The sequence below is a fragment of the Vigna unguiculata genome, chromosome 6 (genome assembly GCF_037176805.1).
Source record: "Vigna unguiculata cultivar grain cowpea cultivar isolate G323 ecotype 2 chromosome 6, ASM3717680v1, whole genome shotgun sequence".
NCBI lineage: Eukaryota > Viridiplantae > Streptophyta > Magnoliopsida > Fabales > Fabaceae > Vigna > Vigna unguiculata.
Genome location: NC_140797.1, coordinates 47,244,512 through 47,307,510, shown reverse-complemented (window position 1 = coordinate 47,307,510; position 62,999 = coordinate 47,244,512). Strand labels below are relative to the sequence as shown.

Here is a 62,999-nt window from a genome sequence, read left to right as displayed (position 1 = left end):
AATGCGAAAGAGGATAAAAAATATGTTTTCAATTATTGGGTCACGTGACAATGTACAATAGAAATGATATTGAGAGAATGAGTTATGGCTGGATATTGAAATGTAAAAGGTAAATAGAAAGGTTAAGATTTGATATTGACGCACTAAAAAAAATATATGCTCTAAGTCAACCTTAGAAATGGTCCAACAAGCAACCAATTTGTGATCAGTTCATAAATTTTGTAGGCCCTCAATCACTTCCTCTTCAACATTGTCATTCAATGATATTTAGATTAAATGGTTTCAAATTTACCACTTTATTATTCAACAAATTGCGATAGATCATGTTTAAGTAACACTTATAATCAGTTAGTGTCGTGCAGGGTTCAATTAGGTAACATACATATTTTATTTGAAGAGTTTTCTATGAATATTATATTTATTTTAGTTTGAGAATTCTTTAAAACGGTTAGGTTTCAGATTGAATTCCTTAAACCTTTTAAAATTGTTATAGATAGGTCTATACATATAATTTAAAAATCCCATAAGTTTTCATGACTCTATTTTCTTTAAAAGAATGTATAGTTTCCTATAAAAGGATGAATAACCGATAGGATTCAGGATTCCAAAGAAGTTGAATTTATTTAAAGATTCATATATGCTTTGCAAATTTTAGAAACATATATAAAATATTTCAATAATGAAAATCTGCATATATATTAAGTTAACCTGCGTTTTATTTTTGAATCCCCTTATCTTCTAAACACAAGGGACTTCGTTGTATAATGAATGGCGTGTAATCATTTCATTACTTTTTTTTTTCTTATGTAACCACCATTAGTAATATTATTTTCCGCTAGTAATATTATAATGAAAAATTATTCCACTTTTAAATCTATTTTGTTGCTGATCTTATATTATATGTTAAATGTACAATATTACCGTTTTATTCATGTGATATTTAAAATTGATGTTGTCTCCTAAGTCAAATGTATTCTAAATTTCACTAACCAAGAATGAATTGTACCTTTAGTATGAACTGCTAGTAAAAATATAGGCGTAATAAGTATCTATGTATCCATTTTGTTATGATAACAACAAATAATGAATATAATTAACTATTTTATATTAATAAAAAATAATTATCAAAACTTTTCATTATCAAAATAAAAATAATTTGTTTTCATTAATTATTACAATTATACACTGAAAATACTTTCAATTTTTGTATTATAATGACGCATTATGAATAGTTTATTAACTGTCGAAGCTAAAAAAATGGCTGAGGAATAGTTTATTAACTGTCGAAGCTAAAACATTGGCTGATGAAGTGCAAAGGGTAGAAGAGATAAAAATATGTGTAAACAAGAAAAGTTTGAAAATTAATGCAACGATTAATTGTTATAAATATTTCTTCTATCTCAAAATTAAAACCCACGCCTGTTAATTTATCTTACACATTCAATAAGTAAAATAAAAAACAATAATGCATACTCCCAACAATCAAATTCTTAACATTTTTTAATTACTTCACTTCGACAGTCTAATAACTTACCGAAATGAAAAAGCACATAAATAATATAGTGTTGCATCTAACATGTTTAATCTGTCACAAATTAATAAAACCATATATGGATCATTAGGTTAGTGGTATGTTAGTGATTAGTTTTGCTAGTGGGATGAATAGTCAAGTTAATCTTATATATTTAATTTAAATACTATTTTGGTCTCTGTTTTAATCTAGTTTGTTTAATTTGATCTTTTTTTACACGTTCAATTTGATTTTTGATTCGTTCGTATATTCATATGATGTGACACTTATAATTGATTGTGAACTGTGTCATATCATGTTAACAAACCATTGATTGTGAACTGTGTCATATCATGTGAACAAACCATTGATTGTGAACTGTTATATCATGTGAACAAACCATTGATTATGAACGTGTCATATCATGTGAACAAACCATTGATTATGAACTGTGTCATATCATGTGAACAAACCATTGATTATGAACTGTGTCATATCATGTGAACAAACCATCAGCCATTATCAATTTAAACAGAGACAACTAAAAAGATGAAATTGAACATAATTTAGCACATATTAAATTAAACACACACAAAAAGACATATCAAATTAAACACAAAAAGAAGAGACCAAATTGAAAAAATTTAACCAAAATAATATTTGAACCTATATATTTCAAATGGTTGTGGGAAGTTTAATTCATAATCTCTCTCCCTCCCTTTGTCAACCTTATAAGTCTTTAAGAAAAAAAAAATTCTTAAATAGTTCCATAGTTACCAATAAAACTCATTCCAGGGATGCGTCATGAAGGAAGAATATTTAATAACTGAAATTCATAAATATAATTAAGACAGCAACAAAAACTTGATAAGCACGATAAAAGACACAGTACGAAAATCTGAACTCAGGGTAAACCTCACACAAACAACGCAATTAAGGATTACGCATCGTTTTTATTAAAACTTTATAAATCCAGGTAACGTCAATCTAATAATAATAACTCTGAAACTCTATTTTGATCCCTTGAACGGTTATATGCCCCTTCCCCATCTTGGGCACCAAAGTCACCAACAGATACTCATCATCTTCCGCATCCAAATCCTCCAATAACTCACTTATTCCGAGCATGAGTTTCGTCTTCATCTTCTTGGGTTTGTGATGAGCCATTCTCAGAAAGCTTCCTGCAAACTCAACCTTAGTTGGCCCACCTGCCACATTATCTTTGTCGTTAATGTATACATCAAACTTCACAACCAATCCCCTCTCATACTCAATCCCTTCTATCACCAGCACCTCTTCCTCCTCTTCCTTTTCCCTCTTGTTCCTACTCTTTTTTGGTCTCTTCACCATGGTGCTCACACTTGAATCCAAAATCATGGGAAATCTTCTGTCAAACACGAAGGTCTCTTCTTTTTGGCTTTTTGGGTCACCATCGCCACCCTTTGTGGCTTTGCATGACATTCTTAGGTTTCCAACTTTTGGAACCTTCAAATTCTGATTTCTGAATAAGGTAACGGAAAATGAGTGGTTTGAAATGGAAAAGTGTGAAGAATATAGAGAAACCATGAATATAGGTAGATCAATTTTATTGTGTGCTTAGAGCTTGGGAAGTCCCTCTCATTTTATAACTAACTTATGAGAACTATTCTCTTCTCTCTCGTGATCAAAATAAGAGAAATTTAGGGAAGATTAACGTGGCGTCAGTTAGTAATCACGGAGAAATTAAAGGGTGCATTTATTTAGTTGCTTGTTTTTTTTTATTAAAATATTTTTTCTGTTACTTTTTCAAAAATAGTGTTATACGTGGATCCTCATGATCAATCTGAAGACACCCATCTTCCGTGAAATAGTATGCAAATATCGCAACTCCAGACCTTTTTTTTTTCTTTCCAGAACAAGATTGTTTTATATAATTGACGACAGTTGATAGGTTGAGTTGTCAAAAACAATGCATGCCATCTTCTTCTTTGAGATTTTTCTTTTGTTATTTCTGTATAGATCACAAAAGCTTTTTACCGTTATTATTAACAAATTATGTTCATTTTGAATTATTCTTACGAAATCAACTTATAAAATAATCAACTTATAAAATAAGTATTATTTCTATTAATGTATATTATAAATGAATTTAATTTTTGTTGATATAATATTTTTAAAATATCTTTTTCACATCCAAGTATAAATATATTGTGAATATCAACTAGACAATAAACTTAAACAAATCTCGTTTAAGTATATTCCGGTACATATTACGATTTTAGTTTATGCTTATTATCGTTACAAAATCAGTTTGTATAAGTATTCTCACTCATATTGGTATTATCTTTAATTAATGTGTAACGTGTGATTTCTGACTATTATTTTATTAAAAATCATTCAAATAGTATAACCAAAAAACAACATTAAAAATATTATATAAATATTATATGAGTAATATATGCCATAGTGAGAAAAACAAATTAATAGAAATAACAATGCTATGTTTACTATTGATTTAAGGGAATTTCTTACCACTCAGAACATTGGTTAAAAAAATATAGAAAAACAATTTTTGAAAATCATAAAACATGTTAAAAATGATAGGAAAACATATATTTTTTAAAAATGTACTGCAAAGATTTTTTTTCTGGAGACAAACATTTATAATATGTGGAACTAAATGTAAAAGATTTTTTTTTTTCATAAAAGCATGCATATATTAGGGACGTTGATTCTTGTTGAATATTTAAGATATTTAATTTCTAAGATCTTATAGTGTATGCTCTTTGATAAATAATCCAATTGTGTGATAAGTTTAATCGGGGGAGCTTTCACCCCTTTGAACCCACTTGTGGTGGTAAATGATTGAATTGTATACTTTTATAATAAATGAAAACTATAATAAAATATGTTTTATTATTATATATATTTTTAAATAAATTAAATCAGTATAAATATAATACTATACTTTATTAAATATAATCATTATTGAGCCAATTATTTAATTTTATCAAACAATGTATATTTTTACTACACAAATAATAATGTCCAACAAGCAACCAACTTGTGATCAGTTCATAAATTTTGTAGGCCCTCAATTACTTACTCTTCAACATTATCATTCAATAATATTTAGATTAAATGTTTCCAAATTTACCACTTTATTATTTAATAAAGGTATTGGTAACAAGTGCCCTGACTAATTAAAGTACTTAATATATATTGAATCCTATAAAAATACATAATTAAGTGTAATATTAAATTAATTTTTTATTAATATAATTTTAATTTATTTAAAAGACAAAAATGTCCATAATTATTATACATATGTGTTTCATATTTTATTTAATATTTATCGGTACAAATTAAAAAAATATTAAATAATAAAATAACTATGTTTTAATGTTGTTAAAAATTAAATATAATTAAAAATAAAGAAGTTTAAATTAACACACCAACCAGTAAAAAAATTGTATTAAACATCCAAAAATTTATAAAAAAAATCAACTATATAAAATATTTTAATAAAGACTTTAAAAATTTAATAATCATTCTTTTATATCAATAAGTTATTATCTAAAACTTTAAAAAGATATTTTTGTATTTATAAAATTTGTTATATACATTTATATTATCTTAATTAATATATTTAATTATTTCAACTTTTAATATAAATTAATTAATTATCGTTAATTAGTTTGTCTAAATAATATGATGTTTAAATAACAGTTATAATCACTTAGTTTCGTGCAGGGTTCAATCAGGTAATATACATATTTTATTTGAAGAGTTTCCTATGAATATTATATTTATTTTAGTTTGAGAATTCTTTAAAACGGTTAGGTTTCAGATTGAATTCCTTAAACCTTTTAAAATTGTTATAGATAGGTCTATACATATAATTTAAAAACCCCATAAGTTTTCATGTCTATTTTCTTTAAAAAAAATGTATAGTTTCCTATAAAAAGATGAATAACCGATAGGATTCAGGATTCCAAAGAAGTTGAATTTATATAAAGATTCATATATGCTTTGCAAATTTTAGAAACATATATAAAATATTTCAATAATGAAAATCTGCATATATATTAAGTTAACCTGCGTTTTATTTTTGAATCTCCCTTATCTTCTAAACACAAGGGACTTCGTTGTCTAATGAATGGCGTGTAATCATTCATTACCTTTTTCTTTTATGTAACCACCATTAGTAATATTATTTTCCGCTAGTAATATTGTAATGAAAAATTATTCCACTTTTAAATCTATTTTGTTGCTGATCTTATATTATATGTTAAATGTACAGTATTACCGTTTTATTCATGTGATATTTAAAATTGATGTTGTCTCCTAAGTCAAATGTATTCTAAATTTCCGTAACCAAGAATGAAGTGTACCTTTAGTATCAACTGCTAGTAAAAATATAGGCGTAATAAGTATCTATGTATCCATTTTGTTATGATAACAACAAATAATGAATATAATTAACTATATTATCATAATAAAAAATAATTATCAAAACTTTTCATTATCAAAATAGAAATAATTTGTTTTCATTAATTATTACAATTATACACTGAAAATACTTTCAATTTTTGTATTATAATGACGCATTATGAATAGTTTATTAACTGTCGAACCTAAAAAAATGGCTGAGGAATAGTTTATTAACTGTCGAAGCAAAAAAATGGCTGATGAAGTGCAAAGGGTAGAAGAGATAAAAATATGTTATAAATATTTCTTCTATTTCAAAATTAAAACCCACGCCCGTTAATTTATCTTACACATTCAATAAGTAAAATAAAAAACAATAATGCATACTCCCAACAATCAAATTCTTAACATTTTTTAATTACTTCACTTCGACAGTCTAATAACTTACCGAAATGAAAAAGCACATCAATAATATAGTGTTGCATCTAACATGTTTAATCTGTCACAAATTAATAAAATCATATATGGATTATTAGGTTAGTCGTATGTTAGTGATTAGTTTTGCCAGTGGGATGAATAGTCAAACCAATCTTATATATTTGGTTGAAATACTATTTTCTTTTTTATCTAGTTTTTTTAATTTAGTCTTTTTTTTTATTCAATTTGAGTTTTGATTCGCTCAATTATATTCAATGTCATCATTTTTGTTGATATTATTTTTACATGACGTGATTTAATTATAACTGATTGTGAACTGTGTCACATTATGTGAACAAACCATATCAGTCATTATCAATTTAAACGGAGACAACGAGATGAAATTAAATATAATTTAGCACATACCAAATTAAACACACAAAAAGAAGGAATCAAATTTAACAAATTTAACCAAAATAATATTTAAACCTGTATATTTCAAATGGTTGTGCCAAGTTTAGCTCATAATCTCAATCCCTCCCTTTGTCAACCTTATAAGTGTTTAAGAGAAAAAAAATTCTTAAATAGTTTCATAGTTACCAATAAAACTCATTTGAGAGATGCGTCATAAAGGAAGAATATTTGATAACTGAAGTACGAAAATCGCAATTAAGGATTACGCATCGTTTTTATTAAAACTTTATAAATCCAGGTAACGTCAATCTAACTCTGAAACTCTATTTTAATCCCTTGAACGGTTACATGCCCCTTCCCCATCTTGGGCACCAAAGTCACGAACAGATACTCATCATCTTCCGCATCCAAATCTTCCAATAACTCACTTATCCCGAGCATAAACTTCGTTTTCATCTTCTTGTGTTTGTGATGAGCCATACTCAGAAAGCTTCCTGCGAACTCGGCCTTAGTTGGTCCACCTGCCACATTATCTTTGTAGTTAATGTATACATCAAACTTCACAACAAATCCCCTCTCAAACTCAATCCCTTCTATCACTAGCACCTCTTCCTCCTCCCTCTTGTTCTTACTCTTTTTTGGTCTCTTCACCACGGTACTCACACTTGAATCCAAAATCACGGGAAACTTTGTTGGTTTAGAAGTCTCAGCGGCCGGCACTGCTGAAATACGGTCTGCAAGGGACCATGTGTCCCTCCTAGAGGTATCTTCTTTCTGGCTTTTTGGGTCACCATCGTCACCTTTTGTGGCTTTATTGCATGACACTCTTAGGTTTCCACCCTTTGTGGTTTTGCATGACACTCTTAGGTTTCCAACTTTTGGAACCTTCAAATTCTGATTTCTGAATAAGGTAACGGAAAATGAGTGGTTTGAAATGGAAAAGTGTGGAGAATATAAAGAAGCCATGAATATAGGTAGATCAATTTTATTGTGTGCTTAGAGCTTGGGAAGTCCCTCTCATTTTATAAGTAACTTATGTAGACTATTCTCTTCTCTTTCGTGATCAAAATAAGAGAAATATACTGAAGATTAACGTGGTGTCAGTTAATTTCCCATAACCACTGGAGATCAACTGGTATTATTTTTCACCAGCGAAGACACATACATGATATAATATTTATTTTTAAAATATATATAATAAATTTTAAAATAGTTGTTAAATAAAATAATTGTTAATTTTTTTTTTAAATAACGGTCAACATAAGAAACGGCTATGAACTATTCTCAAGTTATTTCTGAAATTGAAGGGTGCATTCATTGTTGCTTGTTTTTTTTTATTGAAATATTTTTTCTTTCCAGAACCAGATTGTTTTATGGAAAATTACCTTTTAACAAACAATATTTTAACAAATTTAACAAAGTTTCTAAAAATAGAATTAAAATTGATTAACTTTTTATTTTTTTTAATGAAAATAAAATAATAAAATAATATTCTTTTTACCTAAATAGAAAAATTTGTCAAAACTTTGTTAAGAATACCTTGTTAACATATCATAGCTCTTGAAAAACAATGCATGCCATCTTCTTCTTTGAGATTTTTCTTTTGTTATTTCTGTATAGATCACAAAAGCTTTTTACCGTTATTATTAACAAATTATGTTCATTTTAAATTATTCTTACGAAATCAACTTATAAAATAAGTATTATTTCTATTAATATATATTATAAATGAATTTAATTTTTGTTGATATAATATTTTTAAAATATCTTTTTCACATCTAAGTATAAATATATTGTGAGTGATAAAGATTCAATAATAATGAGACAATAAACTTAAACAAATCTCGTTTAAATATATTCCGGTACATATTACGATTTTAGTTTATGCTTGTTATCGTTACAAAATCAATTTGTATAAGTATTCTCACTCATATTGGTATTATCTTTTATTAATGTGTAACGTGTGATTTCTGGCTATTATTTTATTAAAAATCATTCAAATAGTATGACCAAAAAACAGCACTAAAAATATTATATAAGTAATATATGCCATAATGAGAAAAACAAATTAATAGAAATACCAATGCTATGTTTACTATTGATTTAAGGGAATTACTTACCACTCAGAACATTGGTTAAAAAAAATAGAAAAACAATTTTTGAAAATCATAAAACATGTTAAAAATGACAGGAAAACATTTATTTTTAAAAAATGTACTGCAAAGATTTTTTTTTCCTAGAGACAAACATTCATAATATGTGGAACTAACTGTAAATTTATTTTTTTCATAAAAGCATGCATATATTAGGGACGTTGATTCTTGTTGAATATTTAATATATTTTATTTCTAAGATCTTATAGTGTAAGCTCTTTGATAAATAATCCAATTGTGTGATAACTTTATTGGGGGAAGCTTTCACCCCTTTGAACCCTTTTGTGGTGGTAAATGATTGAATTGTATACTTTTATAATAAATGAAAACTATAATTAAAATATGTTTTATTATATATTTTTTTAAATAAATTAAATCAGTATAAATATAATACTATACTTTATTAAATATAATCATTATTAGCCAATTGTTTAATTTTATCAAACAATGTATATTTTTATTAATCAAAAGTGTCCCCACGCAGATAATAATATTATTTATTAAATTTTATGGGAAGTGGCTTCACAATACTAAAAGAGATATCTATTATGTTAACACTTTTGGATTAACTAAATAGAACAAATATAAATAAAATGGAATCAACTGGAGACTATATATATATATATATATATATATATATATATATTAGATTAACTAATTATCTATGAACCGAATAAAATCTTTTAGAAAAAAACTCTTTTTTCTTTTATGTAAATCCTAACTCTCAATAGCATTCCTTCCCCTTCAACACTTTTTATTAGTTTTCATCTTTTTGAAATCGAAGATCGTAGAAATGTTTTTCTTGGCGAGTATTATGAAAGCCCTCGATCAATTTATTTATTTGGATAAGTTGATTTTTCTCTTCCTTTGAACTTCAATATGATCCATGTGCATGCAACTTCTCTTGGTTGCATATAACATTTTATGTCCAAACCGAGTTTATATCATTCCATATGTTGAATGATGTGATCCAATTGTCAAATGGATGTTTCTTAGTGTAGCTAGAAGATCCTTTGAGTTGTGGACTGTGTGGGACTTACTAGAGTCATAATATGAGGTCATCAAACGGGTAAGGAAAGCTTATCATTTTATTTATGTGTGGTTTGTGTTTATAATTATATGAATAAAAATCTGGAATACATGTATTCTAATTGCTGAAATATTAGTGTGGAATATTCGACTTAATTGTGTTTATAATGTACTGATCGGAGATATGTAGAACTGATTAATTTGCTCATAAAAAGTCTAAATATTAGACCGGTTGAAATGTGAAAGAAGAAAAAAAATATGTTTTCAATTATTGGGTCACGTAACAATGTACAATAGAAATGATATTGAGAGAATGAGTTATGGCTGGATATTGAAATGTAAAAGGTAAATAGAAAGGTTAAGATTTGATATGGACACACTAAAAAAAATATATGCTCTAAGTCAACCTTAGAAATGGTCCAACAAGCAACCAATTTGTGATCAGTTCATAAATTTTGTAGGCCCTCAATCACTTCCTCTTCAACGTTATCATTCAATGATATTTAGATTAAATGGTTTCAAATTTACCACTTTATTATTCAACAAATTGCAATAGATCATGTTTAAGTAACACTTATAATCAGTTAGTGTCGTGCAGGGTTCAATTAGGTAACATACATATTTTATTTGAAGAGTTTCCTATGAATATTATATTTATTTTAGTTTGAAAATTCTTTAAAACGGTTAAGTTTCAGATTGAATTCCTTAAACCTTTTAAAATTGTTATAGATAGGTCTATACATATAATTTACAAATCCCATAAGTTTTCATGACTCTATTTTCTTTAAAAAAATGTATAGTTTCCTATAAAAGGATTAATAACCGATAGGATTCAGGATTCCAAAGAAGTTGAATTTATATAAAGATTCATATATGCTTTTGCAAATTTTAGAAACATATATAAAATATTTCAATAATGAAAATCTGCATATATATTAAGTTAACCTGCGTTTTATTTTGTAATCTCCCTTATCTTCTAAACACAAGGGACTTCGTTGTATAATGAATGGCGTGTAATCATTTCATTACTTTTTTTTTTCTTATGTAACCACCATTAGTAATATTATTTTCGGCTAGTAATATTATAATGAAAAATTATTCCACTTTTAAATCTATTTTGTTGCTGATCTTATATTATGTGTTCAATGTACAGTATTACCGTTTTATTCATGTGATATTTAAAATTGATATTGTCTCCTAAGTCAAATGTATTCTAAACTTCCATAACCAAGAAGGAATTGTACCTTTAGTATCAACTACTAGTAAAAATATAGGCCTAATAAGTATCTATGTATCCATTTTGTTATGATAACAAATAATGAATATAATTGACTATATTATCATAATAAAAAATAATTATCAAAACTTTTCATTATCCAAATAAAAATAATTCGTTTTCATTAATTATTACAATCATACACATGAAAATACTTTCAATTTTTGTATTATAATGACGCATTATGAATAGTTTATTAACTGTTGCAGCTAAAAAATTGGCTGACGAAGTGAAAAGGGTAGAAAGAAATAAAAAAGTGTTTACAAGAAAACTTTTAAAATTAATCCGACGACTAATTGTTATAATATTTCTTCTATCTTCAAATTAAAACCCACGCCCTCACACATTCAATAAGTCAAATAAAAATAAACAAATGCATATTCCCATCAATCAAATTTCTTATTTACTTCGTTTCAACAGTCTAATAACTTGCTGAAATATAAACGCACATAAATATTATAGTGTTGGCTCATCCACCTAACATGTTTAGTCTGTCACAAATTAATACAATCATATATATATATTAATATTTTTTTATAACATAAGATTTTTCTTATATAGACAATTGTCAATTTGTTAATTTTTTATTAGTAATAGAGTTGAATTCATAACCACTCCTCTTTTTCTTTTAAACTCCTTCAAATCCAATTTATTCCTTCCTCAGGTTAGTCGAAGGGATCAAATCCACGATCTTTCTTTTCCTTCTCTTCTTTCTAACCACTAGACCATCTTATTATTATTTTTTATTTCAAAATTTCCCATCTCTTCTTTCTAACCACTAGACCACCTTATTATTATTTTTTATTTCAAAATTATTTGAAATATATATATATATATATATATATATATATATATATATATATATTATAATATAATAAAAAGTAAGATGAACCATACATATAAATAAAAGGACTCATAAATATATTATTTTAGTTAAAATTTTAGATTAAGAATAGTATTATAATTTCTTATATATATTTTTTTAATTGTCATTAATATCAAATCTATTCTTAATCTATTTTCAATTTAGAGAATAATATAGAATAAAATTATATCTGGAATTCATAAATATATCTTTTATTTATTTTGAAATGCCAGTATAATATGTTTATAATTATTTACAAATTTTGTTTATAATTATTACTAGTACTTATTAAAATGAGTATTTTTTGTTTTTGTTTTTGTAGTAGTCTAAATGTGATATAATTAAGACAATAATGTGAATCTTAATGAGCACGATAAAAGACACATGGTATGAGGTTACTTAGTAATTGAAAAACTTGAATAATTTAATGGTAAAAATCCTAGCTTGAACCTCACAAATAACGCAATTAAGGAACACGCATGACTTTTATTAAATCCCAGTTAACGATTACTTGTGAAACTCTATTGTGATCCCTCCAACCGTGACATGCCCCTTCCCAAACTTGGGCACCAAAGTCACCAACACATGCTCATCATCTTCAGCGTCCAAATCCTCCAATAACTCACTTATCCCGAGCCTCAAGTTTGTCTTCATCTTCTTGTGTTTGTGCTTATGTTTATGAGCCACATTCACAAAGCTCCCTGCAAACTCAGCCTTACTTGGCCCACCTGCCACATCGTCTTCGTCGTTAATATACACATCAAATTTCACACCCAACTCCCTCTCAAACTCAATCCCTTCTATCACCAGCACCTCCTCCTCCTCTTCCTTTTCCCTCTCGTTCCTACTCTTCTTTGGTCTCTTCACCATGGTGCTCACACTTGAATCCAAAACCACAGGAAACTTTGTTGTTTTGGAAGTCTCAGCGGCCAGTGCTGCACCACCACCAAAATTCATTGCAACTACTCTTCGCAAACGCGGTGTAGGCTTGGCTTCTAACCAAGGAACATCAACGTCTTGGTATACATATCCAAGCTTCGTAGTGTCAAGACAATCTTTCACCTTCACACGAATAAGATTTTTTTTCTCATCATAGAAAAGAAATCCAGATTCCAACCAATCGGGGTCAGTGATATCACTTCTCTTTCCTCCCAGTGTTTTCCATATGGTCCACATCCTATCCACATTAGCGTGATGAGAATAGAAAATAGGGTCTCTTGCGGCAGAATAGAGACTTCCCATATCCTCTAAATTAGGTTGCGTGTTATCACCTATCCATACATGAACAGGACCATGAGGAATGTTCTCCACAGTGCCACCACCGGGATCACTGTCCTCTCCTCCACGGTAAGCGCTACCGAAGAAGAGTGTGGGAGTTTTTGAACTTGACACAAGTTGTCGGTACATGGTGGTGAGATTGGTAGATATTTGCTGTTGAGTTGATCCAATGTGTTCCACCCCATTATAGTCTAGGTCAACGAGTTTCGGTGGTTTATGATTTATGTTTCGGAGGGAGTCATAAAGTGGTGACTTGGGATTAGTGTACATGGGAGGGATTGGCATACCATTGCGTGAATCCCAATTCCAAAACGGAAGGGCAAAATTTGGGTCAAGGTCCTTGATCAAACTTCCCAAGATTTTTTCATAGAAATAGAGGTACCAACGATGAAAGGGAAAGAAGAGCCAAGAGCTGTGAACTTGGAAATCAAGATCAGGAAAGCCAACTTGGTGATATGCACATCACAATAAGCAAAGTGGATGTTGGCCTGTTGGGTGAAACTGCGTGGATCGTTGAGAGGCAAGGCTTTCATGCGACGAAGGGCTTCTTCGTAATTGCGGAGGTAAGTGGCATTAACTAAATGACCAGCGGGTCTAACCTTAACTTGGGAGTTTTTGGAAAATGTGAAATCTATGATGTTTGAGGAGATTGGGGGGCAACAGTTGATTGGTTTGGCACCAGCGGGAAGGTCAGGTGGACCACATTTGGTTAATTCGGGTGGAGAGATAGGGGCTGCTAAGGACAATGTATCCCTGCTAAGGGTACCATAAAGGCTTCCTATGCCAATTAATACGTTTCTTCTATCAAACACAAAGCCCTTTTCTTTCTTACTTCCCGGATCACCATCGCCATTGCATGACACTTTTAGTTTTGTAACTTTTGGGACCTTCAAATTCTGATTTCTGAATAAGATAACGGAAGAATTGTGGTTTGAAATGGAAAAGTTTGGAGAATATAGAGAAGCCATGAATATAGGTAGATCAATTTTATTGTGTGCTTAGAGCTTGGGAAATCCCTCTCATTTTATAACTAACTTATGTAGACTATTCTCTTCTCTTTCGTGATCCAAAAAATAAGAGAAATATATTGAAGATTAACGTGGCGTCAATTAATAATCACGTGGATGGAGATCAACTGGTATTATTTTTTATTATCTATCTAAAGTAATTTCCATTGCCGTGCGAGTCACTATTATCTTCCCTGACGAATTCAAAGAATTCAAATATTGATGATCATAGACAAATTAATAAATAATAACGATGATGGCCAAACTTTACTATGACGTATAATAAATACTCCTATTTGTATTTTTTTATTAGTGTTTTGCATATGGCCTGAAATTTTGGATCTCTGCATGATCAATCTGAAGACACCCATTTTCCATGAAATAGTATGCAAATATCTTCAGACCATTTTTTTTTCTTTCCAGAACTAGTTTGTTTTATGACTATATTATTTCTATACAGTGCAATTACTTGACGACTGTTGATAGGTTGAGTTGCCAAACACAATGCATGCCATCTTCTTCTTAGAGCTTTTTCTTTTGTTATTGCTGTATAGATCACAAAAGCTTTTTACAGTTATTATTAACAAATTATGCTCATTTTAAATTATTCTTATAAAATCAACTTATTATAAGTATTATTTTTATTAATATATATCATAAATGAATTTTTTTTTTTGATATAATATTTCTAAAATATTTTTTTCACATCCAACTTAAACAAATCTCGTTTCAATATACTCCGGTGCAAATTACGATTTTAGCTTATTCTTATTATCGTTACAAAATCAATTTGTATAAGAATATTCTCACCTTTTATTAATGTGTAATGTGTGATTTCGAACTATTATTTTATTAAAAATCATTCAAATAGTTAAAAACCAAAAAACAACGCTAAAAATATTATATAAGTAATATATGCCATAATGAGAGAAAAAAATAGAAATAACAATGCTACGTTTACTATTGATTTAAGGGAATTACTTACCTCTCAGAGCATTGATTAAAAAAATAGAAAACAATTATTGAAAATCATAAAACATGATAAAAATGATAGGAAAACATATATTTTTCAAAAATGTACTGCAAAGGTTTTTTCGAGACAAAAACATTCACAATATGTGGAACTAAACGTAAAAGATATTTCTTTCATAAAAGCATGTATATACTAGCTAGTGACGTTGATTCTTGTTGAATATCTCATTTTATTTCTAAGATCTTATAGTGTGAGCTCTACGACATCCAATTGTGTGATAACTCTCATCGAGGGAGCTTTCACCCCTTTTAACCCAAGTGTGGTGGTAAATGATTGATTTATAATAATAAATGAAAACTATAATTAAAATATGTTTTATAATATATATTTTTTTAAAAATTAAATCAGTATCAATATAATATTATACTTTATTAAATATAATCATTATTGAGCCAATTGTTTAATTTGATCAAACAATGTATATTTTTACTACACAAATAATAATGTTACTTTTTTTTTATAGGAAGTGGCTTACTAAAGCATCACACTCTTATGATGAAGACCCTCTAGGCCACGTCATGCTCAAGGTCCAATCTTAGGTTTACATGCATCTCAAGCCCAAAGCCCACTAATAAGTCCAATAACAAGAGGCATGGTTAGAAGGATTCAAATGGGATTGCCTCAAGAGGATCAAATTCATCATGGACTTCCTATGTTATTCTCATGGGCTAAAGAAGACATCAAAATATGAGAGCACACATTATTGGCGCATTAGAATAGCTTTTATTTTGAGCCACATTTTAGGCCATGTTATAGAATAAAAATACTAAAGTACTTTATTGTTTAGTTTCAAAATTGGGCTAATGCAAGCCCAATTCAAATACCTTGGCCAAAAATGAGCTTGGAGGACAAGAGGACAAGGCTTTGGAGAGCCTCTTGTCCACTTGGTATATGCAAGGAGAGTGTGATTTTGCCACATGGCATTAGATCCCTTCCTCCTTTGCATCACACGACCCACATTTGTGCTTCTTCTCCGAGCTATATCTCCATTTCATTTTATGATACATTTTCATTTCATTTGGCCAGCCATGGTTCCTATAAATAGGGCCATTCTCCTCTTGTATTTGATTACTTTGGATTGGTAATAGACTAAGTGTTGAGAATACTCCACCTATTGCCTCTAGAGTCACTTTGCTATACTAGTTTCTACCAAGAACTCCTCTAGCCTCCTTCCCTAGAATAGATTTCTCTTCTAGGTTTCCTCTCCATTTCACCTTCCTTGCATCAAGAGCCTCCAAACTTGAACCCACTCCTTCATTCCAGCTCCATTTCTGCTGCAACCATGGCCTCTCTTCCCTCCACTTTCGTGCTCCAAGGTCCATCAAGTGGTATCTAGAGCCACTCAAGTCATGTTCATCATTTGTGTTGGTTTGAGTAAGGTTTCCTTCCATTCCTTGTGTTTTTCTTTTCATTTTTGTCTTGTTCATCTTTTTTTTTGTTTCTTCAAATTTTCTTCATTTCTACTGATTGTTGATTCAAATTGTAGTACTCATTGCTTCAATGGTGAATATGTGTTTTTAGGTTTCCTTTTTTTTTTTTTGTTTCAGCACTTGTTCTTTGAAATTGTAGTACTCATTGCTTATCATTTGTAGTACTCATTCCCTTTCCTCCAAGCATTTTTCTTATGGATCACATCTTATCCTAATTAGCGTGGTGAGAATAGAAAATAGGATCTCTTGCTGCAAAATAGAGACTTTCCATATCTTCCAAGTTAGGTGTTGTGTTATCACCAGTCCACATACCTAAAAGATTATGAGGAATGTTCTCTACAATGATCCACTAGATCATTATCCTCTCCTCTACGATAAACGATCAATACCCAATTTCACTCGAATTAATACAAATATCTTTAAAAAAAGTAAAATATAAAATATAAAAAAAATTATAAAATATAAAAAATAAAAAATAAAAAAATTAATAAAAAAATTAAAAAATAGAAAAAGGAAATGTTTTTGTGATTAAGTCCAATCCTTATTTAACATTCTCAATCTTCTATTTGTGTTTTTCTTCTACACTTTGATTTTTATTTTTAGCCCAATTTTTTATACTAACCCTCACTCTTGACTTCTCTATCACTTTTGTCTCAGTTTGACCATTAGAAATAATATCTTATATCATGATAAATTTCTTCCATTTTCTCCTCTTATAATGTTCAGTACAATTAAGGTCTCATACAAACACACATCTTTTTTTTTTCTTCTTTTACCTCTCTTAGAAAACAAATAAAAATTTGAGAGAACGAGGCAGGATAAGAAAAGAAAAAAAAAAAAAACCAACGTAGTTATATGTAAAGTTTAGAAGGTCGATCATTGTCAATATTTTGATTTTGATTTATGCATTCTCAATTTTTCATTATATTTTGTTTTATTATTTTGTATGTTTTTTTAACACTTAATTTTGAAATTCTCTTCATAGACATTAGTTATATTACTCATAAATATCTTATTCTAACAATCATGTAAAAAAATTGATAGTTTTCCAAGTTTCTTTTCATGATGTCTGTTTTGCAGTTTGTGTACCATGAGAAAAATTTTAAAATTATTATTTTTTCTTCAAGAAAGTATAAAAAAATATAAAGAACTAAATATAAAAAATATTTTTTTTTGTTTACGATGTCTATCTATCAGCTTGCGTCGCGTAATTTTCAAACAATTAAAAATACCCAAAAATTATAATTGGAATTCATAAATATATCTTTTATTTATTTTGAAATGCCATTATAGTATCAATGTCATCTGTTTATACATTACTATTAGTACTTACTAAAATGAGTATTTTTTTTGTTGTTGTAGTAGTCTAACATGTGATATAATTGAGACAGAAATGTGAATCTTAATGAGCACAATAAAAAACACATGGTATGAGGCTATTTAGTAAATAAAAAATTGAATAATTTAGTGGTGAAAATCCAAGCTTTATGGTTATGCGGTCAATCACTCCGAACCATAGTCTTACACATATAAAACCTTAGACACCACTTTTACACCAAAACCTTAAGGCAATAGTGTAATGGGTCTTTATTCTTATATAGTGTTTAACTTTGTCTATTTTATACAATGTGGGACTTTGACTCACACTTGGACTATTCCCAACAATATACACATCAAATTTCACACCCAACTCCCTCTCAAACTCAATCCCTTCTATCACTAGCACCTCCTCCTTTTCCTTTTCACTCTCCTTCCAACTCTTCTTTGGTCTCTTCACCATGGTGCTCACACTTGAATCCAAAACCATAGGAAACTTCGTTGTTTTGGAAGTTTCAGCGGCCAATGTGGCACCACTACCAAAACTCATTACAATTGCTCTTTGCAAACGCGGTGTAGGTTTGGCTCCTAGCCAAGGAACATCAATGTCTTGGTATACATATCCAAGCTTCGTAGTATCAAGACAATCTTTCACCTTCACACAAATAAGGTTTTTGTTCTCATCGTACAAAATAAATCCAGATTCAAACCAATCGGGGTTTGTGATATCACTTCTCTTTCCTCCCACTGTTTTCCATATGGTCCACATCTTATCCACATTAGCATGGTGAGAATAGAAAATAGGGTCACTTGCTGCAAAATAAAGACTTCCCATATGCTCTAAGTTAGGTTGCGTGTGATCATCGATCCATACATGAACAGGACCATGAGGAATGTTCTCCATAGTAACATCACCAGGATCAGTGTCCTCCCCTCCATGGTAAGTGCTATCGAAGAAAATGGTGGGAGTCTTTGAACTTGGAACAAGTTGTCGGTACATCGTGGTAAGATTGGTAGATATTTTTTGTTGAGTTAATTCATTGTGTTCCACCCCATTATAGTCTAGGTCAACGAGTTTCCATGATTTATGATTTACGTTTCGGAGGGAGTCATACAGTGGTGTATATAAATACACAATCTGTCCTATGAAAGGAGGCAGGGGAAAAAATAAATAAAAATATTCTCTACGCTTTTCTCTTAATTTCTCATTACCCCTCAAACAAACACACATTTTTTTTTCTTTTTTTTCCTCTTTTGAAAGAAAAATAAAAATCTAAGAGAAGGAGTCAAGATAAGAAAAAAAAAACAACGTAGTTATATGATTAGGAAAAAAAGAGTGAGATTAATAAAGAAGAGAAATTGAAAAGTTTAGAAGGTAGATCATTGTCTATATTTTTCTTTTAATTTATGCATTCTCAATTTTTCATTATATTTTGTTTTAATATTTTGTACGTTTTTTTAACACTTAATTTTGAAATTCTCTTCATGGACATTAGTTATATTACTCATTATTCTAACAATCATCTAAAAAAATAGATAGTTTTCCACATTTCTTCCCATGGAATCTATTTGGCAGTTTGTGTAGCATGAGAACAATTTTAAAATTCTTTTTTTTTTCTTTCAATTTTTCATTATATTTTGTTTTAATATTTTGTACGTTTTTTTAACACTTAATTTTGAAATTCTCTTCATGGACATTAGTTATATTACTCATTATTCTAACAATCGTGTCAAAAAACAGATAGTTTTCCACATTTCTTTCCATGGTGTCTATTTGGCAGTTTGTGTAACATGAGAACAATTTTAAAATTCTTTTTATCTTTCAATTTTTCATTATATTTTGTTTTAATATTTCGTACGTTTTTTTAACACTTAATTTTGAAATTCTCTTCATGGATATTAGTTATATTACTCATTATTCTAACAATCATGTAAAAAAATAGATAATTTTCTACGTTTCTTTCCATGGTGTCTATTTGGCAGTTTGTGTAGCATAAGAACAATTTTAAAATTCGATTTCTTTCCATTTTTCATTATATTTGTTTTAATATTTTGTACGTTTTATTAATACTTAATTTTGAAATTCTCTTCATGGACATTAGTTATATTACTCATTATTCTAACAATCATGTAAAAAAATAAATAGTTTTTCACGTTTCTTTCAATGGTGTCTATTTGGCAGTTTGTGTAGCATGAGAATAATTTTAAAATTCTTTTTTTTTCTTCAGGAAAATATAAAAAAATATATAGAACTAAATGTAAAGAATAGTTTTTTTTTGTTCACGATGTTTGTCTGACCACTTGCGTCGCGTAATATTAATTTTTAAACAATTAAAAATACACAAAAAAATTATAACTGGAATTCATAAATATATATTTTATTTATTTTGAAATGCCAAAATAGTATCAATGTCATTTGTTTTTGTTTTTGTTTTTGTAGTAGTCTAACACGTGATATAATTAACACACTAGTGTCAATCTTAATCAGCAGCCAATGTTGCACCACCACCAAAACTCATTGCAATTGCTCTTCGCAAACGCGGTGTAGGCTTCTTCTAACCAAGGAACATCAACTTCTTGGTATACATATCAAAGCTTCGTAGTATGAAGACAATCTTTCACCTTCCCACGAATTAGGAACAAAAGAGTGAGATGAATATAGGAGAGGAATTGAAAAGTTTAGAAGGTTGATCAATGTCAATATTTTTCTTTTGATTTATGCATTCTCAATTTTTTTATTATATTGTGTTTTAATATTTTGTACGTTTTTTTAACACTTAATTTTGAAATTCTCTTCATGAGCATTAGTTATATTACTCATAAATATGTTATTCTAACAATCATGTAAAAAAAATAGATAGGTTTTTCAAGTTTCTTCCTGTGGTGTCTGTTTTGCAGTTTGTGTACCATGAGGAAAATTTTAAAATTCTTTTTTTCATAAAAAATAGCTTTTTTTTACGGTGTTTGTCTGACCGCTTGCGTCGCATAATTTTAAAAATATTAAAAATACCCAAAAACTATAATTGGAATTCATAAATATATCTTTTATTTATTTTGAAATGCCACTATATAATTGAGACATATATGTGAATCTTAATGAGCACACGATAAAAGACACATAGTACGAGGCTATTTAGTAACTGCAAACTTAAAAAATTTAGTGGTGAAAATTCTAGCTTGAACCTCACGAATAACGCAATTAAGGATCACGCATGGCTTTTATTAAAACTTTTTTGCTTTTTTGAATCCCAAGTAATGATCACTTATGAAATTCTATTGTGATCCCTCCAACGGTGACATGTCCCTTCCCAAACTTTCGCACCAGAGTCACCAACACATATTCATCATCTTCAGCACCCAAATCCTCCAATAACTCACTTATCCCGAGTCTTAAGTCCGCCTTCATCTTCTTATATTTTTGCTCATCTTTATGAGCCACATTCACAAAGCTCCCTGCAAAGTCAGCCTTACTTGGCCCACCTACCACATCGTCTTTGTCGTTAATATACACATCAAATTTCACACCCAACTCCCTCTCAAACTCAATCCATTCTATCACTAGTACCTCCTCCTCTTCCTTTTCCCTCTCCTTCCAACTCTTCTTTGGTCTCTTCACCATGGTGCTCACACTTGAATCCAAAACCACAGGAAACTTCGTTGTTTTGGAACTCTCAGCGACCAATGCTGCACCACTACCAAAACTCATTGCAACTGCTCTTTGCAAACGCGGTGTAGGTTTGGCTCCTAGCCAAGGAACATCAACGTCTTGGTATACATATCCAAGTATCATAGTATCAAAACAATCTTTCACCTTCACACGAATAGTGTTTTTGTTCTCATCGTAGAAAATAAATCCAGATTCCAACCAATCGGGGTTTGTGATATCACTTCTCTTTCCTCCCACTGTTTTCCATATGGTCCACATTAGCATGGTGAGAATAGAAAATAGGGTCACTTGCTGCAAAATAGTGTCAGGTTTTACAGAGGGGGTTTCACTAGGGAGAACAACACCAATGAAATCTGAGCCTAACCACATAAGACACTGACACCACTCTCAACCCAAAACCTTAAGGCAGACTCACACTTGGATTCCTAACAATCTCCCCCTCAAGGGTGAGTCCCTTCAACCAGTCCTAGTGTGGCTGATCATCCTCACGGACCAGCTACTGATCACATCGCCTTGGTAAGCTATTGCCTCACCAACTAGCTAATCAAACGCGAGCCCCTCCTTGGGCGGATTCCTCCTTTTGCTCCTCAGCCTACGGGGTATTAGCAGCCGTTTCCAGTTGTTGTTCCCCTCCCAAGGGTAGGTTCTTACGCGTAACTCACCCGTCCACCACTGGAAACACCACTTCCCGTCCGACTTGCATGTGTAAGGCATGCCGCAAGCGTTCATCCTGAGCCAGGATCGAACTCTCCATGAGACCTGCACTCGTCTGAGCCAGTTTTTTAACCATCGGTTCTGATACCACTTGTCAGGTTTTACAGAGGGGGTTTCAATAAGTCAAATAAAAATAAACAAATGCATATTCCCAACAATCAAATTTCTTATTTACTTCGATTCAACAGCCTAATAACTTGCTGAAATATAAACGCACATAAATAATATAGTGTTGGCTCATCCACCTAACATGTTTAGTTTGTCACAAATTAATACAATCATATATATATATATATATATATATATATATATATAGATATTAATATTTTTTTATAACATAAGATTTTTCTTTTATCGACAATTGTCAATTTGTTAATTTTTTATTAGTAATAGAGTTGAATTCATAACCAATCGGGGTCAGTGATATCACTTCTCTTTCCTCCCACTGTTTTCCATATGGTCCACATCCTATCCACATTAGCGTGATGAGAATAGAAAATAGGGTCTCTTGCGGCAGAATAGAGACTTCCCATATCCTCTAAGTTAGGTTGCGTGTTATCACCTATCCATACATGAACAGGACCATGAGGAATGTTCTCCACAGTGCCACCATCGGGATCACTGTCCTCTCCTCCACGGTAAGCGCTACCGAAGAAGAGTGTGGGAGTTTTTGAACTTGACACAAGTTGTCGGTACATGGTGGTGAGATTGGTAGATATTTGCTGTTGAGTTGATCTAATGTGTTCCACCCCATTATAGTCTAGGTCAACGTTCGGTGGTTTATGACTTATGTTTCGGAGAGAGTCATAAAGTGGTGACTTGGGATTAGTGTACATGGGAGGGATTGGCATACCATTAGGTGAATCCCAATTCCAAAACGAAGGGCAAAATTTGGGTCAAGGTCCTTGATCAAACTTCCCAAGATTTTTTCATAGAAATAGAGGTACCAACGATGAAAGGGAAAGAAGAGCCAAAAGCTGTGAACTTGGAAATCAAGATCAGGAAAGCCAACTTGGTGATATGCACCATCACAATAAGCACAGTGGATGTTGGCCTGTTGGGTGAAACTGCGTGGAACGTTGAGAGGCAAGGCTTTCATGCGACGAAGGGCTTCTTCGTAATTGCGGAGGTAAGTGGCATCAACTAAAGGACCAGCGGGTCTAACCTTAACTTGGGTGTTTTTTGGAAATGTGAAATCTATGATGTTTGAGGAGATTGGGGGGCAACAGTTGAAAACAATTTTAAAATTCTTTATTTCTTTCAATTTTTCATTATATTTGTTTTAATATTTTGTACGTTTTATTAATACTTAATTTTGAAATTCTCTTCATGGACATTAGTTATATTACTCATTATTCTAACAATCATGTAAAGAAATAGATAGTTTTCTACGTTTCTTTCCATGGTGTCTATTTGGCAGTTTGTGTAGCATGAGAACAATTTTAAAATTCTTTTTTTTTCTTTCAATTTTTCATTATATTTTGTTTTAATATTTTGTACGTTTTTTAACACTTAATTTTGAAATTCTCTTCATGGACATTAGTTATATTACTCATTATTCTAACTATCGTGTAAAAAAACAGATAGTTTTCCACGGTTCTTTCCATGGTGTCTATTTGGCAGTTTGTGTAGCATGAGAACAATTTTAAAATTCTTTTTATCTTTCAATTTTTCATTATATTTTGTTTTAATATTTTGTACATTTTTTTAACACTTAATTTTGAAATTCTCTTCATGGATATTAGTTATATTACTCATTATTCTAACAATCATGTAAAGAAATAGATAGTTTTCTACGTTTCTTTCCATGGTGTCTATTCGGCAGTTTGTGTAGCATGAGAACAATTTTAAAATTCTTTTTATCTTTCAATTTTTCATTATATTTTGTTTTATTATTTTGTACGTTTTTTAAACACTGAATTTTGAAATTCTCTTCATGGACATTAGTTATATTACTCATTATTCTAACAATCATGTAAAGAAATAGATAGTTTTCTACGTTTCTTTCCATGGTGTCTATTTGGCAGTTTGTGTAGCGTGAGAACAATTTTAAAATTCTTTATTTCTTTCAGTATTTCATTATATTTGTTTTAATATTTTGTACGTTTTATTAACACTTAATTTTGAAATTCTCTTCATGGACATTAGTTATATTACTCATTATTCTAAGAATCATGTAAAAAAATAGATAGTTTTTCACGTTTCTTTCCATGGTGTCTATTTGGCAATTTGTGTAGCATGAGAACAATTTTAAAATTCTTTTTTTTCTTCAGGAAAATATAAAAAAATATATAGAACTAAATGTAAAGAATAGTTTTTTTTTTTGTTTACGATGTTTGTCTAACCACTTGCGTCGCGTAATATTAATTTTCAAACAATTAAAAATACCCAAAAAAATTATAACTGGAATTCATAAATATATATTTTATTTATTTTGAAATGCCAAAATAGTATCAATGTCATTTGTTTTTGTTGTTGTAGTAGTCTAACACGTGATATAATTAACACACTAGTGTCAATCTTAATGAGCAAAGACACATGATAAGAGACTATTTAGTAGCTGAAAATTTGAATAATTTAGTGGTGAAAATCCTAGCTTGAACCTCATGAATAACAAAATAAAGGATCACATATGACTTTTATGAAAAAAAATTTTAATACCAGGTAACGATCACTTGTAAAACTCTATTGTGATCCCTCTAACACAGAAATGCCCCTTCCCAAACTTGGGCACCAAAGTCACCAACACATGCTCATCATCTTCAGCACCCAAATCCTTCAATAACTCACTTATCCCGAGCCTCAAGTTTCGTCTTCATCTTCTTGTGTTTGTGCTTATGTTTATGAGCCACACTGACAAAGCTCCCTACAAACTCATCCTTACTTGACCCACCTGCCACATCGTCTTCGTCGTTAATATACACATCAAATTTCACACCCAACTCCCTCTCAAACTCAATCCCTTCTATCACCAGCACCTCCTCCTCCTCTTCCTTTTCCCTCTCGTTCCTACTCTTCTTTGGTCTCTTCACCATGGTGCTCACACTTGAATCCAAAACCACAGGAAACTTTGTTGTTTTGGAAGTCTCAGCGGCCAGTGCTGCACCACCACCAAAATTCATTGCAACTGCTCTTCGCAAACGCGGTGTAGGTTTGGCTTCTAACCAAGGAACATGAACGTCTTGGTATACATACCCAAGCTTCGTAGTGTCAAGACAATCTTTCACCTTCACACGAATAAGGTTTTTTTTCTCATCATAGGAAAGAAATCCAGATTCCAACCAATCGGGGTCAGTGATATCACTTCTCTTTCCTCCCACTATTTTCCATATGGTCCACATCCTATCCACATTAGCGTGATGAGAATAGAAAATAGGGTCTCTTGCGGCAGAATAGAGACTTCCCATATCCTCTAAGTTAGGTTGCGTGTTATCACCTATCCATACATGAACAGGACCATGAGGAATGTTCTCCACAGTGCCACCATCGGGATCACTGTCCTCCTCCACGGTAAGCGCTACCGAAGAAGAGTGTGGGAGTTTTTGAACTTGACACAAGTTGTCGGTACATGGTGGTGAGATTGGTAGATATTTGCTGTTGAGTTGATCTAATGTGTTCCACCCCATTATAGTCTAGGTCAACGTTCGGTGGTTTATGACTTATGTTTCGGAGAGAGTCATAAAGTGGTGACTTGGGATTAGTGTACATGGGAGGGATTGGCATACCATTGGGTGAATCCCAATTCCAAAACGAAGGGCAAAATTTGGGTCAAGGTCCTTGATCAAACTTCCCAAGATTTTTTCATAGAAATAGAGGTACCAACGATGAAAGGGAAAGAAGAGCCAAGAGCTGTGAACTTGGAAATCAAGATCAGGAAAGCCAACTTGGTGATATGCACCATCACAATAAGCACAGTGGATGTTGGCCTGTTGGGTGAAACTGCGTGGAACGTTGAGAGGCAAGGCTTTCATGCGATGAAGGGCTTCTTCGTAATTGCGGAGGTAAGTGGCATCAACTAAATGACCAGCGGGTCTAACCTTAACTTGAGGGTTTTTGGGAAATGTGAAATCTATGATGTTTGAGGAGATTGGGGGGCAACAGTTGAAAACAATTTTAAAATTCTTTATTTCTTTCAATTTTTCATTATATTTGTTTTAATATTTTGTACGTTTTATTATTACTTAATTTTGAAATTCTCTTCATGGACATTAGTTATATTACTCATTATTCTAACAATCATGTAAAGAAATAGATAGTTTTCTACGTTTCTTTCCATGGTGTCTATTTGGCAGTTTGTGTAGCATGAGAACAATTTTAAAATTCTTTTTTTTTTCTTTCAATTTTTCATTATATTTTGTTTTAATATTTTGTACGTTTTTTAACACTTAATTTTGAAATTCTCTTCATGGACATTAGTTATATTACTCATTATTCTAACTATCGTGTAAAAAAACAGATAGTTTTCCATGTTTCTTTCCATGGTGTCTATTTGGCAGTTTGTGTAGCATGAGAACAATTTTAAAATTCTTTTTATCTTTCAATTTTTCATTATATTTTGTTTTAATATTTTGTACATTTTTTTAACACTTAATTTTGAAATTCTCTTCGTGGATATTAGTTATATTACTCATTATTCTAACAATCATGTAAAGAAATAGATAGTTTTCTAGGTTTCTTTCCATGGTGTCTATTCGGCAGTTTGTGTAGCATGAGAACAATTTTAAAATTCTTTTTATCTTTCAATTTTTCATTATATTTTGTTTTATTATTTTGTACGTTTTTTAAACACTGAATTTTGAAATTCTCTTCATGGACATTAGTTATATTACTCATTATTCTAACAATCATGTAAAGAAATAGATAGTTTTCTACGTTTCTTTCCACGGTGTCTATTTGGCAGTTTGTGTAGCATGAGAACAATTTTAAAATTCTTTATTTCTTTCAGTATTTCATTATATTTGTTTTAATATTTTGTACGTTTTATTAACACTTAATTTTGAAATTCTCTTCATGGACATTAGTTATATTACTCATTATTCTAACAATCATGTAAAAAAATAGATAGTTTTTCACGTTTCTTTCCATGGTGTCTATTTGGCAATTTGTGTAGCATGAGAACAATTTTAAAATTCTTTTTTTTCTTCAGGAAAATATAAAAAAATATATAGAACTAAATGTAAAGAATAGTTTTTTTTTTGTTTACGATGTTTGTCTAACCACTTGCGTCGCGTAATATTAATTTTTAAACAATTAAAAATACCCAAAAAAATTATAACTGGAATTCATAAATATATATTTTATTTATTTTGAAATGCCAAAATAGTATCAATGTCATTTGTTTTTGTTGTTGTAGTAGTCTAACACGTGATATAATTAACACACTAGTGTCAATCTTAATGAGCAAAGACACATGATAAGAGACTATTTAGTAGCTGAAAATTTGAATAATTTAGTGGTGAAAATCCTAGCTTGAACCTCATGAATAACAAAATAAAGGATCACGCATGACTTTTATGAAAAAAAATTTTAATACCAGGTAACGATCACTTGTAAAACTCTATTGTGATCCCTCTAACACTGAAATGCCCCTTCCCAAACTTGGGCACCAAAGTCACCAACACATGCTCATCATCTTCAGCACCCAAATCCTCCAGTAACTCACTTATCCCGAGCCTCAAGTTTCGTCTTCATCTTCTTGTGTTTGTGCTTATGTTTATGAGCCACACTGACAAAGCTCCCTACAAACTCAACCTTACTTGGCCCACCTGCAACATCGTCTTCGTCGTTAATATAAACATCAAATTTCACACCAACTCCCTCTCAAACTCAATCCCTTCTATCACCAGCACCTCCTCCTCCTCTTCCTTTTCCCTCTCGTTCCTACTCTTCTTTGGTCTCTTCACCATGGTGCTCACACTTGAATCCAAAACCACAGGAAACTTTGTTGTTTTCGAAGTCTCAGCGGCCAGTGCTGCACCACCACCAAAATTCATTGCAACTGCTCTTCGCAAACGCGGTGTAGGCTTGGCTTCTAACCAAGGAACATCAACGTCTTGGTATACATACCCAAGCTTCGTAGTGTCAAGACAATCTTTCACCTTCACACGAATAAGGTTTTTTTTCTCATCATAGGAAAGAAATCCAGATTCCAACCAATCGGGGTCAGTGATATCACTTCTCTTTCCTCCCACTGTTTTCCATATGGTCCACATCCTATCCACATTAGCGTGATGAGAATAGAAAATAGGGTCTCTTGCGGCAGAATAGAGACTTCCCATATCCTCTAAGTTAGGTTGCGTGTTATCACCTATCCATACATGAACAGGACCATGAGGAATGTTCTCCACAGTGCCACCACCGGGATCACTGTCCTCTCCTCCACGGTAAGCGCTACCGAAGAAGAGTGTGGGAGTTTTTGAACTTGACACAAGTTGTCGGTACATGGTGGTGAGATTGGTAGATATTTGCTGTTGAGTTGATCTAATGTGTTCCACCCCATTATAGTCTAGCTCAACGTTCGGTGGTTTATGATTTATGTTTCGAAGAGAGTCATAGAGTGGTGACTTGGGATTAGTGTACATGGGAGGGATTGGCATACCATTGGGTGAATCCCAATTCCAAAACGAAGGGCAAAATTTGGGTCAAGGTCCATGATCAAACTTCCCAAGATTTTTTCATAGAAATAGAGGTACCAGCGATGAAAGGGAAAGAATAGCCAAGAGCTGTGAACTTGGAAATCAAGATCAGGAAAGCCAACTTGGTGATATGCACCATCACAATAAGCACAGTGGATGTTGGCCTGTTGGGTGAAACTGCGTGGAACGTTGAGAGGCAAGGCTTTCATGCGATGAAGGGCTTCTTCGTAATTGCGGAGGTAAGTGGCATCAACTAAATGACCAGCGGGTCTAACCTTAACTTGAGGGTTTTTGGGAAATGTGAAATCTATGATGTTTGAGGAGATTGGGGGGCAACAGTTGAAAACAATTTTAAAATTCTTTATTTCTTTCAATTTTTCATTATATTTGTTTTAATATTTTGTACGTTTTATTATTACTTAATTTTGAAATTCTCTTCATGGACATTAGTTATATTACTCATTATTCTAACAATCATGTAAAGAAATAGATAGTTTTCTACGTTTCTTTCCATGGTGTCTATTTGGCAGTTTGTGTAGCATGAGAACAATTTTAAAATTCTTTTTTTTTTCTTTCAATTTTTCATTATATTTTGTTTTAATATTTTGTACGTTTTTTAACACTTAATTTTGAAATTCTCTTCATGGACATTAGTTATATTACTCATTATTCTAACTATCGTGTAAAAAAACAGATAGTTTTCCACGGTTCTTTCCATGGTGTCTATTTGGCAGTTTGTGTAGCATGAGAACAATTTTAAAATTCTTTTTATCTTTCAATTTTTCATTATATTTTGTTTTAATATTTTGTACATTTTTTTAACACTTAATTTTGAAATTCTCTTCATGGATATTAGTTATATTACTCATTATTCTAACAATCATGTAAAGAAATAGATAGTTTTCTACGTTTCTTTCCATGGTGTCTATTCGGCAGTTTGTGTAGCATGAGAACAATTTTAAAATTCTTTTTATCTTTCAATTTTTCATTATATTTTGTTTTATTATTTTGTACGTTTTTTAAACACTGAATTTTGAAATTCTCTTCATGGACATTAGTTATATTACTCATTATTCTAACAATCATGTAAAGAAATAGATAGTTTTCTACGTTTCTTTCCACGGTGTCTATTTGGCAGTTTGTGTAGCATGAGAACAATTTTAAAATTCTTTATTTCTTTCAGTATTTCATTATATTTGTTTTAATATTTTGTACGTTTTATTAACACTTAATTTTGAAATTCTCTTCATGGACATTAGTTATATTACTCATTATTCTAAGAATCATGTAAAAAAATAGATAGTTTTTCACGTTTCTTTCCATGGTGTCTATTTGGCAATTTGTGTAGCATGAGAACAATTTTAAAATTCTTTTTTTTCTTCAGGAAAATATAAAAAAATATATAGAACTAAATGTAAAGAATAGTTTTTTTTTTGTTTACGATGTTTGTCTAACCACTTGCGTCGCGTAATATTAATTTTTAAACAATTAAAAATACCCAAAAAAATTATAACTGGAATTCATAAATATATATTTTATTTATTTTGAAATGCCAAAATAGTATCAATGTCATTTGTTTTTGTTGTTGTAGTAGTCTAACACGTGATATAATTAACACACTAGTGTCAATCTTAATGAGCAAAGACACATGATAAGAGACTATTTAGTAGCTGAAAATTTGAATAATTTAGTGGTGAAAATCCTAGCTTGAACCTCATGAATAACAAAATAAAGGATCACGCATGACTTTTATGAAAAAAAATTTTAATACCAGGTAACGATCACTTGTAAAACTCTATTGTGATCCCTCTAACACTGAAATGCCCCTTCCCAAACTTGGGCACCAAAGTCACCAACACATGCTCATCATCTTCAGCACCCAAATCCTCCAGTAACTCACTTATCCCGAGCCTCAAGTTTCGTCTTCATCTTCTTGTGTTTGTGCTTATGTTTATGAGCCACACTGACAAAGCTCCCTACAAACTCAACCTTACTTGGCCCACCTGCAACATCGTCTTCGTCGTTAATATAAACATCAAATTTCACACCAACTCCCTCTCAAACTCAATCCCTTCTATCACCAGCACCTCCTCCTCCTCTTCCTTTTCCCTCTCGTTCCTACTCTTCTTTGGTCTCTTCACCATGGTGCTCACACTTGAATCCAAAACCACAGGAAACTTTGTTGTTTTCGAAGTCTCAGCGGCCAGTGCTGCACCACCACCAAAATTCATTGCAACTGCTCTTCGCAAACGCGGTGTAGGCTTGGCTTCTAACCAAGGAACATGAACGTCTTGGTATACATACCCAAGCTTCGTAGTGTCAAGACAATCTTTCACCTTCACACGAATAAGGTTTTTTTTCTCATCATAGGAAAGAAATCCAGATTCCAACCAATCGGGGTCAGTGATATCACTTCTCTTTCCTCCCACTGTTTTCCATATGGTCCACATCCTATCCACATTAGCGTGATGAGAATAGAAAATAGGGTCTCTTGCGGCAGAATAGAGACTTCCCATATCCTCTAAGTTAGGTTGCGTGTTATCACCTATCCATACATGAACAGGACCATGAGGAATGTTCTCCACAGTGCCACCACCGGGATCACTGTCCTCTCCTCCACGGTAAGCGCTACCGAAGAAGAGTGTGGGAGTTTTTGAACTTGACACAAGTTGTCGGTACATGGTGGTGAGATTGGTAGATATTTATTGTTGAGTTGATCTAATGTGTTCCACCCCATTATAGTCTAGGTCAACGTTCGGTGGTTTATGATTTATGTTTCGAAGAGAGTCATAAAGTGGTGACTTGGGATTAGTGTACATGGGAGGGATTGGCATACCATTGGGTGAATCCCAATTCCAAAACGAAGGGCAAAATTTGGGTCAAGGTCCATGATCAAACTTCCCAAGATTTTTTCATAGAAATAGAGGTACCAGCGATGAAAGGGAAAGAATAGCCAAGAGCTGTGAACTTGGAAATCAAGATCAGGAAAGCCAACTTGGTGATATGCACCATCACAATAAGCACAGTGGATGTTGGCCTGTTGGGTGAAACTGCGTGGAACGTTGAGAGGCAAGGCTTTCATGCGACGAAGGGCTTCTTCGTAATGGCGGAGGTAAGTGGCATCAACTAAATGACCAGCGGGTCTAACCTTAACTTGAGGGTTTTTGGGAAATGTGAAATCTATGATGTTTGAGGAGATTGGGGGGCAACAGTTGAAAACAATTTTAAAATTCTTTATTTCTTTCAATTTTTCATTATATTTGTTTTAATATTTTGTACGTTTTATTAATACTTAATTTTGAAATTCTCTTCATAGACATTAGTTATATTACTCATTATTCTAACAATCATGTAAAGAAATAGATAGTTTTCTACGTTTCTTTCCATGGTGTCTATTTGGCAGTTTGTGTAGCATGAAAACAATTTTAAAATTCTTTTTTTTTCTTTCAATTTTTCATTATATTTTGTTTTAATATTTTGTACGTTTTTTAACACTTAATTTTGAAATTCTCTTCATGGACATTAGTTATATTACTCATTATTCTAACTATCGTGTAAAAAAATAGATAGTTTTCCACGGTTCTTTCCATGGTGTCTATTTGGCAGTTTGTGTAGCATGAGAACAATTTTAAAATTCTTTTTATCTTTCAATTTTTCATTATATTTTGTTTTAATATTTTGTACATTTTTTTAACACTTAATTTTGAAATTCTCTTCATGGATATTAGTTATATTACTCATTATTCTAACAATCATGTAAAGAAATAGATAGTTTTCTACGTTTCTTTCCATGGTGTCTATTCGGCAGTTTGTGTAGCATGAGAACAATTTTAAAATTCTTTTTATCTTTCAATTTTTCATTATATTTTGTTTTATTATTTTGTACGTTTTTTAAACACTGAATTTTGAAATTCTCTTCATGGACATTAGTTATATTACTCATTATTCTAACAATCATGTAAAGAAATAGATAGTTTTCTACGTTTCTTTCCATGGTGTCTATTTGGCAGTTTGTGTAGCGTGAGAACAATTTTAAAATTCTTTATTTCTTTCAGTATTTCATTATATTTGTTTTAATATTTTGTACGTTTTATTAACACTTAATTTTGAAATTCTCTTCATGGACATTAGTTATATTACTCATTATTCTAACAATCATGTAAAAAAATAGATAGTTTTTCACGTTTCTTTCCATGGTGTCTATTTGGCAATTTGTGTAGCATGAGAACAATTTTAAAATTCTTTTTTTTCTTCAGGAAAATATAAAAAAATATATAGAACTAAATGTAAAGAATAGTTTTTTTTTTGTTTACGATGTTTGTCTAACCACTTGCGTCGCGTAATATTAATTTTCAAACAATTAAAAATACCCAAAAAAATTATAACTGGAATTCATAAATATATATTTTATTTATTTTGAAATGCCAAAATAGTATCAATGTCATTTGTTTTTGTTGTTGTAGTAGTCTAACACGTGATATAATTAACACACTAGTGTCAATCTTAATGAGCAAAGACACATGATAAGAGACTATTTAGTAGCTGAAAATTTGAATAATTTAGTGGTGAAAATCCTAGCTTGAACCTCATGAATAACAAAATAAAGGATCACGCATGACTTTTATGAAAAAAAATTTTAATACCAGGTAACGATCACTTGTAAAACTCTATTGTGATCCCTCTAACACTGAAATGCCCCTTCCCAAACTTGGGCACCAAAGTCACCAACACATGCTCATCATCTTCAGCACCCAAATCCTCCAGTAACTCACTTATCCCGAGCCTCAAGTTTCGTCTTCATCTTCTTGTGTTTGTGCTTATGTTTATGAGCCACACTGACAAAGCTCCCTACAAACTCAACCTTACTTGGCCCACCTGCAACATCGTCTTCGTCGTTAATATAAACATCAAATTTCACACCAACTCCCTCTCAAACTCAATCCCTTCTATCACCAGCACCTCCTCCTCCTCTTCTTTTTCCCTCTCGTTCCTACTCTTCTTTGGTCTCTTCACCATGGTGCTCACACTTGAATCAAAAACCACAGGAAACTTCGTTTTTTTGGAAGTCTCAACAGCCAATGTTGCACCACCACCAAAACTTATTGCAATTGCTCTTCGCAAACGCCGTGTAGGCTTGTCTTCTAACCAAGGAACATCAACTTCTTGGTATACATATCCAAGCTTCGTAGTATGGAGACAATCTTTCACCTTCCCACGAATTAGGAACAAAAGAGTGAGATGAATATAGGAGAGGAATTGAAAAGTTTAGAAGGTAGATCAATGTCAATATTTTTCTTTTGATTTATGTATTCTCAATTTTTTATTATATTTTGTTTTAATATTTTGTACGTTTTTTAACAATTAATTTTGAAATTCTCTTCATGAGCATTAGTTATATTACTCATAAATATCTTATTCTAACTATCATGTAAAAAAAATAGATAGTTTTTTCAAGTTTCTTCCTTTGGTGTCTGTTTTGCAGTTTGTGTACCATGAGGAAAATTTTAAAATTCTTTTTTTTTATAAAAAATAGCTTTTATTTACGGTGTTTGTCTGATCGCTTGCATCGCGTAATTTTCAAACAATTAAAAATACCCAAAAACTATAATTGGAATTCATAAATATATCTTTTATTTATTTTGAAATGCCACTATATAATTGAGACAGATATGTGAATCTTAATGAGCACACGATAAAAGACACATAGTACGAGGCTATTTAGTAACTGCAAACTTGAGAAATTTAGTGGTGAAAATTCTAGCTTGAACCTCACGAATAACGCAATTAAGGATCACGCATGGCTTTTATTAAAACTTTTTTGCTTTTTTGAATTACAAGTAATGATCACTTATGAAATTCTATTGTGATCCCTCCAACGGTGACATGTCCCTTCCCAAACTTGGGCACCAAAGTCACCAACACATGCTCATCATCTTTGGCACCTAAATTCTTCAATAACTCACTTATCCCGAGCCTTAAGTTCGTCTCCATCTTCTTATATTTGTGCTTATCTTTATGAGCCACACTCACAAAGCTCCCTGCAAAGTCAGCCTTACTTGGCCCACCTACCACATCGTCTTTGTCGTTAATATAAACATCAAATTCACACCCAACTCCCTCTCAAACTCAATCCATTCTATCACTAATACCTCCTCCTCTTCCTTTTCCCTCTCCTTCCAACTCTTCTTTGGTCTCTTCACCATGGTGCTCACACTTGAATCCAAAACCACAGGAAACTTCGTTGTTTTGGAACTCTCAGCGACCAATGCTGCACCACTACCAAAACTCATTGCAACTACTCTTTGCAAACGCGGTGTAAGTTTGGCTTTTAACCAAGGAACATCAATGTCTTGGTATACATATCCAAGTATCATAGTATCAAAACAATCTTTCACATTCACACGAATAGTGTTTTTGTTCTCATCGTAGAAAATAAATCCAGATTCCAACCAATCGGGGGTTTGTGATATCACTTCTCTTTCCTCCCACTGTTTTCCATATGGTCCACATCTTATCCACATTAGCGTGGTAAGAATAAAAAATAGGTCTCTTGCTGCAAAATAGAGACTTCCCATATCTTCTAAGTTAAGTTGCGTGTGATCACCGATACATACATGAATTGGACCATGAGGAATGTTCTCCATAGTGCAACCATTGGGATCACGCTCCTCCCATCCACAATAAGCGCTTTCGAAGAAAATTGTGGGAGTCTTTGAACTGAACACAAGTTGTCGGTATGTGGTTTTGAGATTGGTAGATATTTGCTGTTGAGTTGATCCATTGTGTTCCACCCATTATAGTCTAGGTCAATAATTTTCTATGGTTTATGATTTACGTTTCAGAGGGAGTCATATTGTGGTGTCTATAAATACACAATCTGTCCTGTGAAAGGAGGCAGGAGAAAAAATAAATAAAAATATTCTCTACGCTTGTCTCTTCTTTTCTCATCACCCCTCATACAAACACACTTTTTTCTTTCTTTCTTTACCCTTCTTTGAAGACAAATAAAAATCTAAGAGGAGGAGAGAGGATAAGAAAAAAAACAACATAATTATATAATTAGGAACAAAAGAGAGAGATTAATAGAGAAGAGGAATTGAAAATTTTAGAAGGTAGATTATTGCCAATATTTTTCTTTTTATTTATGCATTCTCAATTTTTCATTATATTTTGTTTTAATATTTTGTACGATTTTTTTAACACTTAATCTTGAAATTGTCTTCATGGACATTAGTTATATTACTCATTATTCTAACAATCATGTAAAAAAATAGATAGTTTTCCATGTTTCTTTCCATGGTGTCTATTTGGCAGTTTGTCTAGCATGAGTACAATTTTAAAATTCTTTTTTTCTTTCAATTTTTCATTATATTTGTTTTAATATTTTGTACATTTTTTTAACACATAATTTTGTAATTCTCTTCATGAACATTAGTTATATTACTCATTATTCTAACAATCATGTAAAAAAAATAGATAGTTTTCCACGTTTCTTTCCATGGTGTTATTTGGCAGTTTGTGTAGCATGAGAACAATTTTAAAATTCTTTTTTTTCTTCAGGAAAATATAAAAAAAAATATATAGAACTAAATGTAAAGAATAGTTTTTTGTTGTTGTTTACGGTGTTTGTCTGACCACTTGGGTCGCGTAATATTAATTTTTAAACAATTAAAAATACCCAAAAAAATTATAACTGGAATTCATAAATATATCATTTGTTTTTGTTTTTGTTGTTGTAGTAGTCTAACACGTGATATAATTAACACACTATTGTCAATCTTAACGAGCACGACAAAAGACACATGATACCAGGCTATTTAGTAGCTGAAAATTTGAATAAATAATTTAGTGGTGAAAATCCTAACTTGAAGCTCACGAATAACAAAATAAAGGATCACGCATGACTTTTATGAAAATTTTGTTGAATACCAGGTAACGATCACTTGTGAAACTCTATTGTGATCCCTCTAACAGTGACATGCCCCTTCCTAAACTTGGGCACCAAAGTTTTCAACACATGCTCATCATCTTCAGCACCCAAATCCTTCAATAACTCACTTATCCCGAGCCTCAAGTTCGTCTTCATCTTCTTGTGTTTGTGCTTATGTTTATGAGCCACACTCACAAAGCTCCCTACAAACTCAGCCTTACTTGGCCCATATGCCACATCGTCTTCGTTGTTAATATACACATCAAATTTCACACCAACTCCCTCTCAAACTCAATCCCTTATATCACCAACACCAGCACCTCCTCCTCCTCTTCCTTTTCCCTCTCGTTCCTACTCTTCTTTGGTCTCTTCACCATGGTGCTCACACTTGAATAAAAAACCATATGAAACTTCGTTTTTTTGGAAGTCTCAGCGGCCAATGTTGCACCACCACCAAAACTCATTGCAATTGCTCTTCGCAAACGCGGTGTAGGCTTCTTCTAACCAAGGAACATCAACTTCTTGGTCTACATATCAAAGCTTCGTAGTACGAAGACAATCTTTCACCTTCCCACGAATTAGGAACAAAAGAGTGAGATGAATATAGGAGAGGAATTGAAAAGTTTAGAAGGTTGATCAATGTCAATATTTTTCTTTTGATTTATGCATTCTCAATTTTTTTATTATATTTTGTTTTAATATTTTGTACGTTTTTTTAACACTTAATTTTGAAATTCTCTTCATGGGCATTAGATATATTACTTATAAATATATTATTCTAATAATCATGTAACAAAATAGATAGTTTTCCATGTTTCTTTTCGTGATGTATGTGTGGCAATTTGTGTAGCGTGAGAACAATTTTAAAATTCTTTCTTTTTTTCTTCAAGAAAATATAAAAAAAAATATAAAGAAATCAATATAAAAAATACTTTTTTTTGTTTATGGTGATTGTCTAACCACTTGTGTTGCGTAACATTAATTTTCAAACAATGAAAAATATACAAAAATTATAACTGGAATTCATAATTATATCTTTTATTCATTTTGAAATGCCATTATTATATGAATGTCATTTGTTTATACATTACTATTATTACTCACTAAAACGAATATTTTTTGTTTTTGTTGTTGTTGTAGTAGTCTAACATGTGATATAATTAAGACAATAATGTGAATCTTAATGAGCACGATAAAAGACACATGGTACCATACTATTTAGTAACTAAAAATTTGAATAATTTAGTGGTGAAAATCTTAGCTTGAAGCTCACGAATAACGCAATTAAGGATCACGCATGACTTTTATGAAAACTTGTTTGAATACCAGGTAGCGATCACTTGTGAAACTCCTCTACTGTGATCCCTCCAACGGTGACATGCCATTTCCCAAACTTGGGCACCAGAGTCACCAAGACATATTCATCATCTTCAGCACCCAAATCCTCCAATAACTCACTTATCCCGAGTCTTAAGTCCGCCTTCATCTTCTTATATTTTTGCTTATCTTTATGAGCCACACTCACAAAGCTCCCTGCAAACTCAGCCTTACTTGGCTCACCTACCACATCGTCCTTGTCGTTAATATACACATCAAATTTGACACCCAACTCCCTCTCAAACTCAATCCCTTCTATCACTAGCACCTCCTCCTCCTCTTCCTTTTCCCTCTCCTTCCAACTCTTCTTTGGTCTCTTCACCATGGTGCTCACACTTGAATCGAAAACCACAGGAAACTTCGTTGTTTTGGAAGTCTCAGCGGCCAATGTTGCACCACCACCAAAACTCATTGCAACTGCTCTTCGCAAACGCGGTGTAGGCTTGTCTTCTAACCAAGGAACATCAACGTCTTGGTATACATATCCAAGCTTCGTAGTATCAAGACAATATTTCACCTTCACACGAATTAGGAACAAAAGAGTGAGATTAATATAGAAGAGGAATTGAAAAGTCTAGAAGGTAGATCATTGTCAATACTTTTCTTTTGATTTATGTGTTCTCAATTTTTCATTATATTTTATTTTAATATTTTGTACATTTTTTTAACACTTAATTTTGAAATTCTCTTCATGGGCATTAGTTATATTACTCATTAATATCTTATTCTAACAATCATGAAAAAAAATATATAGTTTTCCACATTTCTTTTCATGGTGTCTGTCGCGCAGTCGGTGTAGCATGAGAACAATTTTGAAATTGTTTTTTTTTCTTCAAGAAAATATAAAAAAATATAAAGAACTAAATATAAAAATGGTTCTTTTTTTGTTTACGATGTTTGTCTGACCGGTTGCGTCGCGTAACATGGATTTTCAAACAATTAAAAATACCAGAAAAATAATTTTTTTTCAAAATTATAAAAAAAATCATATTTTTTCAAATAGTTTTGCAAATTGTCTTTCTAAAAAGAATTATATAACCATCATTCTCCATTATAAATTGAGACATGGATCGAGGATTAATTATTGTCAAGTCCAAAAAACTAAAAAAATAATTTTGGTTCTTTTGTACTTTTTTTTATTATTATTTTTGTGGAAAATAAACATTTTGAAAAAGTGACATCCTTTTGCATGTTCATGTAAAGGTACGGTCTTAGTACGATTGATGTAAGGGTGTTAATACTTTCCCCACGTGTAGTTGACTCCTAGACCCAAAATCTGGTTTTTTTGCACACCTTTTGTATCCTTTTTTGTTTTTTCATAGCTTTCCAAAATAAACTATGGTGGCTACTCCAAATTTTGTTTTTTCAAGTTTTATTTTTTGTTCACTGTCCTTTTACGATTACGGGTTTCGACAAGCGCAACTTTAGAATAGCGTCGAAGTCTTTGAACTTGTGAAAAAAAAAAAAAAAACTATGGTTGTTGTTGGTTAAAAAAAACAAAATTATTGTACTGTTTTTGAGGTATATTGAATTGTGAAAATAAGCACTTAGTATTCTAGTTGTGTAGATTTGTTTAATGTGTTAGGCTCAATTCTGCAGTGCCTAAACTAGTAGAATTCATTTTACTGGTGTGGTACCTAGTGGCATATATGTTTTCGCCAGGCGATAAGTCACAAACAGAGGGGCTATCAGTGCGTGGCGCCTAGTGGCATAGGATTATCGCCATGTAGTCTGGAGCACAATTTTGTCTGGCGGTGCGTAGGCAATGTCAGGCGATAGTGTAGGGGCATGGGTCCATTGTAGATGGATTTGCATGGATGAGTTTGGTGGCTTGGTCAGGGATATGCTGGATTAGTTACGAGCGGGGAGGTTCGTAACGGAGATTTGAGATGCGTGAGTAATGCGGGCGGGGAAGTCTGTATCTGTTGTACTCTTATGTGGAGATACGAGCGGGGAGGTTTGTATGTTTTGTGCTCACACTTGAGGCTGCTATGAGCGGGGAGGTTCATAGTAGGTGTTCATGCATGTTAGACTACGAGCGGACAGGTTCGTAAAGTTGGACTACGGACGAGGAGGTCCGTAGAGTTGGACCACGAGTGGGTAGGTTCGTGGAAGCATGATAATCCCTAAGGACCAAGGTGGTGAATGGATCTTTCTCATATAGGTTATGAGATTGGGGTGTAATGTTATAAAGAAGTCAATAAACTAAAATTGGCTAAGATAGATTGGGTGAGGGTTAATTCTTATTATTTTATTGATTGTATTATTTTTCTTTCTCAGGTCACCCTTTCTATTTGTGTTTGGCGATGATCGTGTGACTTGTCATGCAGGAACAGATGTGAATCCAGGTGAGAATGTCGATGCATAATGACAGAGCGGGGCCGATGGGGGACTTTTCTCTAAGTGTTATTTTAATGCAATTTGTAATAAATTTTATGATATTTTTCTCTAATACGAACGTGTAATTTTTTATTTATTCTAATCCACTATTTTAATTATTCTTTAACTATCTATTTTAAAATATTTTTTAGTGGTGTGATGTGATAATGTAAAGATAATTGGAGTGATAGCTTAAGTGTATAAAAAAAGTGAGTAAAAATATATTATTATAAAATTTTTCTGATCCTTATAAGTGGTAGTCTTTTACGCTGTGTTCGTATGCGCAGATTTTGTAAATCTTTGCGATGATGAAATTTTCGCTTTTCACATGTTCACATAATAAGATTTGAACAAATTTGAAGCGATGCATTTGTGATTAAATAGCCAAATCTCATCCTTCACAAACGGAAAAATTGCAACGATTTCTACTAAATTTACTTTTATGATCTTATTAACATTCAATTACCATTGTGAAGTGTGCTTTCTCCCTGATAATTTTTTTTCTATTTGTATGATAATAGTATTCTCAACTATATATATATATATATATATATATATATATATATATATAATTAATCATATTTTTTATATAATAATTAAAATATTGTTATAAATATTATGATTAATATGTTAATATATAAATTAATAATATACGTATATAATAATTAATAATAATTAAAATATTGTTAAAAATATAATTATGTACATATAATTAATTTTATTATTCTTAATATATGTATATAATAATTAAAAATAATAAAAATATATAAATTTTTATAATAATTAAAATATTAATAAATTTTAATGTTTAACTGATTTATTAATTATTTTATTTTATTTTTATCATCAAGGGTATTTTAGTAATCTTCAAATTCTATTTATTAAAAAAAAATTAATCTATCACATCACTCAAATCACTCACTAACTTTTACAAAATTTATCTCCAAATCTACTTACCTTACTTTCTAAATCCACTAAAAAACACACATATTCATCCATCCAAATTAACACAAATATCCATCTTCTCACTCTCTCCCAACTCGATCTTTATAAACGAACAAAGCTTAATCTCTCCATGGTCATTATCTTTTATATTCCAAACTACTAATTAGAGTGCATTATCCTTTTTTGGATGAAGCAAACCCTAATGGATTCAAATAACCGAAACGATGGCAGTAGGAAACTGACTTATTAAATGAAACATATGAGAGACATGGACAATATCAAAGTAACTTAAGCAACTAAATCCATGGAAAACGACATAATATCTGTATTAATCATGTCCAAAACCAAAGGGGAAAGTCACATCCACCGCAACTAAAGATCCATAACTAATTAATATCTATTGTTTTGTTATCTCAAATTTAATCTTCAAATTCATTAAAAATAATCCACAGTAAAATGTGTCGTGATCTCAAACCATTTTAGCAATAATTTCTTCTGTTAATGTTATGATGATCAGTAAATAATTTTATTAAGTTTTAAAAAATTAAATTATTTACTTTATTTTACAGTATTAAATTACAAAAAATTCTCAGCATTAACGAGGCTACATATTTTTATTGTAATAACAAATATTTCGATTAGTCTTATTTTTTATTTTTTTTATTCTTTCTCAAGGTTGATAAAATTATTTTTTAAATATTTTTTTATACGTGTACATAATAGATTAAGGTTTTTATCATTATAATTTTTTTATACAAAATAAAGTTATTCTACTTTCAAAGAAACTTAAACATTAATTATTATGTATGATCTCCGCAAAGCACTAAGAAATAGTTAACACAATATAGGCTATAAAGACTTAACCAGGAAGATAAATACTAACTTTTAACTCAAAATAATCAATATTTAATATTATATTTGTTTTTATTTAACTTCATTACATAACGATCTAACTTTCATAATATTATATATATATATATATATATATATATATATATATATATATATATATATATATATATATATATATATATACACGGCAAGTTTATTTTTCTTAATTTAAAAATTCATCCAGATTTATAAGATTAATATTATTTTACACCAGCAAGTGTATAAGCATTCATAGTTTAGTCAATATATATAATAATTAAAAATTTTAAGAAACAAACTTAAAATTGGAAAATGGCTTACTCTCATGGAAATGATCACAATGAAAACATTATTTTACTCATCAGGTGTTTTCATACATAACACAGCATAGGATAGACAATTAAAATACAAAGTTAAATCCATTATAAAAGTCACAATCATATATATTCTGGATATGCAAGGCTTCTCCGCAGACTCATGATGCTCGGAAAAGCTGAATTTGTTGAATATTTTTCAATCTGCATTGAGCTCTATTTTGATGTTTCTGATTTTGACACGTCCTTTCCCATACCTGGGAACTAGCGTCACCATAACACTGTCATCATCTTCCGCTTCCAAATCTTCTAACAAATCCGTAAGTCCAAGCCTCAGATAAGTTTTGATATTCTTGTTTTTGTGCTTGTGCGTGTGAGGCACACTCACAAAGCTTCCTGCAAATTCTGTATTATCTGCTCGGATCTGTGTATCATCTTCATCATTAACAAACACATCAAATTTCACAGGTGTGTTCCTATCAAACTCAATCCCTTCAATCACCAAAACCTCTTCCTCCTCTTCCTTCTCCTTCTTGCTTCTCGACTTATTCGGCCTTTTAACCCTTGTGCTCACAACTGAATCCAACACCAGTGGAAACTTCACACTCCTTGAAGTCTCAGCAGCTTGTGCTGCACCAACACCAAAATTTTCTGCGAATGCTACCTTGCGAGCCCTTGACTTACGCGGTGAGGGCTTGGAATTTAACCATGGGATGTCAACATCCTGGTAAACATACCCTAGTTTTCTGGTGTCAAGACAATCCTTGACTTTCACACGCACAAGGTTTTTATTCTCATCGTAGAAGAGAAACCCAGATTCTAACCAATCCGAGTCAGCGAAATCCCTTTTTTCCCACCAAGTGTTTTCCATACGGACCACAACCTATCAATATTGGAATGATGAGAATAGAAAATAGGGTCTCTTGCAGCCGAATAGAAAGTCCCCATGTTCTCGTTGTTGGGCTGGTTGAGATCACCGGTCCATAGATGAACAGGGCCATGCGGAACGTTCTCTACGGATCCACCACCCGGGTCAGGTTCATCTCCAGCACGGTAAGCATTTCCAAGGAACAATCTGGGAGTCTTCCCGTTAGACACAACTTGCCTATACATTATGGTAAGGTTGGAGGAGATTTTTCCATCGGCATCAGGATCATCGAGGTCGAAGTCAAGGTCGACGAGTGTTGGTGGTTGATGATTAGGATTGCGAAGAGGGTCATAGAGAGGTGATTTACGTTCTGCATAAATAGAAGGAAGTTTCATACCGCTGGGAGCATCCCAGTTCCAAAACGGAAGGGCGAAGGTTGGGTCATTGATCAAGCTCCCCAAGATCCTTTCGTAGAAATAGAGATACCATCGATGGAAGGGAAAGAAGAGCCAAGAGTTGTGAACTTGAAGATCAAGGTCAGGAAAGCCAACTTGGTGATATGCACCATCGCAATAAGCACAATGGACGTTGGCTTGCTGCATGAAATTACGTGGGTCCTTAGGTGGGAGCTTTTTCATGAGGTCAAGGGCTTTTTTGTATTTGGCTAGATAATCATCAGTGACCAAATGTGCGGCTGGTCTCACCCGCAAGGGTTGGTTAGAGGGAGGGAACTTGAAATCGATGATTTTGGAATATGGAGGACAACAATTGGTGGGTTTTACACCTCCGGGTAGATCCGGTGGACCGCATGTGGTTAGATCCGGAGGGGAAATCGGAGCTGCAAAGGCGAAAGGATTGTTATTCAGAGTAACAGCTCCACAAAGCCCTCCCAGGCCAACTAGAACGTTCCTCCTATTTCCTATCATATGTACAAGTTCTTCTTCAGAAGGGTTTGGTGTTTGATTATTCTCATTTCCACTGCATTTCACTCTAGGAAGATGAACATGTTTTGGCTTTCTAATTTTAGCGGATTGGAACTGTGAAAATGGATGCAAGGAAGAAGGGGGAGTGATGGAGTTGGGAGAGACATTATTGACCGAGGACACAAAACAAAGATGAGAGATAGAAGCCATTTTCTATCATAAAAAAACCACACCTTCTCTACCGTTTTATAGTGAACTCCTCATGACGAATTTTCTTGCATTCCGTCGTACCTTTCTTATCCCAAAGAGCAAATTGTGAGTAACGAGGGCAGAAAAAAAAGTTGACATTTAGAATCGTGATAACATTGGTGGTTGATAATAGTTGAATTTAAGACCAACGTGTGCAATTTGAGCTCTAGCTTGTACTGATTTAGGGACCTCATTAATTGAGATTTGTTTGGCATCTATCTAAAATCCACATACACGTTCAAATTAAGGTTTACACGCAACGCCCAACTTCCTAATGGTGGAGAACTCTCATGGTAGAATATTATGCATGCATGAACGAATATGCATAAAAAACTGTTTTTTCTACGTTCTTTTTCTTTGTTATTACATCATCTTCTGTAATATTTATCCTCTTACCTCCCTGCTTTTTGTGACGAGAGTCCGGACTGTGATTTATATATGTATTTATGTGTGAATTTGGATTCACTGATTTTATTAAAGAAATGAAATTTCTGGGAACACCAATCTTAAGATGCAATCAATCTTACGATGCAGCATATATGCACGTGTGGTTTGCTGGTAGCATATATCATCACATATTCATATGGACCAGGTTAACAAGTTTGGCAGGTGGATTGACTAAAAAATTATCAACATTTTGAACTAGAGATAAATATCTGTCTCGATTAACACAACGATTCACACGTATATAACAAAAAGAACTTATTCTTTGTTTTTCTTCTTAATTAATAAATCTTCTAAATATTTATGAAGACATTACCGCACGAAAAAGATAAAAGACGTGTTGGAATATTTTAAGAAATGAACCGATACAGGGACAACATTAAAAGCTGCAATAGTTGAGCTATCGACTGTTTTGGTTTTGGTTAGTGTTTGATCAAGTTCTGATATATAACAGTAAATTGAAAGTTGCAATTAATATATAAATTGTTATGCTTACGTAGCAGAGGGTTATGAATTTCTTATTGTTACATCAGCTTATTATGGTATACTGATATTTAGTTTAGGTATTCAAAGGCTCAATTTTATTAAGTTGACTTTTTGACACGTTATTGGGTACATCAAAATGAGAGGTCTGTATGGAAATCCAATGCATTATTTTTTGCTGTACGTGGAAACACCTTTTCTACGCTTCTTTTCATATATCTCTTTTTCTTCTAATAAAAAACGTGCAGGGATGAGAAAGTATTAAAATATGATAATATTATTTTACCTACTTTCTTATGTACTTTTAAAAAATATTTATATCTATTTATTGAGCATTTGTACGTACACCAAATCTAAACTTTCTCTTATTTTTCTTTTATTTTATCAGCCCAATATATATTTATATATTTATAATAAAATATTTGGAGCATTACAACCTTTATATATAAAATATATGCAAAAATTTAATAATAAAATCTCATATTATAAATATCACAATACAGCTTATAAATTAAACTATAAGTGTCTTTATTAAAAACCTTTGTATACAATTTTGTATGGGACAGATAAGTATTAAGTGTGTCAAAGATAATCATGTATTAATCACTTCCCAACATCTTATCTTAATTTTATATGTTACTGTTACCATGTGGCTCCTTAACGGTACGTGATTATTAAACTGTGATGGTTGCAGTATAAGAAGTAGCTCCCTTCAATGGTGGAACATAAGAGTTTTGATTTGTAAATCAGGTATATTTTTGTCATTCTTTACAAGCAAATTATTCTTTACATTATAACCACTTCTTCAACTACACCGTTGATAAAAATTGTTAGAATGAGCAGCATCTAACTGGATTAAGAAAGTGTACTCAGATTAAATTTAAATAAAAGATTAACGCTCTAACATAATAACGGAAATCGTTACGTTTTTTTTTTTTTTTCCTTTAAACTTCAAATGGAAAGTCAAATTTACAAAATCACAATAAAATGTTCTGTTCGTTATTTTTTTTCCCGTAATCAATACCATCTTCAGTACAAGAACTATTTTTCAGGCCATAAATATTAATTTCATATCTCTTTTTAGGCAGATATTAATTTTCTATTTCTGTTTATAGGATGAGGAGACGTGGTTAATATGCAATCCATTTTATATTTTGTCTTGCATGACTACAACATTGGAGAGTAGCACAAGTAAATTTCAGAAGTAGGGAAAAGTCTTGCATCACCTAAAATTTAGAAAATCACATTTAGAAGTTCGTGTTCCGAATTTTGTAAGATAAATATATTTAGTAATTGCACACATATATATATGATTAATTGATTTATTTTCCAATTATTTTTTATCCCATCTTAATTTTTAATATAAATTTTATTTGAAATAAATAAATTTGATGTATATATATATATATATATATATATATATATATATTATAGATTTTTAGACATTTAAAATATTATATTAGATCGAAAAATAGAACAAAAGTAAGATAGATTTGAAGTTGGTGGGTCAAACCAAGAGTGGGAGTCTTGGAAACGTAGGTTAGTGGCGTTAGGTTTGGTGGTATCCTAAATAAATTTAGCCTGGAAGAGTCGGTGGGGAAATTTCTTCCGTAGCAAATTATAAATGCATTTAAATATACATATATTTTTATTTTGGAAAAGTAAAATTCGTTTATTCATATACAGATCCTATATAAAAATAAGTTTAAATTATATTTACGATTAAATTAAAATTTTTGTACTCAAAAGATTGTGATTATATTTCTGCTAAGGAAGAGAATCCACTTTTTATTGTTCTTTTAATAGAATATAAGTCTGGAATATCTGGCTATTAAATTAGATGATATTATTTTATAAATTACGGTGAGTAGAATATATTAAATAAACTAATTATATGCTTAAATATATTTAAACTATTTTAATATTTTTTTGTAAAACCTGATTGCTTCGATATACATTTCATAAATTTTGTAGGGAAAAAATGCTAACAAGGAAGATAAAGTTACAAAAAATCAGCATCTAATTAATATAATAGGTCCCAAAACTGAGATAATTGAGGATTGAACCTAAATCATCTCTTTATTACCTATAAAAAAAGATAATAAATATTTGATAGGTTTAGAGGTTAGTATGTTCAACAAAACTCCACAAATCAAATTGTCACCACTAGATTTTTGTCAATGTTTTTTGAATGAATATGATTTACTTAGAAATTTTTTTCAATGGCACCTTTGAATTTTTCAAGTTTAATTTCACTCAATAAATCCAATTCATTCATTGAAATTCCTTCAAACAAAAAATCATTATTATAGTTTAACTTTTACTGAATAAATTTCTAAATATATTATTTTTTATTTTAAAATATAAATTAATTTTACATGAATTAACATATTATTATTTTATTAGGTTAGGGGTATGAAGAGAGATCTAAGATGTATTTGTGAGGCTAAAACTATAGGAGGATGTAGGTTATTTTTTTCAAACTCAAATGAGAAAAAGACCTCGTTGATTAATGTGAAGGGTTATATTTTCTAACTTCGGAACTAAATTCACTCACTCATTCATTTTTTTCTTTCACCACATATTACAAATCTGTCCCTTCTGGATTCAATGTCTATGCAGTTTTATTTTTACTTCTTTTGTAATTTTCAAATTATGTGTACATTACTTTCATTTTATTTCACTAAAATTTATTACTAATTAATCTATTTAATATATTTAATAAAAATGTATTTATATTAAACTAATAAAAATTAAATCTAAAGAAAAATAATATTAAATATTTTTATTTCAAGTTATTTTATCTCTAGTTAATAATATTTAGATTTAGATTATCATTATTATTAAATATTAACTGTTAAATTTTTTAAGATTATTATTATAATAATTTGTTATTCATAAAAAAATTATATTGTTGATATTAATTAAATTTATTTGCAAAAATATATATTAAATTCAACTACAATGTTATTATATTTTTTATTGGATTGTTTTATAAATTTTTAGATAATATGTTAAACATATATAAATTAGAAGGCATGAAAAATATATTATAGAGGTAATAATATTAGGAGTTTAATCAACAATTTAATCTACTTTGATATTTATTACGAGCCTTCAAATTATTGGAGGACGTACCCCTCTCTATTTCCTAACTGCACCTCTAGGGGTTAGGATCAGGCCCGTTCTGTATGGCCCATCTTTAATCTAGTCTTTTTCTTTCATGGAAAACCTACTCATTTAATACAACCAATTAAACAGACACATCCCATGCACTCAAATTAAACACACACAAAAAAACTAATATATGTGTTTCATCAATTTATTCACCAATTTTTGTAACTAATTTTTCTAAAGAGATTGTTAATTTAGAACATTTTAAATAGCATTTTGAGATTATTTCCAAGTGTAAAACTGGCCTAAATTTGTTTAAAAGAAACTTATTTTGCCTGAATTGAACTACCAGATCAAAGAAGACATTCTTCGATACAAGTTAAAAAATAAATAAATAAACTGAAATAGATTCTAAAATGCAACTGATATATGAGAGAATGTCAAATTTTCATCTTCCACCCATCTTTAAATTTAATATGATTCACAATTAAAAAAATTAGGGGTAGCAAAACGGACCGGACCCAACGGATCAGTCCGTCAACCCGTGTTAAAAGTAACGGGTTGGATTGAAGATTTCAACCCATCAATCCATTCTGACTCGTCCTGTCTAGTTCGTTATAATATTTTTAATAAATTAAATAAAATAAAAATAATTAAAAAGATTAACTTTTTATATAATATTTTTTAAATATGTAAATATACAATAATATTATAATTTAAATCACCAACACCTACAAATTAACTGTCAATTATTAGTTATTATTGAATAATTTAATATATAAATGTAATTTTAATTTATATAATTAAAAATATTAAGTAATCAAGTTAAAAAATATTTTATTTGATTAAATATGTTTTAATATTAATTAATACGTATATATAAACAAATTTTAAAAATAATAAATAAATAAATTTTGAAATCAAATTAAAAAAGTTAAAAAAAAACTGACAAATTAACTCGGTCCGACCGTTAGTCCATCTTGTACCGGATGGATTATGATTGTTAGTTTATTTATTTTTGACTCGTTTCATTCCTAAACAAAATATTTATTTCATAGATCATATCACCAAGTATTTGCTGTCTTTAACTTTTTATGTATTTAAAGTTTGTAATTTATGAAATAAATTAATAAAATTTAATTATATATCGTATAAAAGTTTATCAATGTATCAAGTACTCGAATAGTTTATGTTTTTAAAGCTTATATCCAGTTTGAAGACATAGAGTTTTTACATAAAATTACTAAAATTAAGAGTTCTTTTAATTAGATAATAAACTAATCGACAAATATAAAACAACATAAGTAAATATTAAAATTAAATAATACTAAAAATGTATTCTCTAAATAAAAGTATAGTATTATTATATAATTTTCACTGTATACTTTTTTGAATATTTTTTTTAAAATTGTAGTACTTTTGTTTTTAAATATGTGTTTTTTTAAGTAACATTTAATTTGGATGAATTTATCTAATATGTATCAATTATCATTTTTTTAATTATTTTCTTATAAATGTAAATATTTTATATTTTAATTGAAACTGATTTTATATGTAAAGTTATTTCACAATTTATTATATATAATTTATAATTTATAACGTAATGAAATACTAGTTATTTTAATTTATCGAATTATGTTTTTTTAATTTCAGTTATGTAAAAAAAAAGATATAATGCAATAAAAAATAATAATATAGTAATTATTTTTTGTATAAAACTAAATACAAATAAATCAAGAATAAAAAAATATTAAAGTAAAAAGTGATTTAAAAAACTAATAAATTAAAAGGTAAATAAAATAATTTGTATATAAAAATCAAAATTAAACCCCTGAAAAAAAAATGTGAGATGAACAGTAACATCACTGATTAGAAATGCCTTTAAATTATAAGATGAAAATAAAATAAATAGTATACTTTTTATATGGAAATGCTGCGGAATTTGGCGGGTGGCAGAAGGGACATGTGAAATAGCTGAGTCAGATCATTGTCACGTTACATTGCGAAAATGGATAAGATTTGCTAATTTTCATGATTCTCTTCTCCTATTCAAATTCAAATCCCAACAACCCGTCTCTTCTCATTCCGTTCCAACAAATAATTCCAACTTTTTTTTTACAAATATAAAAAATACGATAATATTTTGAATATTTTTAACTCATTACAAGATCATTTTAGATCATTATATTACACCATTAAAAATAATTAAAAAAAATAATTGAAATTGTGACGTCCCATTTTAATAGATTTACACTACTAAATAAAATCTCACACAATTATAATAACGAGAAGCACTTAGATGAAGCATAAACGTAGAGGAGATAACTATTACAGTCATCCGGAAATACTTAAAAGAACTCAGGCATACCACAATGTCCCAAGCAAAAGAAAATTTAAAGGAGTGCAACAGTTTTGCAAGAGGGTTGTCACTAAGGCAACTTGTACAAAAGGCCTCATGGCCATGAAACTACTCCTAATACATCCAGACAAGGAAAACTAGGCCGCACCGCTGCTTCTCTCAGATCCATCCCGATCATTCTTCCCATCTGCTCCCACCAGAAGGTGATCATCGCAAAAGAGAACATACAATAGGACACAAACAGAAATGCAAGGGTAAGCTAGTGCAATTAGATCTTATCATGCTACAACAGACAAGTACTTAAACATTCCTTAGTATACAACACACAAACACAGAGCATCATGTTATAGCAGACAAACAGGACACTATGACTCAATTATCCGGATACATATATTAAGATCGGATTCACTGGATGCCTGCACTCGTGGTGGCCTCTACTGCTCTGCAGAGCCATTGCCAATGGGTTTCACCCTACCACTCACGAGGTTAGCCTTCAAACGTCTAAGGCCATTATCCTGCCAAAGACTAGGGCCTCCCGCTACTCTCACCACTTGGGTCAGTTTGCTCTACTTGAGACTCACTGACCCTTTAGAGTTTCGGGATGCAATCCTTACTTGAATCCTTATCTTAATATATACACTACACGCCACCATAAAGTCTCCCCACGAGACTCATGGAATTACGCCTATCACACGCCACCATAGAGTCTCCCTACAAGACTCATGGAATTACGCCTATCACATCATCACAATCATGTTTCCCATACCATAACCACCACGTTGATCTCATGCATACAATCCTCATGTTAAAACATCACAAAACCACAACTCCATGATCAATCTCATCCCAAGCATGCCAGTTTCATTCATAAAAACCCAAACACCCAAGCATATTCACGTACATCATATTTAGGAGGAATAATCAAAACAATGCATGCATTAAATCACTTAACAGCCAAGGAAACATGACCCCCACTCGCACACTCGCTCAGGCGAGACGCTGACCTTTCTGAGGCAGCGAATTCTCGCCCAGGCGAGATAAGCTAAAGGGGTCTCCACGAATTCTCGCTCAGGCGAGATGCTGTCCTCTCAGAACACTGCGGACTTTCGCTTAAGCGAGACACGCGATAGTGGAGGCTTCACGGGATCTCGCTCAAGCGAGGCCTTCTCGCCTGAGCGAGACCGTGCGTCGCTCAAAACGAAAGAGGGCCGCCTGGGCGAGCTCTCGTGGCAGGGAGTACTTTGGTACTCTCGCCTAGGCGAGACTAGCTCGCTTGGACGAAAATAGCAGAGTTCGCCACTGTCCATCCACATGCAATGGCGAAACCAGCTCGGATCCGCACCCAAACACGCATGCAACTCCATTTCTCTCAACAAAACACACTATACATGCATATAAACACGAAAGCAACCAAAAACAGCCAAGGACAACTTAAAACAGACGAATCTAGCTTCCCTTACCTTTGTTTCGAGCACTAAAAGCAAGCAGATCCTAACTATGTAGCACAGCAGCTCCAAGAACTAAGACAGTGGCTGAAACTGGAACAAGAGGACAGAACGGAGTCAAGAACCATAACCCCAACTTGACCCACGCGTTTTTAAACGGAGAGGAAAAGGAAATGAACGAACCAGAAGCTCCGAAGTCCACTTACCTGGAAGAAAAGAAGGTCTTTTGATGGCTCGGAGACGAACGGAAGTCGTGCCCTAGCAGAGCACTTTGCTGGAGTTTTGAGAGGGAGAGAAGCTGCTCTGTGGAACAGAAGGGTGAGGAAAGGATGAGAATGTAGGGTATGTGGTAGGGTAAGGTGCCCTTCTGTAGGGCAGAGTCTTGGGCCTCCGAAAAGGTCAGGCCCAACTCTATACACTGAAAAGAAAAAAAAGGCCTTACAAAAATAATAGATTAAAAGTTAAAAATAAATTAAAATATCATTAATTTTTTCACAAATATTCATTATATACTTTTATTAGTCATTCTAACGATCATAAAGAACTTTCAATTTTCATCAACACTGAATTAAATTTTTTCAAAAAATCTGACATGTCTTACATAATCATCTTTATCTACTTTATGGTTAAGATAGAATTACCACGTTGACACGCGCTTTCTCTCGTCCTACAGCCTCTATATATATTAAACACGAACGACTCGTTCTTCCCATCACCATCACTCTGTTTTCAAAGCCTATCTATCACTAAATCTCATTCTTCATCTGCAGCTGTTCTGATTCCTATCCAGAAAACATGTTGGGAATTTTCAAGGAGAAGTTGTTTAATGCACCGAAGGAGCTGAAGAGTCCAGCTTCTTTGAGTTCGTGCACTAAGCCTAAGCCCAGCAATGAAATCGTGAATGATTTCATGTCCTCCAATTCCTCCAAAGCTTTCTCAATGTGCTTCGGAAATGATGCATTGCTAGCCTATTCCCCTTCAAACAACAATTCCACCCATCAAAGGTTGTTCAGTGGTTTGGATGACATATACTGCGTTTTCATGGGTGGCTTGCACAACCTTAGTAGGCTGAACAAGCAGTATGGGCTATCAAAGGGAACAAACGAGGCCATGTTTATCACCGAAGCATATCGAACTCTTCGAGACAGGGGTCCATACCCTGCCGATCAAGTCCTCATTCAACTCGAAGGCAGTTTTGGATTTGTGATCTTTGACAACAAGCATCGAACTGTTTTTGTTGCATCTGTAAGTCTCTTTCCTTAATCTCTTCATACTGGAACATGTAATGTATGATTTCACAACAATGTATAGTTACCCACATCTTGTATCTGTTTGATCAGGGTTCCGATGGCCAGATCGGGCTCTACTGGGGTGTTGCAGCCGATGGTTCGGTAGTGATTTCTGAGAATCTGGACATTATAAAAGCAAGTTGTGCTAAATCATTCGCACCATTTCCAACTGGTATGTAAATGTGATTTCTCTCAATCTGGTTTTGGAATGTAGCATTTGGAAAAGGCATGACTTTGGTTGGAATTGCAGGGTGTATGTTTCACAGTGAACATGGTCTGATGAACTTTGAACATCCAACGAGGAAGATGAAAGCAATGCCCAGAATTGATAGCGAGGGGGTTATGTGTGGGGCAAACTTCAACGTTGATTCTCAATCAAAGATCCAAATGATGCCGCGTGTTGGAAGTGAAGCTAACTGGGCTACTTGGGGATAGTTCAAAACTTTGTTTTTACTTGGGGATATCTAGTTTTCTTGTTTGGTTCCATTATTCTGTACATATTCATGCTTCAATGCTTCAATGTTGAACATCACTTTCGTAATTTCTAATATGAATGTCAACAAATTCTTGGTCTGCTACTTGCTTTGCTTATTATGTTCTTCGAAAATGGAGCAGGGTAGAAGATAATTAAGGACTCGTGATGTTTGTATATTTGTTCCATTGAATGAACAGAGTCTGGTTATGTGGTCGATGAACACAAATTGTGGCAAATACATCCTTAATACATTACAATATTGAAAGCAAATTCATATAGGTCGTTAACTTTTGTATGACATGGAAACGAGTACAAAACGCCAATAAAACATGTAGGTTTAGTCGTTTTAGCTGCGTCCCTTGTAATTCATCACTTATATTATGCCCTGGTTAAACTGGCTTCTCAAATTAATCCAATATGTAATATTTGAAGTGTTAAATATAAGTTTCAACACTTCTCAAAGTAAATATAGTCCAGTGTGACATATATCTTATTGATTATTTAATGTAATTTTATAGTTTTTAATAAAAAAATTAATTTACTTTAATTCCATTTATAGAAATTTTGTCAAATTTGTCAAAATAAATTTTTTAAAAAGATAATTTTTCTCTTTAATCTATTTCAACTATTGGACTACTTGTTTTTTTAAGTGTCTTATAAGACTTTCATGTCAAACTAAGAATAGATGTGATAAAAGAAGCTGATCATTTGGATTCGTCCAAATTGATTAGACATTCCAATCATCGACTCATCTCACAAGAAGTTTTTTCCTTTAATTATTTATTATTATTATTATTATTATTTATAATTATTTGAGTTAAACAGGATTTAATATTTGCATGGGCTGTTTCATTAATATCATATTGTTACATGCTTTTACTAATTAATGAATATTGATTGCATTAACAATTATGAATGCTATTTGCTTACATATTTATTTAGACTTTACTTTTCTTTCTACTTTTATATTTTTTTACTGTTTTCTTATTTACTTAACATAAATGAAAAATCCTTAATATTTAATTTTTTAAATTGTGTAATATCATTTTGTCTAAAAAAATTATTCTTTTTTTTTATCAATGTTAATCGTTAATTTCTGTTAACGAAGGAGTTAAACTTATAATCTCCCGGCCTTGTTTCAAATCCAACTCTTTCAACTTCATTGTTTCTTGACGGAAAACATGAAAAAGTTCTCAATATTATTGATGAAGTTTTTTTTTTTTTCTTTTCAAATCTTGTCCATGGATAAGGCTGAAATTATGCAGGATGAATCACAAAAAGCGATCCACAGATTTATGCATATCAACCACCCAACTTATTTTTGGTAAGTCAAAACTAGACAAATTTGCATGCTCATTCCTAATTCATTCAATAGTAAATATCTTTTTATTTTTACTTCACATTAACGTCAATTTATTGTTTACCACTTTTATTTTCATGAAAAATGTGTAAATTAATTCGAAATTAGTGAAGAAGTCAGATATAAATTTGAAAACTAATTAATATTCTTTTGAAAACGAGAGATATAGGAACAATTTACTTTAAAGCCTACACTTATATATAAAAAAAAAAAACGGTTGTGTTGCATTGGCATTGGAAGATAACTTCATTCCATATCCTATCTTGAACGGTTGTGTTCTCTACTTTCAGAGAATTTTTCATACAAATAGCACATTTTATTTATTTTTTCTTAAATAACGCATTGTGTTAATTCAAAATTTGATTTTTAGATAACTGAATTTTAAACACGTTCTTGGATTAGCACTTTCTGACTTATTTTTATCATGTACACTAAAAACATGTCAAAAATTCGTTTATTGAAAAACTAAATTATGAACTAATACAGGTAAAAATGTCCTATTTTCGTAAATAAAACTTCCATTGTATCATTGGAGAAAAAAAGGGAAGAAATGTTCCATTTTGGTGAATAATTCACTTTGAATATGTATACTTTCGAGCTTATCACTTTCTTATTGTATAACATTGTTGCACAGATTTGGGTAGGAGAAGGGTACTTGCAGTATAATTCAACAGTGATACAGTTCTGGAAAAAAGTTGATAAAGATTTATGGAATGTCATAGTACAAATAAATAGGACAATGCATAGATCCAGAGATTCAGAAACAAAATCCCACCCTCTGATTCATCCCTTGTAATGCCATCAACATTTTCTAATACTGATTTACACATGATTTATTGACACTACATATAATTATACATGATCTGAATTTCATAACTGCATTTCAAAAACCATAAGGATATATTTTCTCTGCAAAATTTCATATATTAAAGGATTCTACCATTGATCCGTGACGGTGCAATCATAGAAGAAACGACAAGCAAAAAAAAAAACCTTGAAAATGCAGTGGGCCAAGAAGCCATACACTGTTATATTAAACAGAAACAAATATGAGAAGAGCATGTGAAGTATAAGGCCACAGACATCCTTGAGGTATACAACAGTAATAGAATATGATAATATCAATAAACAACTCTGCAACCAGAATTCCTTATGGCCCAGGACCAAACAATGATTCTCAACAAGTGGTGCTCATGAATCTTCGCCAATCAAATCCATCTTATATCATTCCAACACATGCACATTTTTACATATCCGCAAGAATCTTCCATCACATTCTGTCAGTTCAGTGTGCTGGAGCAGACCCCATTACAAAGAACTCACAAACCATTAAAAAAAAATACAAAATTTTCTGTACTTGTGAATAGTGTTAAGCTACTTGCACACATTAGTGTAACATTTTATTACAGGAAATGATAAGAGAGATGAACAGACAAACTCATTTGGTTACAGTTAATTGGACATCCTTGCTTGAATCCGAAGCTGAAACTAAAATAAGACAGCTCCAAAACTTCTCCTTATAAGACTCATAAGAGCAGAAAGACAAGTGGATATTATGATTCATATATGAAAACATGAACACTTTCTACTCCGTATGAAACGCAAACACCATAGATAACTAATCTATGAACATGGGTTACTATTTCTTTTTTTATACTTTCTCTTGTCAGGGTTTGATGTCGGAATCATCCCAAGGATTATTGGGATCAGTTGAGACCAACGAATCGATGTCCTCCCAACTCCAATAGTTTGACATTTCCAAACCGGAACTTGTTCCTCCGATCTCCCATGGTTGTGTCCTGGTTCCACCACTGGTGCAGGCCATTGTACTGTTCACGGTTGGCTCCTCCAGTATTTTAAACTCTTCACCGTAGTTATACACACCGGAGGACTGCAAAGAGTTGGATACTGCACATGTGTCAAAGGAGTTCGAGGTTGTGAAAGGGAAGAGAAGGCTTTGGTTTTGAGGAAAAGGCACAGTTGAACTCAGAAAGATTCCATTGCCAATACCAAAGTCTTTGCCTTCGGAAACTTTGGTACTCGCCGGATTCTGTTGTGGCAGGCACAGAGATTGGTAGAGAGAGGAAGGTGTGGTTTTGTGATCATCCACTGCAAGAGGAGGAACTGTGACGCGGGTTCTCAACTCACCATCCATGCTGCCATTTGAGGTGGTGGTGGTGGTGGTGGTGGTTGATTTCTTGGCTCGCTTATTCTTTCTACCACCGCCAACAGGAACGTTGCGCAGAGTTCCACCTTTAGTCCAGTGCCTCTTACAGGCTCTGCAGAAATGGCGGGGTTGAGACTTGTTGTAGTTGTTGTAGTAACAGAATTTGGTGTTAATGGAGTCACATCTCGGACACTTCAAAGGCTCTGATGGCTGAGTTTGTTGCTGTTGTTTCCTCATAGGAGTAGGCTTTGGGAGCTCCAAGTTTTGAGCCTGCAACAAAGTCTGGTCCCAATCAAGCCCTCTATTAGAAACCTGCTTAGAACTCAACCCCATATCTTAAACTCACCCCCCAGAAAGCACTATTAACCAGAACAAAACAAAACAAAACAAAAAAAGTAGTGTTATTGTTGTGTGCAACTAGATGAGAAAAAGGTGGCGATTTGGGGAATTTGATCCCTTTGATCGAGATGGGAAAAGAGAAATGAAAGTGAAGGATAAGAAGGGGATGAGAATGGTGGTTATAGCCGAAAGGGTGTGAAGGTGTAAGGAAATTGGTGAGTGGGAGAGGTTTGATAGAAGGAAAGGCGTAGGAAGGTGAGAAGAAGTGAGCATGTCTTTCTCTAATCTGTCTATGTCTGGTAGCTATTTATGATCTTATCTATCTGTAAAGGATGAATAATAATAGGAAGAAGACCAGAAAAAAATGACTTGAAGTGGTGTGTGGTAGTAATGGAGGAAAACGAAACCTGATAAAACCTATGCAGAGTATAGTAAGAAGGTGAATTTTGGTTGTGTCCATATGCAAGTATTATAAAAGGAGAATGAGGAGATGCTTAACCCCTAAGGTGAAGGTGGGTGGGTGGCACGTGGAGGGTTATAGGCCATTGATAGTGGTTTGTGTTTTGGGTGTAAAAGGAACGTAGATGTGCATGATGGTGTGGTATAATAAATAATTTAAGTAGCAAAGTTTGCCACCAATACAAACACAAAGTTGGCAAAAAAGAAGGGAAGTACACTACGGTGTGTTTCTCTTAAGTGATTGACATTAGAGGAAAGGGAAGTGAGGTATAACAGTGGGGCCTAAGATTCTTAGGAAGGTTAAAAACAGTTGGCAACACATGGTTTTTTTGTGGTGCTGTTCTACGGACCTATGTCATGTGATTACATGTTGTGAGTTGGGTGTATCTATATGTTACATGCACGTGTTCCTCTCATGTCTTTGCCCTATCCATTTTTTTGCATTTCCTATTATGCTTAATCTTCTTTTCACTCTGGTGTTTGTCATCGGCATTACAGATTAACAGCGTGTTCTGATATCTGTGGTAAAATAGTGTAAAAAGAGTTGAATAATTAGAGAGTTTTAAAATGACTTGTGAAAAGTGTCGTATGTGAATGTCTTGACACGAATTCATGTACAATGGACTCATACCAGCCGACACTTGAGAGCAAAGAATAACACAAGTGTCTCACACAGCCTCAATAATGTGAAGTTCAAGCCAACTTACGTGATTATCACAATGAAGAAAAAAAAAATCAAGAAAAATTCTGGATAAAAAACATGGTTGTGCTTTTTCCTTGTTTGCCCTGATACATACATAACATAACCTTTTCTTCCAAAATCTCCTCAGAGCAGATAGAATTTATATGAATTGTTGAATAAACTAATTGAGAATAGTACTCTGCACATGTTATTTTCATCATTTTGCAAGTAATTTTCCAGTTTTGTATTTTGAGATCACCAATCAAAGAAAGTTACGTTGAATGGGTGGAATAATATATTTCACGCATGAATGAAACGTACACTCACAATAATAATTTACAGGTGATGACTGTCACAAGATTAGTTATTATTATTATTATTATTATTATTATCATTAATTAATTTCATGTAGTAGATGGGAATAAGAAACCAAAAGCCACATGCACATGTATAATTAAACCACGAGTAGGAGAAGCAAAATATTACAAATAAATGCATTTGCAATTTAAAAAAGAGTGGGTTTTGTAATAAACTAGTGTCTTAAGGAATCCATAAGAATGAAGTACACTAATATTATTTTTTACTAATTTGAGGTTGTGATTAATATTTGAATCAAAGATTACTAATTGAAGGAAATCAATAATGGTGGGTTGGTTAGGTAAAGAGTATGTGCATGAAGTGCTACGTGACAAAACAAAGAATGTTTGTCGGACAAAAAAAAAAAGAAACACCCAATTAAGTGTAACTTCAATTGCAGTCACTTAACTCCCAATAGAGTCAATTTTGTACTTCTTGAAGAAAGAAACCTAAGAGGTGAAAACAGTTTTTAAAAAAAAAAAATCTATTAAAGTTAAAATTAGTGTATGTAAATGTATTAATAAGATTATTTTATGTACAAAATTATAACTTAATTTTTAGTTTTTACTAAATTTGAATATTTTTAATTAGCTTTTATTGAATTTTATTTCTATTGAATATTTAAATTTTATATATTTTTTAATTAAATTTTTCTCATTTAATTTTTTCCAAATGTTTTGATTTTCTTATTACTTGTATTTATAATTGAGAAATATAAAGTTTTACAGACAATAGAAAATAGTATTATAGTTGATACAAGTAAATAAGATGAGGAAAAAAATCAATATTTTTATAAACTGTCAACCTAATATAATTTATTTATGTAACCATTAAGCTGAAATTTAGAAGAGCATAAGTCCTTATGATTTAAGTATGAATTGATTTGGAGGTAACAGGTGGAGCCAACAAGCACGTGAGTTTTATAGTTTGGTAATGGGTGGAATCAATTGCTGGTTATTTAAATGGCATCGATTATCTTATGAAGGACACGTGTCGCTCAATCACCGGGCAGATGGGCCACTTGATTAAAACATTTGGGCCATTGATGCTTTCAAGAACATCTACTGCCACTATCCTCTGTCTATATCTTATCCCCTAAGAGACTCAATTTCACATTTTTCCTTCACTGTACATTCTTCTATTATTTGTGGAAGTGCTGGGTCAAATTAAGTTCATTTATTTTTATTGTGTTTATTTAAAATATACAAAAATTTAAATCATAAAAATGCATTTGACTTTAATTAGAAGGGAAGACATATTATAAGTTTATAAAAAAATATTTTTCAAGATATTAGGATTTTATTTAAATGATTAAAGTCTTTCAATAGATAATTATTTTCACCTGTATTGATAATATAATATAGAAAATAACTGGTATTCATTTTCTTTATTTATTTGTAACTGTTATTATTAAAATTCATAACTAAATTAAATACTCTTTATGTAATTATCTACATATTTACCCTTCATCTTATTTTTACATTTTATTTACTTTATTGTGATAAATAAATGAAAGGAGTAAAAAAGTTATAAATATTTTATTGAATAAAGAATATAGTTTTAAAAAAAAAAACAGCCGGAGAAAATACATGTTCTAAGACATAAATTATAAACAAAAACATAAAATTTCATCTAAAATTTTGCTATTGTGAAAGTCATAAAGATGTTTGTTTTTTTATTTATAAAATATATAAGAAAAAGAAAGTGATAAATGTTTGTAGAAAAAGTGGAATGTTGAGAAAGTATTATCCTGTGTGGTATGCAGACAAACATATAGGATTTTTCTTGAGGTTTTAATTAGAACACGAAAGTGACATACTCATTGTCGTGTGATTGATGAAAGAGACGGTACTTACAAACTCTGAAAGTGACACTACCGATGCCATTTCAAAATATGTTTGAATCAAATAAAGTATCTTTGTACCTGCAAGAACCAAAATAAACTATACAAGTTTGAAAATTAGGCCACTCCACTATGCTTTGAATTTCTGTTTTATTTTATGTTTTATAAAAAAATAAATTGATTCAATTAAATTTTGGGTTAACACTGATTGGACTAGGATTAGTGGAAAAAAATGCTCTTCAACAAAATGGATGACAATTGGTGGATGGGTGGGGATTTAATTCTTCATAATATCTCTATCTCTTATTGCATCATTATTTTCATCTTTATATTCTATTATATGGGTATAATATTTTTATCTTTCATGACAATTTTTATTAGATAAGAGTACATGATTTTATCTATCTTTTATTTATTTTTTCAAATGTCAATGAAAAAATTTACAAAAATATAAATTATAGTAAAAGAAAAATAATATTAATAAATATTCAATATAAAATTATACATTTTTTTAATACTAAATATTAAATAAGAGCGTCAAATAACAATAAAATAAAAATCAAATAATTATATGAAAGAATAAAAGTGATCATATTTTGAAAATAATTTGCAAAACTAAATACCAAATAAAAGCTAGAAATAATTTACAAAACTAAATACCAAATAAAAGTTGAGTCTTACCTTGTTTTAGTAATTTAAAACGTGAACATCAAACCAGTATTGATATAGGTATGAAAACAAAGTAAATATATACATACACGTAATTATCTTCTATCCAAATTAAAAAAATAAATATTATTCATACTCATACGAGCAGTCAATTAAAAAAATATCCAACAAATTAAACAAAATTTATAGAAACAAAACCAAAAGATAAAAATATATTTTCATATGATGTAGAGTTTGAAGTTAAGATTTAAAAAAAAAAAAACTGAAAGACTCAGAAAAGTGAAAAGAAAAGAAAAACAAATTATGCAAATTTATAAATGATTTGATTAAATAATAATTCTATTATTATTATTTTATAAATTTATTTTTATTATAGTTATTTTTAATAAAATCATGATTATTTTATAATTATTCATTACTATTATTTTTAATTTTATAATCTTTTTCATGATTTCGATATTATTAACATTCTATTATTATTATTATTATTATTATTATTATTAT

At 31.4% G+C, this 62,999-nt stretch overlaps 6 protein-coding genes, 1 long non-coding RNA gene and 6 pseudogenes across 7 annotated transcripts; 1 reads left to right on the top strand and 12 right to left on the bottom strand.

The window, feature by feature from the left end:
* Positions 1–2,497: 2,497 nt before the first annotated feature.
* Positions 2,498–2,971, bottom strand: LOC146885943 (polyphenol oxidase, chloroplastic-like). Its single transcript, XM_085675143.1, has one exon. The coding sequence runs from the start codon at positions 2,969–2,971 to the stop codon at positions 2,498–2,500; it is 474 nt and encodes a 157-aa protein (XP_085531269.1).
* Positions 2,972–12,439: 9,468 nt separating this feature from the next.
* LOC114187958 (polyphenol oxidase, chloroplastic-like) lies at positions 12,440–14,333 on the bottom strand (annotated as a pseudogene).
* A 2,198-nt stretch (positions 14,334–16,531) lies between these two features.
* On the bottom strand, positions 16,532–19,139 carry LOC146885942 (polyphenol oxidase, chloroplastic-like). The gene is made up of 2 exons (XM_085675142.1): positions 18,493–19,139; positions 16,532–16,724 (listed from the first exon to the last, which is right to left on the bottom strand). Exons 1-2 carry the CDS (start codon positions 19,137–19,139, stop codon positions 16,532–16,534), a joined length of 840 nt encoding a protein of 279 aa, XP_085531268.1.
* A 2,259-nt stretch (positions 19,140–21,398) lies between these two features.
* Positions 21,399–23,873, bottom strand: LOC146885941 (polyphenol oxidase, chloroplastic-like; annotated as a pseudogene).
* A 1,318-nt stretch (positions 23,874–25,191) lies between these two features.
* On the bottom strand, positions 25,192–26,745 carry LOC114188623 (polyphenol oxidase, chloroplastic-like; annotated as a pseudogene).
* A 1,318-nt stretch (positions 26,746–28,063) lies between these two features.
* Positions 28,064–29,618, bottom strand: LOC146885940 (polyphenol oxidase, chloroplastic-like; annotated as a pseudogene).
* Positions 29,619–30,936: 1,318 nt separating this feature from the next.
* LOC146885939 (polyphenol oxidase, chloroplastic-like) lies at positions 30,937–32,491 on the bottom strand (annotated as a pseudogene).
* A 1,317-nt stretch (positions 32,492–33,808) lies between these two features.
* Positions 33,809–37,462, bottom strand: LOC114188621 (polyphenol oxidase, chloroplastic-like; annotated as a pseudogene).
* Positions 37,463–38,421: 959 nt separating this feature from the next.
* LOC114188620 (polyphenol oxidase, chloroplastic-like) lies at positions 38,422–38,874 on the bottom strand. The gene has a single exon (XM_028077189.2). The coding sequence runs from the start codon at positions 38,872–38,874 to the stop codon at positions 38,422–38,424; it is 453 nt and encodes a 150-aa protein (XP_027932990.2).
* Positions 38,875–42,856: 3,982 nt separating this feature from the next.
* On the bottom strand, positions 42,857–45,101 carry LOC114187957 (polyphenol oxidase, chloroplastic-like). The gene is given in 2 exon segments (XM_028076404.2): positions 42,857–43,820; positions 43,823–45,101. Coding segments are annotated over 2 exon segments (1,800 nt in total). The 5' UTR covers positions 44,972–45,101; the 3' UTR covers positions 42,857–43,169.
* A 6,226-nt stretch (positions 45,102–51,327) lies between these two features.
* On the bottom strand, positions 51,328–53,185 carry LOC146885938 (uncharacterized). Its single transcript, XR_014995672.1, has 3 exons — positions 53,062–53,185; positions 52,871–52,948; positions 51,328–51,597 (listed from the first exon to the last, which is right to left on the bottom strand). It is a non-coding gene; the product is annotated as an uncharacterized LOC146885938 (long non-coding RNA).
* Positions 53,186–53,554: 369 nt separating this feature from the next.
* LOC114187237 (stem-specific protein TSJT1-like) lies at positions 53,555–54,722 on the top strand. Its single transcript, XM_028075430.2, has 3 exons — positions 53,555–54,100; positions 54,196–54,316; positions 54,395–54,722. Exons 1-3 carry the CDS (start codon positions 53,651–53,653, stop codon positions 54,577–54,579), a joined length of 756 nt encoding a protein of 251 aa, XP_027931231.2. The 5' UTR covers positions 53,555–53,650; the 3' UTR covers positions 54,580–54,722.
* Positions 54,723–56,973: 2,251 nt separating this feature from the next.
* Positions 56,974–58,933, bottom strand: LOC114189238 (uncharacterized). Its single transcript, XM_028077958.2, has one exon. It carries the CDS (start codon positions 58,477–58,479, stop codon positions 57,646–57,648), a length of 834 nt encoding a protein of 277 aa, XP_027933759.2. The 5' UTR covers positions 58,480–58,933; the 3' UTR covers positions 56,974–57,645.
* Between the last annotated feature and the right edge of the window lie 4,066 nt (positions 58,934–62,999).

Coding starts and splice junctions, on each gene's coding strand:
- LOC114188620 (XM_028077189.2), bottom strand. CDS start 38,874: ATGAGTTTTGGTGGTGGTGCAACATTGGCCGCTGAGACTTCCAAAACA.
- LOC114187237 (XM_028075430.2), top strand. CDS start 53,651: ATGTTGGGAATTTTCAAGGAGAAGTTGTTTAATGCACCGAAGGAGCTG. Junction 54,101..54,195: donor GAACTGTTTTTGTTGCATCT/GTAAGTCTCTTT, acceptor CTGTTTGATCAG/GGTTCCGATGGCCAGATCGG. Junction 54,317..54,394: donor ATTCGCACCATTTCCAACTG/GTATGTAAATGT, acceptor TTGGAATTGCAG/GGTGTATGTTTCACAGTGAA.
- LOC114189238 (XM_028077958.2), bottom strand. CDS start 58,479: ATGGGGTTGAGTTCTAAGCAGGTTTCTAATAGAGGGCTTGATTGGGAC.
- LOC146885943 (XM_085675143.1), bottom strand. CDS start 2,971: ATGTCATGCAAAGCCACAAAGGGTGGCGATGGTGACCCAAAAAGCCAA.
- LOC146885942 (XM_085675142.1), bottom strand. CDS start 19,139: ATGTACCGACAACTTGTTCCAAGTTCAAAGACTCCCACCATTTTCTTC. Junction 16,725..18,492: donor TTGGGTGTGAAATTTGATGT/GTATATTGTTGG, acceptor GAGTGGCTCTAG/ATACCACTTGATGGACCTTG.